Source organism: Lepisma saccharinum, chromosome 4 (genome assembly GCF_977018435.1).
Source record: "Lepisma saccharinum chromosome 4, izLepSacc3.1, whole genome shotgun sequence".
Lineage (NCBI taxonomy): Eukaryota > Metazoa > Arthropoda > Insecta > Zygentoma > Lepismatidae > Lepisma > Lepisma saccharinum.
The window spans coordinates 101,557,747-101,612,910 of NC_139232.1; the positions used below are offsets into that span (position 1 = coordinate 101,557,747).

The 55,164-nt window shown below is 40.6% G+C and overlaps 1 protein-coding gene across 1 annotated transcript; it reads right to left on the reverse strand.

The window, feature by feature from the left end:
• Positions 1 to 5,582: 5,582 nt before the first annotated feature.
• On the reverse strand, positions 5,583 to 31,783 carry LOC145987288 (putative fatty acyl-CoA reductase CG5065). Its single transcript, XM_083121806.1, has 9 exons — positions 31,669 to 31,783; positions 29,953 to 30,180; positions 28,092 to 28,337; positions 23,924 to 24,069; positions 22,933 to 23,042; positions 18,112 to 18,304; positions 13,488 to 13,730; positions 9,383 to 9,640; positions 5,583 to 5,962 (listed from the first exon to the last, which is right to left on the reverse strand). Exons 1-9 carry the CDS (start codon positions 31,669 to 31,671, stop codon positions 5,818 to 5,820), a joined length of 1,572 nt encoding a protein of 523 aa, XP_082977932.1. The 5' UTR covers positions 31,672 to 31,783; the 3' UTR covers positions 5,583 to 5,817.
• Positions 31,784 to 55,164: the final 23,381 nt, after the last annotated feature.

The window sequence follows — 55,164 nt, forward strand, 5'->3', positions numbered from 1 at the left end:
CTTCCCGTTTAGTCAAAAGTTGTAGACAAGTGAAGTAAAATAAAACAAATCAATAAATCAATCAAAATGTAACGTTTAACTAGAATGTAAAGCCGGATAATACCAGAATGTTTTAGTTTCTTTGCCCACAAAAATTAATCCTTTCCATCTATTTTTCTCATTTCTATTTATTACATTTAAGAAACAATAAAGCATGGGACGCAAGGTCCTTTCAGATGAGAGGCCCCGGGTGATCCGCCTACTCCTTGCTACGCCTCTCTTTATTATAATTGTAATGCACTTATGAAGAATGTTTTAAACCAAGCAAAAATACTCTCTCTAGAAATAAAATGTATCAAGTAGAAAATTGTGGAATGGCGTTCATTGTGTTGTTATTCCCTGATTAGAAAATTAAATGCTGAAACAAAATTGAATATATCAGAAGAAAATCAATTGCTTTCTATTCATTGTTTTAAGAAGAAAATGTGCAAACAGGTTCTAGACATTCAATTTAAGGTTCTAGATATGAGACTGGATTAAAATATTTATAACGAACTGATTCCATAGAATTATGAAGAACTTTGTGGTGTCTACTAACAAACAGTGGCGAAGCGTAGAGTTGCGAGCAGGGTAGGCACATAAGTGCGATAATTTCCATTAGTTGCTTAAATCTGTAAAAAGAAAGGGAAGGGCTATGTCATGGAGAGTGGTTCAATGTCTCTCCAGGCCGCTTCTTTACTTGTCAGTGGGGGACGTTTTCAAAAGTGTTGTCGGCCATCAGTACAATAATTATGTCTGTTATGTCATCCCTTCCCGCCCACCAGATGTCATCAATCTAGATTTTTGTTCATTTCGTTTTGTTTTTTTTTGTATTTTTTTCAACTCCTGAGTGATTTATCTACGCACCTCCAGAAAGAACTAGCAATCATGAGACATCGCGAAAATCCAACGAATAGTGGTCGAGCCCTGTTGTCAATTCTTATTCTCTTTTTTTTCTAAATTTATTTATTTATTTTGAAGTGAAAAGAGGAAGAAGAACCCTATAATTTTCGGGTCAGTATGACGTTTGTGCCGTGAGCAGACGACAGAATTCCGCACTTTCAGCGACTGCCAGTTTGGTACGAACTACTGTTGCCAATTTAGTTTTTTGGAGCAAGACTTCCTCGCACCGAGGAAAACACCATTGTTATCTTTGATTTCATTTGATTTGATTTAGTTTATTTTACTTCGCTTTTTGTGCCTCTTGGCTAATTTGCGAAGATATGGATGAGTGATGAAATGATGAAATTGATGAATGGACATTCACAAACAACCAAGCCCGACCGGGATTCGAACCCGGGACCCTTGGCGTCGCAGACCATTGTTATCTGTTGACAAAAGGAATTGTTGTAGTTAATTCAAGTCTTGTCTTTCCAGATAAATAAATTTCTGACACCTGTATGTGCCAGTAAACATACGTAATTTAAATTTTGGATGTTTTCGTCTCATTTGTTCTGCTCTATATTTATCGTGACGATGAGAATGTATGGAGAATGAATTAAAGATCAAGAAATATTGACATGACCACAATCAGGTCACCTGGCTTCGTAACGTGTTAGGATGACCACTACGGGGCGGAAGCTTTGAAGAAAAAACAAAGGTAAAGGTGACCTCTCTCATTCAGTGTGAATACTTCGCATTGTAGTTTGTTCTGTCCCTCGTGTGAGTAGACACCTTTACGTGATAATAGGATACATAGGATCCTTGTTTGGGACCCTTCTATGATGGCAACACGACAGATTACTATGTAACATATAAACAGGTTATACAGGGTGACTGGTAATTAGATGTATTCCCTGAAAGGGGTTAGAGACAATTTGCAATAAATTTGACCATATGATACCCCGTCCGAAAATTAGTAGTTTTCGAGATAATCGAATTTCTTGTTTCTTTAAAAAATGACAATTTTCCACATAAAAAGATGAATTGAGAAAAAAACTCTCATTGTATGGAACTTATTTCAGCATTTTCTGATAGCTAACAAATAAGTGGTTCGTTGAAAAAAAAAGTTTTTCCCAAATAACAATCACATGTAAGTAACGGGTGGGTCTAAACTTACAAGTGATGATTAAAAAATGCACTCTTAGTTTTACTTGGCAACGTATTAATAACAAAAATGGTATGACACAAATTACTTAAATTACTTCCTTGTGTCATCCAACAAGGTACAAATGTTGCTAACATTCACATTTGTGTACAACAAATAATACTTTATTCATCTTCATGTGAATGGAATCAATGAACAATACAATTAAAGAACATTACACGTCTTGCTCAAGTGGGCCCCTCCGTTACGAATGCAGGCACGCAGGTTTTTACGGACATTTGGTCTCTTAATTCGTGATGTGATGGTGTCCTTGATGTGTTGACCAGCTGTTAAGATCCTCTCCCTGAGCTCTTCTTGCGAGTTTACCGGTGTCTTGTCATGTGGCTCCATATGTGTTTCATATTGGTCAGCGCAATTAAGCACATACACAACCACATTATAAGCACAATTATTATTAGAAGTACGCGCAGTTTCCCACTTAACACAACATGAAACGAAACAAGGTTAAACGAAGCACATTCGAGTCACAGACCTCCGCGAACAGATGTGCGCGGGTGGAACGAAGTTACGAGTTTGGCAGCATTGAACACTGTGCGCTCTAGCGGAAGAAGAGAGAGATTCGCACCGTGCTTACAATTTTTGCCCTTGCACAGTAACATTTACTAGTTTTCCTAGGTTTCATAGCTGATGACAAGTTACAAATATCAGTATTTATGCTACTTGGTTGCTGTCTAACTGTTGTGAAGTCTGGGAAGACGAAATAACATAAAGGTTTTTCTCTATTTTATATTTTTATTGGCAGCTGTCATGAAATGAGCTAAAAGCAAGGTTCCTTCTTTTCATAGTCATTTGCAACATTTTTCATTGCCTGGTTTAGCAAGAACTGAATCAAATCCTCTCTACAAGCATCAATACACTCTCATTCCTTAAAGCACGTACAACGTAATATAAAAAGAGAGAAGATACGAAGAGAGAGAGAGAGCAAGAAAGAAAGAGAGAAATAAGAAATTGAAGAGAAATAAACGAAATAGCTTCGCAATTCCTGCTTTTCTTATTCTTATCAAGTTCAGAACCGTAGCTAGAGGACGACGGGAGACGGCCCTGGGCGCCGAACAATCTAAATGAAAAAAGTTGTAAAATTGATTGATTTGTGTTTTTTTAAGTCTACTTCATGCACAGAAAGACTAATTGAGACTGGGCCTATAGCTTAAAGTGGATCCGAACCACTATGTGCCTCCAGCGGGTATCGAACCCGGGACACCTTGATCACAAGGCGGCGATGTTACTACTACACCATCGGGGAGGCACAAAAGTTGTAAATGATATAATCCCATGGCGTTCCGTGAAATTATTTGCACCCTATTATATTAATATTGATTTCAGCCTGCAAAAAAATTGGATCCAAAAATTTTCTTGCTCGCTTCGCTCGCAGTTTGTCAGTGTTCTCTGTAATGCATTGTAAATCACCAGACAGAGAAATGAGACTTGTCTTAATTGATTTTGTTTTAAATGCATGAACAATTGTTTTGAGGAAAGGGAGAGTGCACATTTCAGAAACATTTTATGTCATTTTTGCTGTTGGTTTATTGTGAGATGGATGAATTGGTTGTGTAACGTACTCTATGTGATCAGACGTATCCGGACACCCACCTGAAAATAAAGTACAAGTTTTGGCAACACTCCATCCGGAATACTGGCAGTCAATACAGTGTTGGCCCACCCTTAGCCTTGATGACAGCGTTCACTCTCACAGGCATACTTTCAATCAGGTGCCGGAAGGTTTCCTGAGGAATGGCAGCCCATTCCTCGCAGAGCGCCAAAATGAGAAGAGGTATTGATGTGGATCGGTGTGGTCTAGCACGAAGTCGGCATTCCAAAACATCCCAGAGATGTTCTGTGGGATTCAAATCAGGACTCTGCGCAGGCCAGCATTAGTGGGACGTTGCTGTCGTCACACCACTCCCCCACAAGCCCTGCAGTATGGGAGGGTACTCGGTCGTGTTGAAAGACACAGTGGTCATCCCCGAACTGGTCTTCGACGGTAGGCAACATGAAAACTGTTAAAATGCCAACGTAAGCTTGTGCCGTGACATTGTCATGTAAAGCAACAAGGGGTCAAGCCCCCTCCAGGAGAAACATGACCACACTGTAACCCCGCCACCTCCGAATTTCACTGTCGGCACTATACAGGCTGGTAGATGTCGTTCACCAGGCATTCGCCACACCCACACCCTACCATCGGATCGCCACATTGTGTACTGTGATTCATCACTCCACACAACGGTTTTCCAATGTCCTATGGTCCAGTTTCGACGCTCCTTGTACCACACGAGGCGGCGTTTGGCATTTGTCTGTGTGATGTTTGACTTATGGGCAGCTGCTCGGCCATGGAAACCAAGTTGCCGCACCTTGCGCCAAACAGTAATGGTGCTTGGAGTAGATCCTGATGCAGTTCGGAATTCCTGTGTGATGGTGGCGATGGATGATTGACGATAATGCTCTACGACCCTCTTCAACACTCGATGATCTCTGAAGGTCAACATGGGAGGTTGGCCTGCACGCTTTTGAGTTGTACATATCCCTTCACTATAACATGGGAAACAGTGGAAAAAGGGATGTTTAGGAGGGTGGAAATCTCACACACAGACTTCCTACACAAGTGGCACCCAACCAACTGACCACGTTGAAAGTCTGTGAGTTCCTCAGACCATCCCATACTGCTGTCTCACACTGTCTGCAGACTACTGAGTTCGCTGACTATGTGTTCCACGCGGTAGATGACAGTACTGTGTCACCTTCTATGATAAACACACGTTTCGCGGTGTGTCCGGATACTTTTGATCACATAGAGTATTTAAATAACATATGCTGTATATATGTAATACAGAACTTTGAATACGTACACAATTTACTGTTCACGTCACTCCACGTTGCATATATGAGAAACATATATCGTGCATGAAAGTTATGTTAATGTAAGAAATAAATATATTTGGAATGTATTTTTAAAGCATTTTCTGTCATTCAAAAATAGTTTATGTGCTTGTTTTCCGTTATTAATGTGAAATTGAACGTGTTATAAAAATAATTCAAGTCGTTTGTTCGATCACAAATGCTTTAGCACAAACTTCTACCCCCTTTTTGCGTAATTTACGAGGATAATAACATCTTTGATACTACCACTACTAATAGTAATAATAATGTTGGTCCTGGGTTCGAATCCCGGCTTGGGCATGGATGTTTGGGAGTATGCATTCATCATTTTCATCATGCCATCACTCATCCTCATCTTCGAAAATTAGTCAAAACTGGCACAAGAAGCGAAGTAAAATAGAGCAAATCAATAATAATAATAATAATAATGTTAAAATAACATTATTAGTAACATTATTATTAACATTTTTATTATTAATAATATTATTATTAAAATTATTAATATTATTATTATTGGTACTTACCTCCCAGACACAAATTCGTGGTTACGCCTCTGTGGAGGAAGTGAAATGAAATTCAACAAAACAGATAAATATGCTTGCTATATTTGAGTTGAAATGACATTGTATACAATTGTGTACATCAGAAAAATAACTTTTTTGAATTCGATTCATGTTTGTGGAAATAATAATAATGATAATCTAATCTGCGTGTGAACTAACATCTTTCCAGTTAGCTTGCGAATTCCCTACTGATCAGAACTAGTTATATGAGTAAGTAGATACAGCATGTACTGAGTAACAAATTGCATGAACGAATCAGACCAAACAATCTTCTATTATTCTCTGTACACCGTCACCTATTGACTCCAGCCCAAAACCTAGAGAATAGCAGAATATATTTGTCACTCTGTATCCCAAGTAAACTAGGAATAGTTTCAGTAATAGATCCAAGTAAAACAACCTGCAAAAAGGAATAGAAACTGTACAATTCAAACAATATTATACATCATCATATTTCAACAAAATAATGCTTATTTCTACAGGGTGGCTCAATAAGTCACTTAACACCCCCAGTACAAGGCCACTGCGGCATGGAACGTAAAAATGGCGATGACCAATCGTTATCAGGCCAAGAGGTAACCACATTGACGTCACCCGCATGGTCGGCAGCCATCTTGATGTCCGCCATCTTGAATTCAACTTCAGAAATTTAAATGGGAAGGGGGTCGTGTAACATATCAAAATGGGCTAGAATTTTACCAGGAAAACAGCTGTGACATTTGTTTTCACCTAACTTTAATTGTTGCAGAGTTAACAATACCACAAAGTTATGGCTCAATAAGTCACTTAACACCCCCAGTACAAGGCCACTGCGGCATGGAACGTGAAAATGGCGATGACCAATCGTTGCCTGACCAAGGGGGAACCACACTGACGTCACCCGCATGGTCGACAGCCATCTTGATGTCCGCCATCTTGAATTCAACTTCAGAAATTTAAATGGGAAGGGGGTCGTGCGACATATCAAAATGGGCTAGAATTTCACCAGGAAAACAACTGTGACATTTGTTTTCATCTAACTTTAATTGTTGCAGAGTTAACAATACCACAAAGTTATGGCTCAATAAGTCACTTAACACCCCCAGTACAAGGCCACTGCGGCATGGAACGTGAAAATGGCGATGACCAATCGTTGCCTGGCCAAGGAGGCACCACACTGACGTCACCCGCATGGTCGACAGCCATCTTGATGTCCGCCATATTGAATTCAACTTCAGAAATTTAAATGGGAAGGGGGTCGTGCGACATATCAAAATGGGCTAGAATTTCACCAGGAAAACAACTGTGACATTTGTTTTCACCTAACTTTAATTGTTGCAGAGTTAACAATACCACAAAGTTATAACACATGCTCAATATGACGTCCTTCTTGCGCAACACACACGTGTAATCGTCTCTCCCATGACCTTACCACATTCTGAAGAACCTCAGGAGTTATTGCAGTACAGGCATCCACAATGCGTGTGCGCAAGTGGGCCAGATCCCTGATTTTCGTAGCATACACCATGGCTTTCAGGTGTCCCCAGAGGTAAAAGTCCAATGGTGTCAGGTCAGGTGAGCGTGCAGGCCATTCCACAGTCCCTCGGCGACCAATCCAGTGGTGAGAGATTGTTGATCCAGGTACTGACGGACTATCATCCCATAGTGCGGTGGAGCACCATCTTGCTGGAACCATTCAGGATAGCTCCCATCCTCAGACAGTAAGGATGGTAAGATCTGCTCCCGTAGCAGAAGCAAGTAGCCCTCTGCATTTAAGTTGCCCTCAATGAAAAATGGACCAACAAGTCGGGAACCCCAAGTACCACACCACACCATTAGCTTCCCGCCTCCCGTCACCTTGCTGGGATCTGTCCAATGTGGATTTTCGGGTGACCAGTACCGCAGATTTTGCTTATTCACCTCTCCCGACACATAAAAATTAGCCTCATCACTGAACAGAATCTTGCTACCGACGGCAGGGTCACGTTGCAGTTGTGCTATAGCCCACTCACAAAACTGCAAACGCCTGTCTGGATCGTCCTCACTAAGGTGCTGCTGCAGCTGTATCTTATACGGATGCCAGTGGTGGTCACGTACAATCCTTTGAATTGAACCCCTGCTGACACCGCTTTCCAGCGCCAGTCTTCGTGTGCTACGGGTTGGGGACTTTGCAAATGATGCCAACACCGCTACAGCAGTACCCTCATCCGTGACTGTTTTCGGACGTCCATGTCGCGGCTTGTCGTCCACAGATCCAGTATCTTGGAACTTTGCCAGCAACTGGCTGACGGCCACATGTGACACCGGTTGTCTTGCAGGATTGCGGTTATTGAAGTCTGCGGCAATGTCACGCGTACTTCTCTCCCCTGACATCAATATGATGGCAATCCGTTCCTCACGTGATAGTGGCATTTTCGTTCAGATCAGTGAAAAAGGAAATATGCTACTCTTAACACGATCAATTCACATCATTACTATTTTAAACTTTTATGTAAAGACAAAACACAATCGTAATTCCCATGCCAACCAATACTACAAGATATGTACATACCGGTAAGTCAATATCCGAACATTTTCAGTTATTGGTCCCATTCTCAAGAGTGGGACACACGGACTATATCAAAGTAACTATAGTTTCTGTTCAATGAATTATGAAACTAAACAATGTTAATTAAACATAACTACCCTTGATATACTTTTCCAGATTTATAGATATAAGTGAACGATTTTGTGTCATGGGTGCGACGGACGAAACACTGCCCCTTTACTTAATAAGAAATGTATTTTAATTTCCTTGAATTGTCAAATGATTAAAAATAAGTTATTTAAGACAAAGAGAGAACACTCTAGTGGAGTTGAGAAAGAAATGTAACAGTTGAAGGAGAAATTATTTGATTTTGGGTGGGATTTTGGATGAAAATCACTGGGCACTGTAACCCAACACTTTCTGGAGCAGTTTAAATGGGAAGTGTTTGGTCATCCTGCGTATAGACTCGACTTAACGCCGAGTGATTTTCATCTCTTCCCTGCATTGAAAAACTGGCTAGGAGACCAAAGCTTCCACACCAATGAGGAGCTTCAAAACAACGATCAGATCCATCTCACATAACTGGCGTCAACGTTCTTTGCAGAGGGGATCGGAAAGCTCGTCCCACGACATGACAAATGCCTGTATCTTCACGGCGATTATGTCGAAAAGTAACCAGGTATGTACATAACTTTTGATAATAAATTCATTTTGTTACTTACACTTGTCTTATTTTTATGGTCCATCGGAGGTTGAAAAAAATGCCCCTCGCAAATAAAAATTATAGATTGTTCAATCACAAGATAGGATAATGTTACAGCTTTGCATTTAATTTTGAAAATTGAGATTCAGGACACTTTGATATGTAATCCCTCATATCTTTCCTGTATCCGTCTCTCGCTCCTAAATTTCTCTCTCTTTCATTCTACCTTTCTTTCATTGTCTTGTTCTTTTATTTCACTCCATTTATTTCTTCCTCTCTTCATTCTTTCTATCTCTGTCCCCTTGTTTATTTTCCTTCTTCCTCTGCCTCTGTTTCTCATTTCTTCCCTTGTCTATCTCCTTGTGTGTGATCATTGTGCACCTTGCTTCTGTAATTCTTTTTCTCGCTCTAATTCCGTACCGCTTCTACCATATCTCTTCTTTTCTCACGCTGTTTTAAAACGTTCCTTTCTTACGATGACGTCAATACATCTCATAAAGACACAATTCTTTAAAATTTGAACCCTTTTTGGAATTTTTCTGTGGAGCCCAACGTCGAGAAGATACTCGTATTCCCTTAAATAATTACTACTACATCTATAGTGCACTTACTTCCGCAGGTACCTCTTGGATTCGGGATGCCTGCTGGGACTTTCCTTCAAGATGTATCTGGTGATACCCTGCGTGTAGGATCTGACGTAGCCGCTCCATTCGATCTCACGAAAATCGAAGTTGAACAGCTTCCTGTCGACTTCGTTCATCGAGAGTCTCAACCGGTCCATGTTCTTAGCATCGAAGTACCAGCCGTGGGTAATGAAATAGTCCAATTGGCTGCTCAGGGATTGGATTTTGCTAAAAAGTCTACAAAACCTGGAAAAGAGGTACAAATAATACAGTTACATTCAGCAGGGTGAGAATAAGGGATGTTATGGGTTACATTCCTTTAGTTTGGCTATGCTTTAAAATAAATGTTATGTAAGTGACACGATGATAAGATACAGCACCAACCAGTGACATATCTAGTAGGCCAGTCAACAAGGTATGATTTTGGGGTCCAATAAGGGACCAATTATCTTCATAAAAAGGTCCTTAACATCTAATTTTGCACCCCTCTAATGGCGCCCAAAATCAGTTTTTTGCAAGTATCTCGCTTGAAAAGCATTTTACAGCAAAAGAGGCTATGACAAAAATTAATCTACATAAAATTCTCTGCAGAAAATCTGTGCATTTTTCTTCTAGGAAGCACCATTATGGCGCTAGAGAATCGAGTATTTTCACCTTTTTTCCCGCTCCATTGTAAAAGAGCGAAACTCAAGAAAACGCTTTTGCATGGCAGCTTGAAGCCTTATTTCTTAATAAAATGCCTATTATAAATGTTCTAAGGACTCTTCTTGAAAATGTATTCTCAAGTGGTAATATATGTATAATAATTAAAACATAATTTTGTAGTATTTAACATAAAACAAATGAACATAATGTCTGTATTTCTGCTACTGTTAGAAACCAAAACATCGCTTGTCTTCTACCAGCAAGAATTCTTGTAAGTGAATGTGGAATATATCATCAGAATTGACGTGAGCTTGCAGATCGAAGCAAAAGCGACAGGTCACAATCTACACAGGGATTTGAAAGCTAATTGACGACACGGCTCCCTTTAGTCTATAACATTCACCGTGTATGCGCCCACAACTGACTAGGTGCGAGAACAAGGCCCAGTTGGAGTGACACGTGCAGCTTGCCGTGTCGCGCCAGTTCGAAAAGTTGCATTTATTTCTTAAGATTGGTTCCCAAGAGACATGTGCTGCTTCCATCTGAAAGCTCCGTTCGTCTTCTATACTATGTCCCTGGAATCTCTGGAGCAAGCGAACGAAGAAAAGGGTCTGCACAAGTAGTAACTCGAGAATACAGTAACTCGACCAATGAATACGTGAGAGCGAATGTAATGGCATGGCGGAGGGAAAACGACTGCAGCTACTAACCGCTTACAGGAGCGTGTACTGCTTCGCCCCGTCCACAAGCTTTCTCCCCTTCTCTAATGTAACACGCAGCCTTGTTCCAGAGATCCCTGGACAGAGTATAGTAGAGGAAGGGAGCTTTCAGACGTGTCTCTTCGAAACCAATCTTAAGAAGTAAATGCAACAGGGTCAGATTTTGAACACGTTATTGAAAACTTTAGCCCAATTTTTCTACAGCTACAAGTCCCCTTGCGCAATCTTTAAGGCGTTTACAGGGTATAATGCGAAGAATCTTTGTCTCTCAGCGAGTGGTACAGAGAAGTGCATTAAGTGAAGGCTTCTTGGTTGTCCACATCCCTACCTCATCAGCTATAACTGGTATGGGGCAAGTTTGTACTTAAAGTTTTTTCTCTGAATTGATTTTGTGATTTTTAGTAAGATAATTTATTAAATAAAAACTCTGGATCAACTGGATACAACACATCTGATTTTCACTTCAAAAGTGACCGCTCCAGTGATTAACTCTCTTATTTTGTTCAAACTTGACATTTGCCAAATTTTTACCAACGATACTCAACATTGAAGACATTCCAACATCGTAAGGATTGGTTTTCTTAATCCCTGTTACTTCCGCAATCATTGACTTTATGCCATCAAAATCAGGGAATGGTGGGTGAGATGAGAATCACTGACAAAAGATTGATTGAGTTTGAATTTTAAGTCCACTTTACGCACAGTAAGGCTAATCAGGACTGAACCTACAGTTTAAAGTGGGATCCATATGTGCCTCCATCGGGTATCGAACCTGGGATCCCTTGATTAGAAGAAGACGACGTTACGTATCACTGCGCCATCGGGGAGGCCTCACTGACAAAAGAACTGAAAGCCTTGCTTATCCCTTGAGACTTTCGTGCATCGACATGCTGCTCCTCTATTTTATCTGGAAGCTAATGAGCATGCCAAAAAATCCACTTAGCATTCATTGACTCTGGTCACCCCTCTGCCATCCCCCACAACTCTTAATGGAGCGCCGGGTTCGATACCCGGTGGAGGCACATAGTGGTTCGGATCTCACTTTAAACTGTAGGCCCGGTCCCAATTACCTTACTGTGCATAAAACGCACTCAAAACCCCAACTCAACAACAACAACAACTCTTAATGGAGCGCATCACGGCTCAGTTGTTATATCTGACCAGAACTTTTCTGATCATTTTATTATGGTATGAATTGTTGTTTTAAGTTCACTTTACGCACAGTAAGGTTAATCGGGACTGGATCTACAGTTTAAAGTGGGATCCGAACCACTGTGCAATGTGTCTCCAAAGGGTATCGAACCCGGGACCCGTTGATTACAATGTTTTTTTTATTGTGAAACAACCTTTTTGGAAAAAGTTAACATGCTCCTTTGGAGCTATCTTCTCTTTCAGACCAGACATATTATCTCCTGCACACAGCTGACGTAAATAACTGCATGCAATGATAAAAGCAATTGAACTCATAAATGACATTCTGTAAGAAACAACAAATGTAATAAGTACAGTTTTATAGAAGATAAATACTACAAAACAACATGGAAAGGACGTTTTCGTGAGTTCCGCACTTGCAAAACTGCGCGGGAAAAAAACATAAAATTTCTCGCTCAGCTAGAAGAAAAATGCACAGAACATTTTTTGTAGAGACTTTTATGTATATTATTTTTTGTCATAACCTCTTTTGCTATAATATGATTTCCAAGCGAGATATTTGCAAAAACCTTATTTTGGGCGCCATTTTTCCAAGATGGCGGCCAGATCCGGGGTGGTAGAAGGGTGCAAAATTAGTACGTTGTTAAGAACTTTCTTTTGAAGATAATAAAATTTGTTGCAGCTTTCCCTAATTTTTTTCCTTATAAGACCACCTTATTCATTGGTCTAAACTTCCCTAAAAAAGCGTCAAAAGTAGTAAACGATGGTAATACGAGGACAAAAAGTATATAGGACAAAAAGTAAATCATAAACCCTTCTCTTTGTATGATCATATCACTGCCGTGTGAAAAGCCTGCGTACGCCACTGATAACTACACAAAAAGAAGCCAGCCAACCCTTTATGATTTGATTCCCTGCACTCCACAGTTTCCATTTGGCAAAGTTAGATGTGTAAAACAATGACTACAATGCATTACTTACTTACGTTTTAAATTTTATATGATTTTAAATTGAAGTTATTCGAAATAACTTATGCTTACATGAAAATATCTAAATTGTGGAATTAACGCAAACTAACATATTTATTTTACGAATGTATTATGGGATACATAAGTATTACCAAGCAAGTTGTCCATCGCCATATTTGTACTCTGTGTTTTATGCTTCAAGAATTGAAACATAAGTCCAGTCGTGGACAATTTGCCGAGTAATACTTGTACTACATCTACTGTACATAGCAAAGTTAATGACTTGAATGACTTCCACCAAGATTTTTCAACTTATATCTATACAGTAATACAAAACAGTGATGTACTTTAGATGTACGCACATGCTCCAAATTTTTCATGCTCTAAATAGCATACATAGGCATATTACATTACGAAAACTTGTTAATGGCTCAATAGATTTTAAGAAAGTTGGAACTGTATTTGACAACATTCATTCTGGTTTCTAAATTTTAAAAAAAAACACTGCAAGGATGTTATTCACATTGAAAATTTGATTAATTTATCCGAAAAGGAAATGTAGTTGTTCAATTGATTTCGGATTCGCGATTTCTGAACCAGCATACTTACCGTTTCCTGTTTCCAAAAACATGAAGAACAGCGTCTGCTATCTGGGCAGGGATCATTTCGTTACAGAATACCAGGGCCTTCTGCAGGTACTTGTTACGTATCATCAATGTGTTTCCTGGATACCAAGCTGAGCTGCACGTGGGGTATTTGAGGAACCACTCGTTTATTCTGTTAACGAATTGGTTGATGGTGTGCGGATTCGCATGTCCGGATGAACAGTTGTAGACCATCAGGCCTTCGTTTCTGGAAGGAGTCTCAAATGAGTTCTCTTGTGAGAGTTCATAAAACTCATGAAAACAATTTTTCTTGAAATTGGTTTTTAAAATAGTTACACGGTCGTCGAAACCGAAATAAAGAAACGAAAAACGGTTTTGAACTCTTTATTATTTATTATTATTATTATTTATTATTTCCATAGGGTTACAATTAAGCCATACAACATTTAATTTTGAACAAAATTAATACAAATAATGACTTGATGCCCTATATAGTAAAAAATGTGCAAAAGCTACATCTAACGAAAATGTGATGAATTTACATTAGTATATATAGTGTTCTATAGTAGCAATGAAGTAAAGAAAGTTTGAGAGTTATACACATTTAGAAGAAAAGATAGTGTAAAGATGTGTGGGTTTGGATATGAGTGTGTATGGAATTGCTGTTCGAAGTACAGGGATGAAAATTTTAAAATATATGTGTTTGGGTGGGGGATGGTGGGGGGGGGGGTAAGCACTGAAAATAATATTACTGGAGTTATAATTTATAGACATATGAACGTAGGAGACGACAGAACTGCGCTTTGCTGGTACTGAGTTTGATCTTCGTCGGGAGTGAATTCCAGGTTACCGCTGCTAAGTACGAGAAAGACTTCTGACCAAATCTGCTTTTGTTGGGGATTACAAGGTCTCTATGTAAGGACGATCTGGTGTTTCGGGTGCTGAACTCTGAGCGGAGCTTAATCCTTTGATGCAATGGAGATGATTTGTTATGTATGCTATGGAATACCTTATTCAGGTATATGTAATGCATTCTCGAAGTGACTGTGGGTATATTATAAATCTTGCGCAATTGTTGGGAATTATATTCTTGGGGGTGCATGTGTATGATTCTTAAGCAATTGTTTTGGATAGTTTCAAGTTTCTTCAGATGAGTTATGTTACCGCCAAAAATAAGACTAGCACCATACTCGAATACGGGACGAATAAATGAAAGGTAGAAATGTCTACTCAGATTTCTATTGAGATATTTACGAATTTTTCGAAATATGTAAGTATGGTGATAGATTCTACGAATATAGTTATTTATTTGATAATTAAAATTTTGCTGAGGGTTGATAATGATTCCGAGATATTTTAAATGATTGCTCAAAGGTACTCTGGCGTCATTAAGAGTAATATCTATCGTGTTAGCCGGGATTTCCTTACCGGTGTGAAGCACCATGGCCTTCGTCTTTGCAACGTTAAGTTTCAGGTTGTTCATGTTGTACCACGTTAATACTTTGGGGAATGAGTTTTCCATTTTCTCCTTTACATCCTGGTACGTATCTCCAACATGGACGAGAAGGCAGTCATCTGCGTATAGAGTAATCGATAAATCTGAATTTATTAGCGTGATATCGTCAATAAATAGGTTGAATAATTTTGGGTCAAGTATAGAGCCTTGTGGAATGCCTGCAGACACTGACTGCTCGGTGGAAAGTGAACATCCTACTTTCGTTCAGATTTTTCTATTTGCGAGAAAACTTTCCATCCAGAGAATTGTTTTGCTATTGAAACCAAATCTGTTCTTTAATTTTTCTATTAGCAAAATGTGATCAACGGTATCGAAGGCTTTGCATACGTCCAGGGAAATTAATCCGACTAGGGAATTGCTTTTCTTGTCCAGTGTCTCGCGCCATTCATTAATTAAACTAAGTAATAATAATTCCGAGGATACATCCTTCCTGAATCCATACTGTCGATCAGACATCAGATTGTTGGCTTCCAGGAAAGTTGTCAGTTGCTTTTCTATTACTTTTTCCATAACTCGGCTTAATGTTGGGGTTAAGGAAATCGGCCTGTAGTTACACGCTAGGGTAGGAGATCCAGATTTGTGAATTGGGGTTATTATGGAGTGCTTCCAGCTCGTTGGAAATTGGCCACGTTTGAAGGACGTGTTTATTATGTCGACGAGGGGCTCCGCTATAAGTGGGGCCAACACCACCAGAACGCTGTTGGGAATGCCGTCCGAACCTCCTGCCTTTTTTACGTTTAATTTATTAAGAATTGCCAAAACTTCATCGACCGTAACAGATCTTAATGTGAACTCTTCAATTTGTTGGACAACAGCTGAATTGGGGTCTTTTCTTAGAATATCTATGTTCAAATTGCGAGGATTATCGTGCGCCGCCCATGCTTTGCAGATATTAGAAAAATGAATATTTTAATAATGAGCTATGTCGGACGGGCTCGTTAGGAGGACATTGTCGACTAGTAAATGATTAATTGCAGTTTTTGATTCTCTACCCGTGATCCCATTGAAGACCTTCCATTTGCAGTTGTTATTGCTAGTGGTCTGGTTCACCATATCTCTGTAGTAATTTACTTTTGCCTGCCTAGTAATTGTTGTGCAATTATTTCTAAAAGATTTGTAGTTCTCCCACGAATAGTCACAAGAAGGATCCACCGCTTTCTTGAACAAGCGGTTCTTCTCTGAAATTAATTTAATAATTTGAGGGGTGATCCAGGGCTTCCTGCTTTCTCTCACCCTGAGAGTTTTTAAGGGAGCAAATTCGCCGAGTGCAGTCGAAATGAGAGACTGCAGATGACTGACCTTGTCGTCCACGGTTAAGTCGGGAGATGTACTTGCGTAGAACGGAAGAGAGGACGCGAAGGTGAAAAAATTAGGTTCGTATATTTTATGAATTTTACGGGTAGTAATTAGCTTCCTTGGCGTGCGCGTTATATTAATTTTGAGTGTGGTGTAAACGAGAAAATGGTCACTCATGTCCTCATAGACAGTTCGTGTGACTGTGTGCAAGTGAGGGTTCGAGGAATAAATGTGGTCGATTAACGATTCGGATGTCCACGTAATTCTTGTAGGCAGAGTAACGAGTTGTTTGTGTCCTAGGACTGATAACGTTTCCATTAACGTATCTGAGTCTTTGTCATCTTTCAGCAAATTTACGTTCATGTCTCCAAGGAATATTGATAGATGGCTCGGTGGTAAGCTACTGATCATCCTTTGCAAGATTGCGCACGCTTTTCCAACCGATCCGCTAGGAGGTCTATATCCGCAACCTATGATAACATTTTTATTTGTTTTTGGGCACGAGACTCGCACCCATAGTCCTTCAAGGTCACTTTCATTGACCGAAATTACGTTAGAGGCAAGAAGTTATTCTTAACGAAAATAGCGATACCACCTCCCCGGGTGTCTCGGTCGTTTCTAAAGAGATGGAAATTTGGAATGCTGTATAGAGGGCCAGGAATAGATAATTGCAGCCATGTTTCGCTCAATGCGATAACATCGAATTTTGGAGATATGTGCATGAAGTGGCTCTGTGGTTTATCCAGCCTCTAATGAAATAGGTACCTCGGGGCAACCCTGGAAGGTAAAGGCGGCGGGAGCGTTGTGCTGATAATACCACCTCCATGGTGGCCGAGATCGTGAATGTGTGTGGCTCTACCTCGATATCCCCCATATGACTTCACTGCATTTTGTAATGTGCAAGGGAAGGCTTTACCTTTATTAATAATAGTATTTCCGTGTGCAAACAATTAAATAAATCAATGTATCCATATCCCTTGAGACCCCTTCAAAAAGAAATAAATTTTAGTTCACAAAATTCGAAATTCAAATTATCCGATACACGTTTCAAATGCAATGGATAATCAGGATATCTGAATATGCGAAAAATACAAATATCCATATAATCTGGATAGTCTGAATATGCGAATATACAGATATCCATATAATCTGGATAGTCTGAATATGCGATTAATACAGATATTTATATAATCTGGATAGTCTGAATATGCGAATAATACAGATATCCATATAATCTGGATATTTCGGATATCAGGATAAACCGAATATCCAGATAACTCGGATATCCGGCTAGCAGAGATATCCGTAAAATACGGATAATCCGTGTGTGCGGATCGCTATTTACTTTTTCAAGTTCAGCAAATTTTTCTGGTAAGAATAGTCTCTGAAATGAAGGAAATAGGTTCGAGAATATCCTTGCACAAATGACCCACATTGAAAAATAGGCAAACAAACCTGATAAATACTGAACTTAGAAATGCGTAGATCTGTTTTAGAAAAAGAACGAGTTAGACACTTAAAGAATATGCTGAGAATCCGTAAACGGATAAACGAAGAGAGTGGATGACGGATTTGTTGAGAAGAAATACGAAAATGAATGAAAGAATATGCGGAGAGTCCGTAAAGCGAGTAAATGATAAAACTGTTCGGATAATGTACACATTTGCTTATTTCGGATATCTGGTAATTCAAGTATCTGGATATTTAGGATAATCCGAATACAAATTTATCCGGGTTTGACCAACCCTAGTGTAGAGTTGTACATTTCAATTACTTAGTCGTATGGTTAAGATACATTTAAAAAAACACAGTGTACCTGTGATAGGCCGTGCGCCACCCGGCCGCAATGATGGCGTTCGCAACGAAGTCCACCGGAACTAGGTCAATGTTCAGCCTCTTGTCGCAGTGCAAGGAGCGGATGACGCCTTGCCCTATTCCGGCCACCAGCCCCGTTGCACCGTGCAACCCTTCGATCCAACCGGGGACAGGCTCTGCATTGGACGCTGTAACTGAAGAACAATCTACAATCAGCTCTCTCTATCTCAAACATATTTTAAATTCAATTATGAATAATTTCTTTTACTTCGCTTCTTTTGCCACTTCTGGCTAATTTGCGAAGGTGGTGATGAGTGATGATATGATGAAATTGATGAATGGACACTCACAAACATCCATGCCCAGGCCAGGATTCGAACCCGAGACCCCTGGCATTATGAATTTCTATGTATAATCTTTATCATACTACTTTGTACAATTAATATATGAATAAAAAAAAATGTGATTTGCTATTAATAGTACTACATTACACTTAACAAGAAATTAACAACATTTGCAGTCTTGTAGTTCGTATTTGGTTTTTGCATTTAGGATATTTATTTATTTAATATCTAACTAGTATTATTTTACCTTTATATGCAACAACTTGATTGAATAACTATACCCCAAAAGCACTTAACTTTCAAAACACAATACTCACTTAAAACTACATAGTCCAAAATAACCTCTAACCGTATCTCCTCAAATATATTTCAATATACATTTATAAAACCAAAATAGGACAAATACTAACCTTGTACAACACAATATCACGTCAAGTAACATGTTCTGACTCCAAAAACTAGCCTTAGACATACAAACCTATATTTTTTCATTAATGTCTATGGGTATTTGTAACATGATATCTTAATCAAGGGGTCCCGGGTTCGATACCCGGTGGAGGCACAAGTGGTCCGGATCCCACTTTAAACTGTAGATCCATTCCCGATTAGCCTTACTGTGCATAAAGTGGACTTAAATCATCAATTCAACCAACCAACCAACATAATATCTTTACATTTACACTGATGAAATAAATATAGAATATAAAAATTGGGAAACCACTAAAATTCCGAGAAAACGGCCTGGTTTATTTAAAAGCACCATTACCAAAGAACGCATACCCCCAAAAGTATTCCGGTTCCCCATATCTATAATTTTAAGAAAATCAGATCTTGCCTGTAACACAAGCATTGCGGGGTACAATGTTAGTGCGATAAACGTTTAGGTTCTTAAAAAGCATGCAGTCATATTTCTTGTATATTTCCAATACCTTGACGTTACCTAGTTTACTGTATAAGTTACGAAAATTATTTCTTTCTCACTTTGCACTAATTTCTTTTCTTTTTCGCTTTTCATGCATACCCCTCCAGGGAACGCCGCCTTAAAGTAGCACTGGCCGTGCGGGCGGAGGGGTTTGCGTGCTTTGTTGAGGCTGAGAGCTATGCCAGTGGTAGATTTTCTACCAGCAGGGTCACCCATGCTGGACAGGTCTCAGAAGAGAAGCCAGACTAAAGCGTTCTGCAACGTCCCATCTTACCTAGTATATCCTATCCTAATATTCCAACCCAGTCCCAAACAAACAAATGCGGACATCTGCATCTGTGTCCCACATTGTGGAGTGGCAAGTGCCAAGGCCTAAAGATGGCAGCCCCATCATGGCACTCGGGGTCAGAGGGCCAATAACCCACTACCCTTAAAATACATTATTAAAGAAACCAAACGAGAAAATAGCCGGACGGACAAACTGTTGACGACCTTTGGACTTAAAAAGAAAACTGTAGTGGGGTTTTGGAATGTTAGAACATTATATAAGGCAGGAAAATTGCAACAAGTAGAAGCAGAAATGGAGAAATATAAGTTGGACATCCTGGGAATGAGCGAAGTGCGTTGGAATGAATTTGGAGAGATGAAAACATCTAGTGGTATGCCATTCCTCTATTCAGGTAGACCAAATGAAGATGATGAACATCGTAATGGAGTAGGCATACTCATAAACAAGAAGACTGCTCGAAGTATATTGGACTGGAAGCCTGTATCTGAACGAATAATTATGGTCAGATTACAGGCAAAGGTTAGAAATGTGAGCATCATACAATGCTATGCACCTACAAACCAAGCAGAAATAGAAGAAAAACAAGAGTTCTACAAAGAATTACAAGACACTATAAATAAGGTTAAGAAGAAAGATGTTATTATTGTAATGGGCGATTTAAATGCTAAAATTGGCTCAGAAAATGTTGGACTGGAGCAAGTGATTGGCAAGCATGGTCTAGGTGATAGAAATGAAAATGGGGAAATGTTTGTAGATTGGTGTGCCTCAAATGAAATGACTATTGGAGGTACACTATTTGCACATAAAAATATACATAATATCTCTTGGGTATCCCCAGATCATAGAACTCAAAATCAGATTGATCATATAGCTATAAGTAGGAAATGGAGAACATCTTTATTAGATGTGAGAAGTAAACGTGGAGCAGACATTAGCATTGATCATCATCTTATGGTAGCCAGTTTTAGGGTAAAAATTATGGCCGCAAAGGAGAAATTTAATAAGCAAAGCACAAAGTTTGACATTGGAAAACTACAGAATAATAGTGTAAAACAGGACTTCAAGTTGCAACTTCAAAACAAATATCAAGAACTAGGGGAGCTGGATGGTGATGAGGTGGAACAACACTGGGAAAAGGTGAAAATACATTTACAACGGTATCAAAAGAAGTTTTGGGATATAGAAACCCTAAGAAAAAGAACTGGATGTTAGAGGAAACTTGGAGGAAAATAGAAGAAAGGAAACACATTAAGCAGAAGATTAATATGTGTAAGACTAGGAAAAAGAAAGCAGAATTACAAGAAAGAATATAGGAAAAAAGATCATGAAGTGAAATATAGTGCGCGAGCTGACCGTAGAAAATGGACCAGTGAGTTAGCCGGGAAGGCAGAAAAAGCAGTAAATGAGGGAAATATGAAGGAAGTATAACAAATTACAAAGATCTTGTCTCAAAAGAAAACCATACGGAATCGCCCAGTGAGAAATAGAGATGGAGTACTCCTTACGAATAAGGAAAATCAGCTCAATAGATGGAAAGAACATTTTTCAGAAGTATTAAACCAAACCATAGATGGGACAGAAGATTTGCTTGAAATACCGAAAGAAATGCCAGAATATGAAATAGAAGATGAAATAACTACTAAAGAACCAACAAAAGAAGAAATTAAAAAAGCATTGAGAGAACAAAAGAGTGGTAAAGAACCTGAAATTGATAACATTCTACCAGAAATTCTTAAGGAAGACATGAAGATGACCATAGAAATATTACAACCACTTTTTGCAAAAATATGGAAATCAAATTCAATACCAGAAGATTGGAAATGAGGTTTACTAGTAAAAATACCTAAGAAGGGAGATATTACTAACTGCAATAACTGGAGAGGCATAACACTACTTTCAGTTCCTAGTAAAGCTCTAAGTAGAATTATTTTAAACCGAATTAAAGGATGTGTTGAGAAAAAGATCCGGAGAGAACAAGCATGCTTTCGAAGCAACCGTTCCTGTATAGATCAGATAAATACACTGCGTATTATTATAGAACATAGTATGGAATACTTCTCTAATATGTACCTTACATTTGTGAACTTCCAGAAAGCATTTGACTCTGTAAATAGAATGAAAATGTGGACAATTGTAAAAGAATATGGCATTCCAGCACATATGATTGATCTTATTAAAAACTCCTATGATGGTTCCACATGTCAAGTTGTGCATGAGGAAATACTTACGGATCCAATACCAGTTATTTCAGTGGTAAGGCATGTCACCAACAATATTTCTGATGGTAATTGATAAACTAATGAAGAGGGTAACGGAAGGAAAAAGGAGAGGTATAAATTGGAGTCTCACCCAACAGCTAGAAGACTTGTGTTTTGCAGATGATGTTTGTCTGCTGTCTCACACATACCGTAATATGGAAAAGAAATTAGGAGATTTGCATAAGGAAGGGAAAAGAGTTGGTTTAAAGATAAATAGTACAAAGACGAAATCATTAAGAACAAATGTAAAAAAGATGGAAAATTTCCACTTGAATGAGGAAAATATTGAAGAGGTTAAGGAGTTTACATATCTGGGGAGTTTGGTGACAAATACAGGGGGAACAAAAGATGATGTTAGATCAAGAATTAGGAAAGCAAATGTAGCATTTATTCAGCTATATAAAGTTTGGAAAGCCAGAGAAATTTCAATAAGAAATAAGCTGCGAATTTTTAGAACTAATGTGAAGTCAGTTCTCCTTTATGGTTGTGAAACTTGGAAAGTAACAAAGAAAATTACTAAAGACCTACAGACATTCATAAACAGATGCCTAAGGAAACTTCTGGGAATATATTGGCCAGATATTATCTCAAATGAAGATCTATGGAAACGTACGCAAGAGGAACCGGTGGCAATACAGATCAAAAGAAGAAAGTGGAAGTGGATTGGCCACACATTGAGGAAAGATCCATCGGCAATCGAGAGAGACAAGCATTGAGCTGGAATCCACAAGGACAACGTAGGAGAGAAAAGCCAAGAATGAGTTGGAGAAGGACAATAGAGCAAGAAATATGGGAAGCAGGAAAGACCTGGAACGAGATAAGGAAGATGGCTGGAAACAGAGTCAGTTGACGATGCTTCGTTGAGGCCATATGCTCCGTAGCGGAGTAACAATAAATAAGTCAAGTAAGTCAAGTTTTCATGTATAGTCTGCTATTCAACTATCTGAAAATGTCTCATTGAGTGACTAGGAGGTTTAGCGCACCTGTGTGTATCCTTGCACCAACTTACCAATCGATGGCCTAATAATAGCAGCGGGAATGTCCTTTGAATACTTCAACAACAACTTCTCCGCCAGTGCTTTAGTGTACGTGTAAGTATTCGGCTTCTTGTCCACCAAGCTGAAATACACGAAAGGCATAATTACAATGAAAATACATTTGAGCACCGCTTTAAATTTTAATCGTTACACAAAAAATAGAAACATTGCTATTACCGTGAACCTGAAACAACTCGACATCAAGAAAGCGTTTCGACAAACATACACGTGACGTGGGGATTACCCATCGAAATACGCATTGGAGATTCATTGACACTAATTTGAGTTTGTATTATCTTCAGCGTCATCAGCGTGTCATTCATCTCCTCTCCGTTTTGATACGTAGTAAAGACACGAAGTGTAATCAAAATACAATGGAAGTATTACTTGTGCATAGTTCTGCCATAAGATATTATACTGCAGGAGGCCTTAAAAAGAGCTCTCCGCGGGCTAACAGCAGACGTCGCTCGCACACTGTCGTGTCGTCTGCTCCTCAGCCGAACAAACAGGCCGAGGTAGCAACAGGCAGAGGTCACTCACTCTTCCAGAATGGAAAGGACTAAATTGGTTTTCGCAGACACACACCCATATTGCCGTCTGCTGCAAGCCCGCGAAGTGATATTTTTTGAGCCTCATGGAGTATAGAAGTATACTGTCGTACACACCATTACCTGTGACGACTTAGTACTCACTTCTGCCAGCAGATGCCATATATGTACAGAGCATTACGTGTGACATCTTTGGAAGAAGTGAGTACTACTTGAACATGTTCTTTCTCACATAATTAGTAAATCTTAGATCATTGATGGTCTCTGTAAAGAAATAACAAATAAATCGAACTACATTAACGATTTTCGAAACATTATTAGACGAATTAAAGCATTTAAAAACTATTTTCTTCATTCATTTATAGTTTTCCCTTCAATTCAGAGACAGTAAACAAGAATAACCGTGTTCACTTACTAGGGAGTTAGAAGTTTCAAATAGTCCTCCTTCAGCCACTGCACCATCTGAAGCATAAATTCTGGATCCACTGTAGTTTCGTAAATTATTTCCTCAACTTTCTCTCGCTCGCAGTTCCCATAAACGGTTGACACGTGGACGAACGCCTATAAAGAAAGGGACATAGATGCTTATAATGTAAATACTGAGTGTACAGAGAGTATCATAGAATGACATAATAGCAATACTTCCACTTGACATACATATATACTTTGTGCGAATTAACGAAGGGGGTGCTGGAGATACACCCCCACAAAGAATTTTATCCCCGGCAAAATAAAATTATTTTTATCCATACCGGGCATGTTTTTATCCACCTGAAAGAAAATGGAATTAGTATACTATTTTTTAACTATATATTTTAAAGTAAAAAATAAAACTGAAAAATTATTCGTGTACATTAATGATTTCCCTGCCGAAAAGTTGCAGCCTTGTGGACTAAAGAAGGACACCATTTTGCAACTGACCGACCTCACCGTGCCGAGATAACAGCAGGCTCTTTTCCACTTACATTTTCATGGCATAGTTTTCATATTTTACATGTGTTAAAGTGTTCAGAAGAAATTTGTAGGTAGATTTGCTGCGCGTTAAGTTTGAACTTGTCAATAGATATTTGGTCTAGTTTTCGTTGTTAGTAGTTTGATAGCTCTTCTTGTGTGCGAGTTTGGATTTCTTAACAGTTGGGCTGAAAAGTTCGTAGGCTAACATAGTAAAAAATATTTTTTTGACAAAATTCGATTTTATTATTCAATATAGTTGCCTTCGAGGGCGATACAACGATTATAGCGGTCATACAATTTTTCGATGCCATTTTTATAGTACGATTTCTCTTTAGCCTCAAAATAGGCCTCAGTTTCGGCGATTACCTCTTCATCAGTGCTAAATTTCTTTCCAGCGAGCATTCTTTTAAGGTCTGCAAACAGGAAAAAGTCACTGGGGGCCAGATCTGGAGAATTGGTGGATGGGGAAGCAATTCGTAGTCTAATTCATATAATTTTGCCATCGTTTTCATTGATTTGTGACACGGTGCATTGTCTTGATGAAACAGCACTTTTTTCTTCTTCAAATGGGGCCGTTTTTTCGTGATTTCATCCTTTAAACGCTCCAACAACGCTATGTAATAATCGCTGTTGATGGTCTGGCCCTTTTTGAGGTAATCGATGAATATAATACCATGCGCATCCCAGAATACTGATGCCATAACCTTGCCAGCCGACTGTTGCGTCTTTCCACGCTTTGGATTCGTTTCATCACGTGCAGTCCACTCGGCTGACTGTCGATTGGCCTCTGGATTGCTCCGAATCATCAAAACGTTGTTGCTTTTGATCGATTGTGAGCACACGCGGCACCCATTTTGCACACAGCTTTCGCATGTTCAAATATTCATGCACAATATGTTTAACACGTTCCTTTGATATTTTTAAAGTCTCAGCTATCTCGATCAACTTCACTTTACGATCATTTAAAATTATTTTGTGGACTTTTTTGATGTTTTCGTCGGTAACAGCCTCTTTGGGGCGTCCACTGCGTGCATCGTCTTCGATGCTCATTTCGCCTCGTTTAAATTTAGCAAACCACTTCTCAACGGTTGATTTTCCTGGTGCAGAGTCCGAATAATGTTTATCAAGCCAAGCCTTGGCTTCAACAGTATTTTTTTCCGCCAAAAAGCAATGCTTTATTAACACACGAAATTCTTTTTTTATCCATTTTTTCACAATAACAAAAGCTGCATCACTCAAAATGCTATATCTCACGAACTAATTATCCGGCAGCTGTGAAATTTATACACGTATCTTTTGAAGGTTAGTACTAAGTAAAAATCACATGGATTTAATTCTAGTAACGCCATCTATGAGTCAGCCTACGAACTTTTCAGCCCAACTGTTAGAATGTAAATATAGTGGCTTTGAATCGATACTGATCTGCTGATTCGGTATCGGTATCGGAAAGTATTGTTTGAAATTCATTCGATCATATTGGTCTTTCATACAAAATGCAAACTTAATTTTTATCTTGCACGAAAAAACTGTATTCTGTGATTACATAACATCCATTTTAATATTCTGATGGCCGAAAATTACCGGACACTGAACCCGGGATCGAACCCATGCCGCCCCGTAGCCGCCGTCCAAAGCAAAGTGCCTTAAACCGCACGGCCACGGAGGAGGACTATTGTAATTACTGCAGTTTTGAAATATCTGTATCGGTATCCGTGGGAATTGGTAATGATATCGGTATCGGCTCATACCTAAAATATAGTGTTTCTAAATTACGTGTTAATATTATCATAAGATTTAATGATCTATTAAAATTACAGTATCCGCCAAACGTCTGAAATTCCTTTATTTTCTTCTTTTTCACATTGGTACTTACGTATTCTGCATTCCTATGGATTCTTAAAGGTGCCATTTCGTTTTTTTCACGCAAATAATCAATTTTCGACATATCGAGTAATTCTTGTTTGTTCGTTTTCGCTTGCGTTACACGCAATATGGCGGGGAAATCTTCACTAGCGTTGTCCATGATCAGTGATTATGCAGTGTTGCAAACTTCTTTATCGAAAAATACCTACTTTCGTGTTACTGAACCATACACGGATAGCCCAACGAACCATGCACGTAGCCCCACGAACCATTCACGGATAGCCCCACGAACCATGCACGGCAAGGTTAGGTTAGGTTCGGTTCGGTTAGGCAAACATAGTTAAAATTGTTATCTTCAAAATTGCCATGTTCTTGGAAAACAACGATGTGGTTGGAAACATTGACCGGGGGTTACATCATCGAACGAACGCAACATTTGATTTACGCAGTGCAAGGAAATAGAGGCAACAGCTTTCGTGCAACGGAGAGACATTAATCTTCAAAAATATATGATTTACCGGCGAAAATTAACCGATTGGAAAAAAACACTTGCAGGACCTTTCAAAAGTGTACGGAAATTCAGTTCGGTAAGTACTCTCTCCTGTAAAATTGAAGAAATACATTTTGCGGATACGAAAATTTTACCAATGGTCTAATATGCATATATCCACACAGGGTGTCTCAAAAGTAAAAGCGCAAACTGACACAGGTGAAAGTACACGATAATAGAAGCAAAAAAGTCTCAGTAAACATGGGTCTGCAAACGAGCCGTTTTCGAGATAATCGCAAATGTGTGATTACAAGCCGCTACTGCGAGAGGTACTGGCATCGTTGCCCAGCATCTCCATCATGTTGCGTGACCTATAGATGCGAACTGGGATCGCAGGTTACCAAGGAATGTAGCTCAAAGGTACAGCGATTTGGAAACAGAATGGCGCCGTCGGTCTCGCCGGCAGGAGGAAGTATGAGGTAAATCGGGTGAGCACTCTCTCGTACTACTTACCTGGCCCAAACTGCCTCTGGCTGACTGGTTCGTCGATCGCCCCCTTGGCTTGTTGTTGATCGTGATTCCAAACGACACTCCACGTGCCTGGTAATGTAGGTGGAATAAGACTTTTCGTTTCCCCAAAGACTGGGTCTTTTGTTCACAATTACAAACGACACATATGTCGTTTTTACTACCGGGTTGCACTTCTCTATCAGGAAGACGAACCCGGTAGTATCGAAGGAATATCTTTGTTTAGCCAGCGGCATGCACGATGTTGTTTGTTTGAATGGGTCGGCGTACTGTACAGAGAGAGTGATGTATTTCATGATTTTCGAGGTTCATTTATTTTCCCTCATCAATAATACAGGGTGTTTCCGGTCTGATGATACAAACTTTCAGGGATGATGGAGAAGGGCACACGTATCAATTTGAGATAAGGAACCCTGGTCCGGAAACGACTTAGTCGAAAGTTATAAGCGAAAATAGGTGTATGGAGATGTAATACTTCTATTACCTGCACAAGTTTCACAATCTGTTCCGTGGCCAGCTCGGTCACCTGATCTGACCAGGGTTCCTTATCTCAAATTGATACGTGTGCCCTTCTCCATCATCCCTGAAAGTTTGTATCATCAGACCGGAAACACCCTGTATATACACACACACACACACACACACACACACACACACACACACACACACACACACACACACACACACACATATTATATAAAGAGAGCACATATTATCCCATCCTCCATAAAAGTGAAGCAACACTTACCTCTAGTCTCCCCATATTTCGAGAAAGCTTGAGAAGCTCATATGTTCCGTGGAGATTCGTGGCTACAGCTTCTTTCAGACTCTCGTCCATCCTGACCGAAGCAGCGCAGTGAAGGACCACTGAGACATTGTCCTGCAGAACCCTCCTGTCCCTCTCACTCAACCCCAGTCCCGGGCTGCACAGATCCGCCCTTACTGGTATCACCTTGCTCATAACTGCTGGGCGAGATCTCAGCGAATCAAACAACTGGAATTCCATATAAATGTTTTCATTAATTTGGAATGTCCGTGTAAGGTGAAAGATATCAAGAGGTTATAAAGGGGAAGTATCGTCAATAAAGAGACCGTTAGAATGCTGCAGTAAAAGCATTTCGCTCGAGCGCCAAATAGTTCGCACGAACGTCGCTAGATAGCGTGCGGAATCGAGAGTTTCTTCGCTCGAGCGAATAACGCTCGAACAGGCAAAACGAGCGATACACGCTCGAAGCCCAGTAGTGCGATACGTATAACCGTAATTTGTCTGTGGTGGTGGGCGCAGTGAAATTGAAACTTAAGTGCACATAGTCATCATCTCCATGTTAAAATGTAGTTATGTCTATTTTACCAATATGAAAATGAAACAGATGATTATGGGGTGAAACTGCCAGGACGGGTATTTTACATTTCTACGATTATTGTCACATTAAAACGCTACTCCATCTTAAACACTCGAGAGAACGAGCGAGCGAAAGTGCTTCCATGCAGTAACTACTCCAGAGACCAATAATAAGTTGTGCATGAATGGAAGAACAGAAGAACATCAAAGAGGGCGTCACCGAAACGTTGCTACCGTCAATGATATGTATCTAGGCGTAAACAACGGATTCTACGTGCAGATACTGAATCCACGACTTATGCGACACCGTCGTATGCGACACTAGCATTTCTGCCGTCATACTCGACACCAAATGGAAAATATATTCCATGACAGTTGCGACACCGTCATCTGCGACACAAAGTGTAAATAGCTTCCCGTCACACTTTATCCAGGCTTAGGACTGGCAGCATCATGGAAGCTGGTGGGTTTTTTAAAACCTTTATTAGTTTTCCTTCACACTGGCATCATGGAAGTTGGGTGTTTAAAAGCTGGATGTATTTATCCTTTGTCAATGACGGATTGTTTAGATCCCTTGTCAGTATAGGAGCAGACTGCAATCCCTTGTCAATGTAGAAATGTAGAATGCGTCGTTTCTCTTGTAGTTGAACCAACATCTTACTATTTTCATTCTAATTTCTGAACGTACGCCACTGTCATCCACTGTTCAACGAAATAATCCAAAAAATTTCTCAATATGTCGTGGTTTGGCGCATCTTCCATCACACACAACCATCCATCATCGACGTCAGCCACAGGGAACTAAGCCAAAGCTGAACACATCCTTATACACAGCCGCACGTCTGGATCTGTTTTGTAATAGTTTGTCAGTCCCAACTCCTGCACCTTTCGCCACAAACATTGGTTAAAGTGATAATTACAACCACTGATCTGATCCTCGGGAAATACTTTCTTCAAAGACGCTATTGCTACTGCTGCACGTACGCAAATGTCGCTAATTCTGGTAACAAATTAGAAATCGTAGGGGAAAATCGAAGCAGTGTCGCTTATGACGGGAAAAAAACAGTTTTTGCCTCAGTGTCGCAAATGACGGTGTCGGAAATGTCGGAACTCCGCAGATGCTAACTAACTAACTCTCCAACTCTGTTTTATAAAAGAGAAATATGGCCTTAATCTCTTAATCTGCAGATAAATCCAATTATTGCAGCTGAACTACTTTTACCTTGAATAATACATTGTTAAGTCTTGAGATTACCAAAACCCTTACCGCACAGTTGAGCATTTCGTCTACCCTCTTTCGGAAGTCCACCTTCCTCTTCGGCCTGACGGCCACGTAGATGTTGCCAACTGGACAAGATCTCAGCAACTTCTCCAGAACCACTTTGCCCAGGAACCCCGAAGCACCCGTCAGCAGGACGTCACGGCCTCTGTAGAACTCCGCCACCTCGCTCCCATACGACCCGTCGTTGAGGTCAGCCATGTTGGCGAACTTACTCTGAAAAATAAATGAAAATTTCCTCAAGTTATATGCTAGAATAATGTAGTTAATATGTCACTGACGCCAGAATGTATCGCACTACTTCATCACCGAACCATATGCGGGGTATATGGGTTACATGTGGGGCAAATGCCCTCTTCTTTGTTACGCAAAAGTAGAATGTTTCAAAGGAACTGCATTTCTGGTATGTAGTGATTCGGAATTAAAATGATATACATTACTGAAAACCTTTAGGGATCTATGTCACTTTGAATTTCTTAAAGGGAATGTAGCGTGGTGTGAAAAAATCGATATTTTGTTTCTCCCTCTTGTACACAATAAGAGCGTTGTAAAATATTTGGGAAATTTCAGTGATACGAGTAATCGTAAGCTTTAATAAAACAAATTGTTTAATCGGTAAAGCTGTAAAATTTACATTCTAAATTCTATATATTATTATTCAAATAGGTAGTGTAGCCTGGAACATCGATTGAGGGGCTGGGGGAAGGGGCAGTGTCCCCTTTGAAACTTCCAGGAGAATGGAGTGCAACTTTTAGAAAGTAAGTCAGCATCTGTACATCGTGGCTTAGAGAGAAAAAATATTACTTCTTATAAAAACGATACAAATTATTTATTTAGAAAACAACTTCACATGTAGAACACAATATGTTTATATGTACTCGTATATATAAATATAAATATTTATGCACACACACGCACACACACACACACGCATATATATATATAAACATACACACACACATACATACATATATTGTGTAGACATTTATAAAATAACAACTACCACCTTTCGTAGCTACTTCTGCGCACAGTGGTAATTGATTTCCAAAACTTCTGTGGGGGGATATGTTAAAAACTGGAACATAAATTATATGTGTGCATTATGTAATGAATATTATTAATATAAGGAAAACAGTATGCAATTTATAATATTTAAATACATATATGTATGCAACCAAATTTGGTCTGCCGACTGCGCCTGCGCGTTAACACAACGCGCTACGACGCCAGGGTTCCAGTGAACAAATTCCTGTCTCGGCATGCGTGTTTAATCGGTAAAGCAGTAAAATTGTTAGCGTCCCTTCCTCACTTTTAACATAACATCACTCACTCATCGTCACCTTCGAGATTAGCCAAAAGTGGCAGAAGAGAGGAGTAAAATAAACCAAACCAATCAATCAATCGTTCAAAAAGGCAACGCAAAGTATAAAGGATCAATCAAAATCAATCAAACCAAATCTGGTTCCCTCTCGAGTTGAATGTTGCTCTCATGGTTTTTCCATTGCAATGCATGTTCCGGGTTCGAGAGCATTCGTGTGTGTCCGTCCTTTCCTCACAATCATTCATCATTCATCTTATCTTCATCGTCGCAGTTAGCCTGGAGAGGCAGAAGAACGACATACAACATGAAAAATACACAGAAGAACGAAGTGCAACTTATGCAAAGTCAGCATGTATGCATCAATACAGACACTTCCTGCCTACCATTTTACAGCACCAATCTTGACACTGCCAACTTGCAACAGACGACAACAGATCTTCAGCCTTCAACTCAACGCATAATCGTGTAGCCTCCTGAGTCAAATGCACCTTACCTTCACACTTGAGAGGTGTGTAAAGTTTTGCAACAGAGTTTATGTGCTCAGGTGAAAGTATATGTAACGGCAATGACGTCAGACATCCAGAAGTCTTTGACCGGTTGAGATATTCTTCATTGTTTCGCACTTCTACCTAATAGTGGCATTGTCTTTACGGTAGCAGAATTGAGCCCTTCCGACATTCGGAGACATTCAGCAGTGTCGAAAGAACTTACCTTTCAACCTTGATATGGTGGATCCACCCAAGCAGCGACTGGGAAATAAGGAAAGACATATGTACGGTTTAACCTCTCACGTGTCTTTGCTCCGATCCTATCCTTCTCTCTTTCCCTTCCTTATTATCTTCTGGCAGGCCCGTACCCAAGGGGTGGTAGGGGGCCATGCCCCCCCTTCGAACCATGAAAATTTTTAATTTGAACGTATAAAAACCTACAAAAATTACGTTGACGGTTTTTCAAATCTTGCGTGAATTTCGATTTTGTCAATGCGCAAATGAATAGGTTGTTTCTGGACAGAGGCAGGCTCTAGAAGTCTGCAGCCTTCAATATTGGGCTATTTTAGTTCTATAACCATTGATGCAAGGCTATCAGAAGTTCCGATTTAATCGGGACAGTCCATTCCTTTTAATCCATGTCCCGACTTTTTCGGCTCGGCTCGGAAACTATTTGCTATAAGAGAAGAAAGACTCTTGCGCCACTACAGACATTGTACTGGTTATGTTGGACTTTCTGTAGAATACTGGGTACATCATTAAAATTGTCTGAACTCTTTATGAGTCTAAAACAGTTGTTTGACACTCGACAAATAGGAACCCCTTGATTGTTGAATGGTTTCTTCTATTACACTGTCACTAATGTTTCACATAATTAGAAAGAGGGGAATTTTCTATACTCTTTACATTATGGAAGAAAGGTTCCTCAATGACTGCAATACAAAACCAACCATATAAGGAGCAGTTAGCTCTCCACCCGCACCGCAAGGTCTGTGATCCCTTTCGCCATCACTGAGCAGAAGGATAAAAAAAAAAAAAAAAAAAAAAACACTTTGTTTTCTTTCTTCGACATCAGGGTTTTTCTGCAACTGATGTCCATTCTGCCACTCAATGGCTTAGGGTTAATTAAGATTATGTAAATAGGAAAATCCACTTCACAGCAGAATCGTTTGCTAGATTTTTGTGGCAAAAAATTACTTGAAGTACTTTTAACATATATTGTTATTTGTCCAAAACACTCAAGAAATTAAGTACATTATTATTTACGAAATTCTGTCAATCGGAATTTGTTTTACTGCAACTTTTCTTCTTTTATACTTGTAATTGTCTTGAACATAAATACACAGTGGTGCGACCGTACAACAGACAACTTTCACAGTGTGCAGAGGACATCAAGGCCAAACATTTCGATGCTAGGAGCCGTTGAAAGTGGCATTTTCTATCCCACATGTATGCAACCCCATTTAATAGCTTCTTGGTTGCCACTGGCATTTATTTTTACTGTCAAATTGTATTCTAAAAGAGAAAATACGCCATAGAAACAATATTATGCCAGCTTACACACTACCAGGGTGAAGTCACTTAGCCGTTCCCTTCAGATTATTTATTTACAGGGTTCGCACTGACGCCAAAGTTCTTCACAACTGGAGGAGTAAGGGAAACAAGGCTAGGACTGAAGTTATTGGAAACCAATATTTTTTTTTAAAAAAGAAAGCTTTGAAAACCTGGAAAAGTCAGGGGAATTAAATAATTTTTGCTTGGCAGAATTTGTAACCGGAAACACGTTTCGTTTTATCTTCCCAACAATTTTCCTTTTTGGGTAATATTGCTTATAAAAATGTTCTTTCATATATTTTCAAAAATGTTCAACAAACGTGATTAATTTGTTCGGGACTTTGCAAAATGGGCGTGAACCCTCATCTATCAACCCCACACACATATGTTGCTTTTCGTAGGCTATTTGAATTGTTTGCATTATGCACACATGTAGCCTACCCGTATCATACAATTTTTCTTTTCACTCTCTGACAGAAACAAATGTCAGAGTCAACTGCACGTGGTTGTATGCATATAGGCTAGAAAAGGCTGTTTCAACATTTCGTAGCAAAATTATCAAATTTCTCTAACCATCTTCTCCCACACACTCTCCCCCATATATATATATATATATATATATATATATATATATATATATATATATATATATATATATATGTGTATATGTATAATATGAGAGAAAATTATGGGTCTGGCCCGCTCCTCAAAAAAATCCTGGGTACGGGCCAGCTTCTGGGTATGGCGTTTCATTGAATGTGTCCCTTCATCAATTTCATCATATCATCACTCATCCTCATGTTCGTGATTGGGCAAAAGTGGCAAAGCTTATTATCTCTTCATCCCCTCCTTTCTCTCCCCTTAAGGTCAGAAGGAACAGTTTGTGTCCAGACAGATACACACCCTAACTGCTGCTCCAGTACCTAGCTTTTGCCGCGGCGAGATGGGGAAAGAGATGTCTGCGCGTTTGATGGTTGTAGGAGGAGTGAGTATATGGGGTTATTATTTCATTTGCTCTATTGGGAATATCAAACTTCCGATGGCGTAGAAAAACATATTAACGGAAAGACAAGAGGCTCAAGATTTCATTTCCGGTTGAAAAAGTCGAAATGTGCATTTGATTAGACATAATTTGAAGTTGAAGTTGCCTCTCCATAAGGAATATATGGGATCCTCTAAATACTTATTCATCATATTTTCCACGGATCGTGTCTGGCTTAATAATCAATTTTAAAAAGCGCTTCCACCTCCAACATTAGGAGAAATTCAAGATATTTCTTACCCCTGTCGTTTTCATCAGTAGCAGTTCACATTTCGACATAAAAAAATGTCCACCTTGTGCGAAACTGTTCCTCATATCCTCACTCATTCTAATTCCTCTGTATTTTCTTCCTTCTCCTTCATATTTTGCATCTCCTTCTCATATTCTTCTTTCACTCTCATTCTGTTCCGATTTTATTCTCTTACTATCATCACAGTTTTTACGGAGAAAACCAAGAACCTACTATTATCCCACCAACAAGATAAATCTACATCGATATAAATAATTGCACCTGTACTAACACATCATGTAAGAGTGGCAACATATAACAGCCTCATTTAACGCAATGACTTATTACAAACCTTTAATTCACAGTTTAATAACTACTCAAATCAAGGCATTATTCTATCGTATTGGGTTGATGCACAAGTTCGTAGCGTAGTTTCACTGTGTCGAAAGATTATTTCATACTCATTTGAGATGAACAGAGCTGCACATCGGGTAAATTCGCTTACTAGGCCCGCCTGGCTCGCGAGCGGGCGAGTAAAACTATAGACCTGAGGTTTGACCCGTCAAGCATCGAAAGCCCACGGGTAACTGGAAGGCCTTGGAAGACCAAGCTCTCTTATCTTCAGTGAACGCTCATTCCGGTTTTGCACCGTCTCCAGATACATGAGTCACGCAGTCACCGTTGCCAACTTTTAGATTCTAAACAGTTCTAGGAGCACTTAAAATGTTCATCAAGTTTATCAATTTGAAATTGCAGACATTTATTCCCGGGTAGGAATCATTTGTATCACTCACAGCTAGTGCCGGCGATTGGGTTCCAAAACTAGGGGTCCAAGGTGCAAAAGTAAAGGGGGCAAGGACAGTTTAATTTTCCTTGGTACATAAGGTAGCGTGGTGCCAAAGTGGCAAGGGGGGGCAACTGCCCCCTCTCGGCCCCGCCCCTAATCGCCGCCTCTGCTGGCACCTGTAAAGGAGTATGAACCAAGTTTGGTAAAAAAGTTATCGTAAATATTTTGAAACTTTGTGTAACTGGTAGTTTTTCTACATAAAACATTTTTGGGGGGGTGCTCCTCTATGGCGCATGGTAGTGTCGTCGGCTTGTAATCAAGGGGTCACTTGTTCGATACCCGGTGGAGGCATATAGTGGTTCGGATCCCACTTTCAACTGAAGGTCCAGTCCCGATTAGCCTTATTGGGCATAATGTGACCAAATAAATGAATCAATCAATTAAACAGATTTTCTCTCTGGTGTAATTTTGTCAATTCAATATCCGAATTAGTTGCTCAAGATATCACCCCTCAACACTAAGGCACGATGGTCCATAAAATGGAACGTGAAATCAGAATTTGCATTATAAAAGGTTTTTGCATATTGTCATCTCTTTCAACAAATCGTCGTTCGCTCATGTTGTTGCTAGTTATCTATTTCTACAGACCGCATTGATAGGCAGGCAATGCTATTTATACATTTCAACAAACAACGTAAAAATGAAACCGAGAGAAGATTTACGATTTCATGACCAGAAAAGTGTTATAAAATTAACAAGACACACAAACCTATTTCAAGACCTTCAAAAAATAATTGGAAATATGTGGTAGTCGCTTTGACATAATAATGAAACTACGTAATTTGAAAAGTTACAAAATCTTAGTTATACTACAGTGGCGTTGCAACATATCGCGAGGCCCTGGGCGAGATTAGAATGCAAGGCCGCCTCATTCGTTCTTTAAGTTTGAAATATCAACATGAATCGATACACAGTCATCAAGGAAACGCCAGCCAATTATCATATTTATATAATAGCCTAATAATAATAATAATAATACATTTCTGACGAAAATTATATTTAATAGTACGCGACAGAGAAATTGACACTTGGCAGAGCTACAGTAACACGCTGCTGAAATTTTCATTAACCAAAGCAGTAGTAATAGCACGGTTTTCAAGATGTTCTTTAGGAAGTAAGAGACAACTGAAATATCCTTAAATATGCTAAACTTTTTGTTAAAAAAAATCAGAAATACAAACTAAGAATCTTTAAATATAACCTATATATTATTTAATGAGCCGTTCTTTGTTTCCTCATTTCAAAATTTGTAGGATGTAAAGGTCACAAACCATGGCTTAAGAGGAAAATATCGAAGGACGCAAATAAAATGTCGGTGGTTGACAGAGTGGGGGAAAGGGGTGCGCCAAAACACAATCCTGTTTAGGGGCTCAAAATATCTACCTACAAGCTCTTCGACACAATCGGTTTCAATATCAACAAATCTTAAAACGAAAGTAATTTGCCCCATAAGTGTAAACTCTTTGGTGAAATCAATTGATACAGCTAATTTGGCTTTTTTTAATTAGCAATTTTGACTTTGTTGCACATTCATTGTACCAGTTAACTTTGGATTTTAGGACGTACATGATAATAATAATTGTGAATTTTATTTTGTTGTTACGCCTTAATGTTCTTGTAATTATATATACATTTGACGGAGTGGCGTAAAAAAATCTTAAAGTACGCGGCCGCAAGAAACAAATTTGGGTCCCTCAAGTACAGTCAGATTCTTCCAGGAAATTTATGTAATTACTTAGAATGGCTGGTTGTGGCTAAACTTACATTAATAATTATACAACTTAGTAGTAGTCAATATGTACCTTTGACAACAATTTTGATTTCTTGACCCCACGACCGCCAAACCCTCAAAAACTCACTTTCTCTCCACGTTCCACCCCTCATTTATTGCGCTGACGATGTTTCACGGCGCAAAAAAAGCCGTGATGAGTGAAAGATGAGCTCTCATCCTCTCATCCTCTCATCCTCTCATCCTTGAAGGATGAATGCATCTTATTGTAATTTTCCAAGTCCCGGTCAAATGTTTGTATATCGTGACCTTTGTAAACCTCTCTCTTTCGGGAACGATGTGCCACACACACGCACACACACGCGCGCGTGTGTATCACTTTCTCCCCACGTTCCGTGCCTTATTTATTGCGCTGACGATGTTTCACGGCGCAGAAAAGCAGTGATGAGTGAAAGATGCACTCTCATCTTCTCATCCCCTCATCTTCTCATCCTCTCATCCTCTCATCCTCTTATTCTCTCATCCTCTCATTTTCTCATCCTCTCATCCTCTCATCCTTTGAAGGATGAATGCATCTTATCGTAATTTTCCAACCCCGGGGGACCAAAAATGTTTATATATCGTGACCTTTGTAAACCTCTCTCGGGGAACGATGTGCCACACGCGCGCGCCTGCCTCTTATTATTTCCGTATTGTGACACAAACAAACAAATAATAATTGTTGTTTTTTAGGATTCCTGGCCCCTATAACCTCGCCAGGGTGCGTGGCGGCGAAAATCGTCACGAGTTTGGATTTGTATTGCAAATGCTGCCAAAAATTCAATCAACATTGTTTGTTCTCAATGCTGGAATCTTACGTAGATTATTCCATGAAACATAAATCGATAATCCTATACGAAACCTCAACGGTGTTTATTGCCATCCGCTTCCGCAGTGGACGACTCCACCCTCGGCAGCCACAAACGGCAACAAACTCCCCGAACCTAATCATCTCGCATCTGCTTCCGCCCGAAGTGAATCTGGTTGAGGAAAAATGATTGAATACCATGACAAACACGCATAAGGTGGAACTGTCAACGGTGTTTATTGCCATCCGCTTCCGCAGTGGACGACTCCACCCTCGGCAACCACAAACGGCAACAAACTCCCCGAACCTAATCATCTCGCATCTGCTTCCGCCCGAAGTGAATCTGGTTGAGGAAAAATGATCGAATACCATGACAAACACGCATAAGGTGGAACTGTCAACGGTGTTTATTGCCATCCGCTTCCGCAGTGGACGACTCCACCCTCGGCAACCACAAACGGCAACAAACTCCCCGTTCCTATATAACACACCAGTTTCTCTTTTTGTACATCATTATCATAGTGAACCTCAATCGTGGCAGTTCAGTATTCTTAATTGTTTGTCTGATAGTATACATATATATCATCGTGGAAGTTTTAGTGAGCTACAAGTTTTATTTTGAAGTCTCTCTATCTTTCTTGAAAGGTGAACGTCAATTGTGGCAGTTCAGTATTCTTAATTGTTTGTCTGACAGTATACATATATCATCGTGGAAGTTTTAGTGAGCTACAAGTTTTTTGAAGTCTCTCTATCTCTCTTGAAAGGTAAGTTTTTTTTCAAGTGTGTTTGATTTTGTTTTCACGATATATATTTCTTTTGTTTTGCGTCTGACACACACACACGCACATATTGAGAGGCGTCATAAAAATTGACACACACCTCCTACAACAGTGCACACACTGTTCGCGTCTAATATATATATGCATTTTTGTGTAAGGAAAAAATATCTAGCACTTTTCAGCTTTTTTGATCTATTTTTTTTCCTTCTGTTTCAGTGCGCTTTCCCCAACCACCACCACAACCCCCCTCCCCCCCCAAAAATTTCTCTGTATATATAAATAACAGAGAAAAAAATGGAACCGCAACCAGGTCCCTCCGGTTTTTGCGGGAAAGTGGCATGTCGTAACTGTGGAAAATTAATTTCTAAACCCAATATTGCCAGGCATTTGAAAAAATGTCGTCTACCTGAACATGATGTCGCCCCCCCGGCAAAGAAATCTCGCATTGATGCGCATGAAGGCGGTGCTTTGAATAAAAGTGCACGCATCATGACGTATAAATCTGGAGGTGACGAAAAATGTGACTCGAGCACCTTCCTCGACAATGTGAAATCTCTGGTAGTTGATCAATTACGTGATTGCCTCGTCAATGTTTCAATTAAAATTCATCTCGTCTTGACCCTCATGTATGAGAAAGTTGTCTCATCCAAGACAAGCACTTTCAGCTTTTACGTAGGGTGTGAAGACTTGCATGAGGGCAATCACAAGGATCTGGACGAGATAGTGACACGGCTATTTGAGCACCTGACACAAAAACAAGAAGAGTTTGAAGGTAGAGGAAGTGGATGGACCCTTTGCGGTCGCAGCCACACGTTACAGCTTCGAGTGTGCAATTTCAAACCCTTACGTAGCGCTCAAAAAAACAAGCAAAAAAAAGAAATCAAAATGCAGTGTTAAACATACAAAGTAATGATGAGAAGAGTTTCCTATGGTCTGTCATCGCCGCATTACACCCAGCTAATAATGTTAACCCCCAACGCCTGTCCAATTACAGACGATACGAGGGGAAATACAAGAATGTCATGCGAGGAATTTCCTATCCTGTGCCCGTGAATGAGATCGATCAATTTTTAAAAAACTATAGAGAGGAAAAAAAAGAAGATATCGATATTTTTGTGTTTGGGGTTGACGATTGCGACAACATTCGTGTGTTAAGACCTGCGAGAAGCCAGAATAATGTAATTCGACTCTTGCTTGTAGATGGCCGTTACAGTTTGATACGGAATTTCTCACGATTAGTAGGAAGACAGATCAGCAAGCATCACGATAAGATCGAAATTTGCGATCGATGCTTGAGAACTTTTCGCGTGGGAAAGAAGATGAGAGAACAGCACAAGTGTTTTGGTTCCGTGAATGCAGAACCCGAAGATGTCATGCCGGAACCCGGAACCAAGATGAAATTTCAGAAACACCAGGCTCTTCTCCACCATCCCGTCGTTTTTTATGCCGACTTTGAAAGCTTCCAAGTTCCCATGACGTCTTGCAACCCTGATCCCTCTACCTCAAGCACAATCCAAATTTTTCACCACGAGCCTTGCAGTTTCTCCATCTACGGAGAAAAATTAAATGATGTCATCTTGTATTGCGGACCCGATGCGGCAAAACATTTTGTTAAGAAGATAGCGGAATGCGCGAGAGAACTTGCACCCAGCCTGAAAGGCTCTTACGTTTCTCCACCTGCTCTCACGACGGAACAACAGCGGAGACATGACACGGCGACAAGATGCGCGGAGTGTAACCAGACTTTCACCCCCGAAAATCACAAGGTCGTACACCATGACCACCAGAATGGATTATTCCTGAGCACCATCTGTAATTCGTGCAATCTTAAAATTAAGGAGTCGCATTTTGTTGCCGTGTTTCTGCATTACACGGAAAAATACGATACGCATCTGTTCGTCAAAGAGCTCTACAACATAACGACTCGAATCAGCATCATTCCGAGAACGAGCGAGAAGTATATTACAGTGAGAGTGTGGATCCCTCTCGAAGAAGGAGGAAGTGTGGAAGTTAGAATCCTGGACTCTTACAATTTCCTGTCCTCCAGCCTCGCTACTCTTGCAGCTCAACTTGGCGACGAAGATCTTGTGGCCACCAAACAAAAATGTTTTTCGGGGAGAGATGAGAATTTGAATCTGTTGCGTCGCAAGGGCGTCTACCCCTACGAGTACGTCAACGATTTCGACAAATTTGACGAGGCGGAACTTCCACCCCGGGAGGCATTTTATTCTCATCTCACGGAGGACGTCTGTTCCGAAGAGGACTACGAACACGCTCGTAGTGTGTGGACGGCCTTCAATTGCCAAACTTTTCGTGATTATCACGATCTCTATCTCAAATTGGACGTGACTCTTCTCATGGACATTTTCGAATCGTTTCGCAAGAGATGCATCTCGATCTACAAGTTGGATCCTGCGTATTTCTTCACGACGCCGGGATTGACTTGGGAATCGATGATGAAATACACCAACGTGGAACTGGGACTCATCGCAGAGAAGGAACAGTATGCCTTCATGGAGAGTGCGATACGCGGTGGCATCGTCCAATGTCCTCGACGCCATGCCCAGGCAAATAACCCTCATACACATGGTTACGATGCATCGAAGACCAACACCTACATCGTCTACTGGGATGTCAACAACTTGTATGGCCACTCCATGTCCCAGTGTCTTCCCATCAGCGACTACGCGTGGATGACCGAAGAGGAACTCTCCTGCGAGGATTTTCTCAACTGGAGCGAAGATAACGAATGGGGCTGTTTCTTGGAAGTGGATCTCGATTATCCCGAAACGCTTCACGAGAAACATCGCGGATTGGCCCTGGCCCCCACCAAAGAGAAGCCACCTGGAGGATCGGAGCCAAAACTAATACTAAGCATGGAGAACAAGCGGAATTACGTTCTGCACTACCGACTCCTCCAATTTTACGTGAGTCACGGCTTGCAGCTGAAGAAAGTACATAGAGGATTGAAGTTCCGACAGAGTAGGTGGCTCGAACCGTACATAGCCGAGAACACGCGACGCAGAGCGCAATCGACATCGCCTGCAGACAAGGATCTGTACAAACTGTTCAATAACGCCATCTACGGCAAGACGATGGAGAACGTGCGTAATTACATCGACGCAACGTTGGTCACGGACGAAAAGAAATTTGAGAAGATTGTCGCGTCTCCCTACTTCAAAAACTTCACCATTTTCGACGAGAATCTAGTATTCGTCGAGAAGAACAAGAAGCAAGTGATGCTCAACAAGCCGATTGCCATAGGTGCCACCGTCCTTGAACTATCAAAATTGTACATGTACCAATCGTACTACGATCAGTTTCAACCTTTTTATGGAGATAACATCCAAATATGTTACATTGATACGGATAGTTTCATTTTTCTAATCCAAACACCAAGCCTCGAACATGATCTGAGTTCGATGAAGCATCTTTTTGATTTTAGCAACTTACCATCAGGCCATCACTTGCATTCGACAGAAAATAAAATGACCATAGGAAAGTTCAAAGATGAAACGGCTGGTAATTACATCAGCGAATTTGCGGGGCTTCGTGCCAAAATGTACTGCGTCAAGATTGCAGAAGAAAAAGAGATCAAGAAAGCGAAAGGGGTAGGAAAAATAAGTACCAGCAAATTTAGCATGAAAGACTACAAAGAATGCCTGTTTCAAGGTAAAAGACAACTCAGCACAGATCATCGCATTGCGAATAAATTACATGAACTGTACACGACGCGCGTAACCAAGGTCGCATTGGATGCCAGAGACAACAAGTTACGTGTTCTCGATTGTCAAATCCACACGAGAGAGTGGGGCCACTGTAATGGAAGCGATAAATGTGACGTGTGTTAACCGTAACCCCATAGCCATGAAGTCCGCTGTGTTTTTTGGCATTCTTCAAAAACATATGGAGGAAAAGAGGAGCCCTCGGGGGATGAAAAGTTGGAAGTTGTTATTATGTCGTTAAGCTCGTTCTAAACGAGGCCTCATTAAATTCAACTCTTATTTTTTTCTTCTTCATCCTGATCTAATGACATAATTACACGTTCGAGTTTTTGAATTGCATCGCCGTAGATAAAATCTTCTCTTCTTTTTATTCGATCTACAAAGGGGCACAGCATATAGAAAATTTAAATAACTAACAAGGACAATGAATCTTTTTGGTTTCCGGAAACAGATCAACATGGAAAGTGCACCACCAAATTCCAATAACCTCTTACCTTCCATGTTATCCAAACTCAACGGTCTACTGATCGTTCACCTCAACAGTATTTGGACGAAATTGGACGACGATGTGGGCAAGATGTTTTACGTCTTCAATAACAATTTACATTTCTACGAAATTCCGATCGACGGGAAACTTCGGATCACCGTGAATCCGGAAAACGTAGGCGAAATCAAAATTTCTACTGGCAAGAACATTTTTCGAATCAAGCACGACAAGATGCTTTCTAACATTACGTACGATGTGTCTGCAGGAGATTATCTTTACATGGAACTCCTCGGAGATTACGACAAACTTATTCCTCTCTTCGTAGAATTACGAATCGTCTATCCTATTATAAATAACCGCTAACCAAAAATGCCTAACGACATTTTCGGCAACACCAAGCCTGTAGACCACGCAGAAGAGATTCTCATGTTGGACATTCGAGTTAAGAAGTTGAGGACCGATTTGATCGCTTTGCAGGAAACCTTAAACAAAAGTTTAGAGTCGGAAATCGCTACGCTCCAAACGCAATGTCTCGACCCCATTCTGAAAATCGATTCCGAACTGAAGACGCTGATAAAAAATTATGTCGACGTACCTTCTTACGACAACGTTCAAAATATACAGTTGAGCGTGGATTCGCTTCAAAATGATTTGGCCAAATTACAGCAATTTCAATCGAAAAATGAAGATTTGGAAAAATTGAAACTCGAAATCGAAGAACGAACTTCCGCAATAGAAGAGAATTTCTCTGAACTTCAAACCGTCGTGAACGATATAGACGCAGAACGCTTGCATGTCGTCGTTTCCAAATTACAAGAAGAATTCACCGGCACGTTGGAAGAAATCAAATCCAAGTTACAGACTTTGGAAGATACCATGACGAACCTACCATCGTCGGACGAACTGCAGGTCATCGGTAAAAGCGTCGCGAACATAAAAATTCAATTGGAGGCGTATCAAGATTTCGAACACATTCAAACCACCATCGCTACGCTTCAGGCGTCACTGGAGTTGATCAACGAAGAAATTAAAAATATTCACGCTGAAGCGAGCGCGCTGACGAGCATACAAGACACGTTGAGCACGGTTCAGCATAAAATCGAATATTTAGAAAATTTAAACGTCGAATCCAATCTTGCTCATTTTCATCACGTACTGGACAACATACAGGGTGACTTGGAATCGTTACGGACGAGCGTGCCTTCGAGCGAAGATTTGGAAAAATTGAAAACGGCGGTGACGGCACTATCCGAATCGAGCGACATCAAAAGTTCATTGAGCGATCTCGAGAGTAGGGTGGCCAATCTCCCCACCTCCAAAGAATTGCACGCTTTGAAAAGAAACATATCTCTAATGCTGAAACGACTAGAAACGGAAACGGCGAACGTGGAACAGATTCGAGACGAAATTAGTTCGCTGGTGTCGACGCTGCCCACTTCGCAGAGCGTCGCCGACCTTCACACGCAGTTTACAGAGATGCGAAGCATCGTGAACGATCTTACTGAGAAGAGCTCGAAATTGAATCAAGTCGAGAACCTTCAGAACATCGTCGTCAACATCAGAGATCAAGTCGGAGTGCTGGAATCCACGCAGGAATCGACGCTGGCTTCTTTCGGTGCCAAGTTACAAGAACTCAACGAAAACTACAAGCAGTTGAACGTGGAAGTGAAAATCAAACCGTCGTTGTCTGCCGTAACGGATACCATAGTCGAGCATTTGCTGCCCATCGAAAATAAACTCGGACACGTTCACAGTAATCTGCTCGGCGTCGACACTAAATTCGCTAAACTGCATTCTCTGCAAGCCATCGAAATCAACAGCGTACCCAATCAACAGAGAATCTCCACGTTCGTTGAAGGTAACAAACTGTACATGTTACATCCTTATCATCCGTACTACAAGTTTCTCCTCGATGGCACGATTCAGATAAACGAATTTTCGTACTGGTCTCACGGTAGAAAAGCTAGCGTTCCTACCATGACTTTGATATCGAATCGTGGTGTCCAGAAAGCAGGAAACATTCCTCTGGCACGTTGGAACGAAACGCGCAACATATATGAAATACACGAAGACGAAGATCTTACCGTTTTCGACGTGAGTGCCGGTGATAAGCTGATCATTCAAAACACGAGCGAGGTACCACCCTCTTTGAATCCCATCACGCTTGTGCTTCTCTTGAAACGTAATCTCTAAGAAAATGTCTAGGCAAGCCATCGTCGAAGAATTGCATAAACCTGCACGCCGTAACTACGAACGTTTGGCTGTGGTAACCAAGGGCATCGACGACCTCTGGCAAAGTGACCTCGTGGAGATGAGTAGCGGCAATTTGAAAAACGTACATAAATTGAACAAGAGCAACAAGTACCTCCTCACCGTCATAGACACATTTTCGAAATTCGCATGGGCTCTACCTTTGAAGGCGAAAACGGGAACATGCGTCACGGAAGCATTCAAGACAATTTTTCGCGAAAGCGGTGGCAGACGACCACGGTTTCTGCAAACAGACAAGGGGAAGGAATTTTACAACGCTGTATTCCAAAAGTTTATTCAAAAACATGACATTCAACATTATTCGACCTTCAGTCACATCAAAGCCAGCATCGTGGAAAGATTCGATCGAACCTTGAAAACTCACATGTGGAAACGATTCACGCTTCGGGGAAATTACAAATGGGTCGACATCCTGCCGGAACTCGTCGACACCTATAATGATACGGTACACAGAACGATAGGCATGAAGCCAGCCGACGTTACCAAGTCCGACGAGCAGCGTTTAATTTCTACAGTTTACTGTCCAAAGTACACACCCACGACAAAAAAAGCTAAATACAAAATTGGAGACCAGGTGAGGATCAGCAAATTCAAACGCACCTTCGAGAAGGGATTCACAAAAAATTGGAGCACAGAACTTTTTACCGTGGTTCGAGTTCTACCCGGAAACCGACACACGTATATAATAAAATATAGTAGCGGCGAGATTTTGAAAGGAAGATTTTACGAAGAGGAACTCTCTAAAACGAAACACCCCGACACGTACCTCATCGAGAAAGTATTGCGTAGGAAAGGTGACAAACTGTTTGTCAAATGGCTGGGACTTCCGGAAAAGAGTTGGATCGACGCGAACGAAGTGATCTTGTGAGTACGTGGAACGTGGTGAAGCGTCTACCGGATCCGGAAAGTCAAACGAGAAAAAAAAAGAACGGCGAGTTGCTTCCCGACAGCATCCGCTGTCTGATCGTAGGTCCTTCGGGGTGTGGGAAAACGACACTGCTCGTGGACAATTTTCTCCTCGCACCGAATTGGTTAGATTGGAAGAACAGGCACCTGTACGTGTTCTCGAAAAGTTTGGAGCAATCCAAATACCAGCAACTGATGAAAGTGTACGATGGTCTGGACATTGCAACGTTCGCTTCGGAAATAAAACCACTCGACGATTGTCGTGAAAATTCAGTCGTCGTGTTCGACGACGCCATCTTGGAAAATCAAAATGAAATTCGCAACTTTTTCACGCAAGGTCGTCACAAAGGAATGGATTGCTTCTACCTAGCTCAAACGTTTTCCAAAATTCCAAAACAGTTAGTACGCGACAACGCTAATTTCATATGTTTGTTTCGTCAAGATCACACCAACCTCAAGCACGCGTACGATGACTACGTAGGCGGAGACATGAACTACAATCAATTTTCGGAACGCTGCTGCTCTACTTGCTGGAACGGTGACGATTTCGGATTCGCGACGATCGACATGACGAGGAAACCCAACGACGGAAAATACAGAAACAAAATCAACGACTTTCTAAACGTTGCAACGTTGTGAGAAACGACGTATATAAATAAACGTCATGACGAAACGAAAAATCGAAGAGGAAAATCTCAAGCTCCGCGATTACCTCGCGAAACGCTTCAAAGGTTGGAAATCCGAGAATCGCGGATTCTACGAAGAGAAGAAACGTCAGGATCAACCTGTGATCGATGCCATCAGCGGTCTAGGTAAAGAAATTAAAAGTGTCACGGAACAAAATAAAAATTTGATCAACGAACTCGTACCGCTCGCAGCTAAAAGTTACGCCGTACCCACGCCCATTTCGAGCATTCCTTCGACACCGTTCGAACTGAAGGATGCACCGGCACGACGTCGAGCCATTGGTAGCACGTCGTCTTCGGATAAGATCGAGTTGGGACCTTTGGCACGAGACTACCTGAGTACGGGGAAATTCGACAAGGATGAAGTGTTCGGTTTGTATCCTAGCATGGAAACCAACGAAGGCGGTGGTGTGGTGTGGAAGATTGGGAAATCGAAGGTGACCTTCGAAGGCAACGACATTAAAGTTAATTTAGGCGAGAAGGATAGTTGGACCAGGTATCCGGGTACGGTGGGACTGTGGGAACTCGTTGCCAAAAAGCAGCCGAAAGATTACACCGACGAAGATTACCAGAGTTACAAGGAAATTTTGATCATGACGGATGCCTTGTACCAGAACAACGATGCCTCGCAGAATAGGGTGAAATCGAGCAGCGGCGAGAAGTACAGGAATCTCATCAAACCGATTTGGAACCAGGTCAAAACAGGCAGCGGCGTCAAACGCTACAACACGTTACCCAAAGAATTCATTTGGGTGGACGACGTGAGGAAGCTCGTGGACCGATTGTTGGTGATAGCCGGCGAAGAGAATGCAGGCAACCGTAATTTCTACAACGAGAAGGTTGGCATCGTGGACATGATCAGCACGAAACTTTCCAACTTCATCGTGAACGACGACAAGGGCATAGGTTACCTGATCAAAATCATCAACACGCTACCTCCGAGATTCTGGAACGTGGCCGAAGGAAAAGGACTCGTGAACGACATTATTAACAAGTTACCTTTCGAGATGCATTTACCTGGCTACCAGTACTGCGGACCGGGTACCAAACTCGAGAAAAGATTGGAGAGAGGAGACAAGGGTGTGAATCCGTTGGACGCCGCATGCAAAGATCACGACATCGCTTACAACACCACGCAGACGGATCTGGATGCACGTCACGAAGCAGACAGAAAGTTAGAGCACGCAGCTTTCGAAAGGTTCGTGAGCAGAGACGCATCGCTGGGTGAACGGGTCGCCGCACTGGGTACCACCATCGCCATGAACACAAAACAAAAATTGGGGTGGGGTATATAAATAACATACAGTAAAAAAACAACATGGCTTGCATAACTGATTTGCCGCACGAACTACTATCTAAAATATTCAAAAAGGTAGTTAACGGAGATGTTAATAAACTTGTGATCATAGCTAAAACGACGCCGGCATTTCACATGGGATGCGAAATAGTTCTCAAGGACCATCTTCGGGAGATCAGCGGCCTGAGGTGCGGTGATCTCAACATTCTGCTTTTGACTGCAGGGGAAAAATTAAACGATAGGTTAGATGAATTGCACGAGGCAAGGCAGGGAAGAAGACGGTACACAGTAGATTGGCGCAAGTCTAAGCAGGAGACGGAAGATATCATTACGCACATCATCGCGTTTTCCGAAGCACGGACTTTCTTCCTCTGTTAAAAAAATAATAATATATATACGTGTCAAAAAAAAAAAACTTGATATATAAATAACACACATCGTGAAAAAAAATAATCTTCGGTATATATAAATAACACACATCGTGAAAAAACAATTAAATTTCTCTCTAACACTCTGAAATTTTTTTTTGATATGACGACTGAAAAAATGAGTGATCTCCAAGCATTAAAACAAATGCTAAATTTGTCAGTCGAGTATGTAAAAATTCGGGAATTGGAAGTCGACAAACCTTACACGATAACTTCCGGTTCAATCGTTTCTACCCAGTATGGTCCCAAGGTACGCCTGTTGCTCAACGCACAATACAGTCTATTTTTACCAGATCGATACGCTAACATGTTATCCGACGAGAAGCTATCTATTTTAATCGAGAACAAAACTCGAATCGTGTACAAGGGGACAAAGGAACTTCTTGGCAAGAAAACGAAGCACGTAATAGAATTTGTGTAACGACTACGAGGCCTTGAAAAAAAATCTCAGAACATTTATATATAAATAACATACCGTAAAAAAAAAAAACTACACAAGAAAAAATCTCAGAATATATATATAAATAACATACCGTGAAAATAACACATAGAGCATCAACATGAAGCCCAAGGGTGTCGTGTACCAGATACCATACTCCAATCTTAAAAATCTAGGTGCCCTCGATGGGTTACTCACCAAGAAACAACGCGAGAAGAAACGTTCTTGCTTGAGCAAAGGACACGGAATGAAATTACTTCTCAGCACACCTCAATTGAGACGCTTGCAGCGTTCGCGGAAACAGCAAAAGATCGGAGGTTTCATATTCAGCATCCCGGCCATCCTAGCAGCATTGGGGGCCGTTGGAAGTTTGGCTGGCGGAAGTGCCGCCATCGCGAAAACCGTCATCGACTCGAAGAAGAACAAGGCGGAATTGGAAGAACAGAAACGTCACAACCTGGCCATGGAGAAGAAAGGGGGGAAGGGCGTGATGAAGAAGTTTAAAAAAAAGAAACAACAGCACTCACCAACCGAGACATTGAATCTCTGATCGAACCGTTACAAATCAAACACTTCAGAGGAGTTTTCATATCCGACTCGTTACCTTCAAGCGTTAAAAGAAGAGAATGCGGAGTAGTCAACTTGGACGGTCAAGAAAATCCAGGCACGCATTGGATATGTTACCACAAAAACGACAATGATAAAGCATTCGTTTTCGATTCTTTCGGAGGTGTTCCACCTACAAATTTAATTCATTATCTGAAAACGAACAAAACCTCTATATACTACAACGACGAACGCATTCAAAATTTCGGAGACGTGAACTGCGGCCATCTCTGCCTCTCCGTGCTCGCGTTTCTCTCTAAAATAAATAACCCTACGATCAAGGATTTCCAGAAAGCATTGTGGAACCTCAAACAGCATCACTAGGATGGGCGTGTTCCATCTCAGGAGCGAATCTTCAATCTTGAAACTCACGCTGCACGACGACATCGTCTATCCTAAATCCGTGGCTCTGCGTGCATTCTACAGCATGTACCTCATACCTAACGTCACGCAGCACAACAACAAAATTAGCGTCGGAAGCGAACACATCGTCGTCACGCCAGGACAATACAATCTTTCCACTTTGCAAGCTCAATTACCCAAAGGCACGTACCTTTCTCAAAATTCGGTCACGCACAGAGTGGAAATCCTATCCGCGACGGAGACCGTGGACCTGGGCACCATGGGAGAACTTTTAGGTTTCGAGAACAACCACCCAAAACTCGAAGCTGGCATCAAGCACGTAGCAACCAACATTCCTAAATTCTTGGCCATAGAGACTCTGAACGTACACTGCAACGTGGCGGAAGGCATGATCACGAAATCTTCGGACGGATTATTAGGAAGTCACAAGCAGACGGGAATCATAGCCACTTTCAAACCAAGTTCCGAGTTCATGGAACCGATCATCTACACGCCCTCTTCGCCGATCTATTTTCCAGTATGTCGCAACCGCATAGACGACATAGAGTTGGTGGTGACGAACGAGAAAGGAGACGTGGTGGATTTCGCAGGTGCCACTACGACGGCCATCGTGGAGATCAACATATAATAAATAACCATACATGTAAAATGGAGCAAATCGAAAGTTACGAATTGCAATCTTTCCCTCCCAACCGTCGCACGTTCGCCAATCTGAACGAAGCGAACAGGGAGATCGAATACGACGTGGACGTAGGCGACGGGTTCATTCATCCTCACAGAGCGGACCTCTACCTTCAATTCGACGTGGTGAAGAAGGAAAGCGGAGACGCGTTTCCCGCAGCAGCAAACTTGATACTCGTGGACAACTTCGTGCCTCACCTGTTCTCGCAGGTGGAGGTGAGGAAACACAACACCGTCATCGACAGAATAGATTATCCAGGCATCACGTCGACGGCAGTGGGAACGTTGAAATTATCCAAAACGGACGCAGCGTACTACCAGGCCGGGGGATTCGAAGCCGGGACCAAAATATCGACGAGAAGTCACACGGTGCTCTTTCCCATGCGTCTGCTGCCTGGTTTCTTCTCGGACTACAAGGAGATCATGTGGAAGGGAGGACTGAGGATCACGTTTCGAAGAGCGGCCAACGACAACGACGCACTGATGCGATACGCTACTTTGGGTCCGGACGGCACCACGCCGATAGCCAACACTTTACCCGAAGCAGCAAAATGCGTCATCCGGAGCATGAAATTGAGAAAGCCGGTGGTGGAATACGAAACGAACTACGCCCTCAAGTACAAAGCGGAGATCTTGAAAAGTCCGCAGGTGCCGATTCACTTTCACGGTTACCAGTGCGTACAGAAGGTGGCATCGGGAAGTCACATGGAATTCGACGTGACGACGCAGTTCAACAACATACAGTTCGATATGCCAGATTTCGTCGTAGTGCTCTTTCAGACCGGGAGGGACAAGAATCAGGAAAAAGATTCCAGCAAGTTCGACGACTGCAAGATCAAGAACATTTATCTCAAGAATGGACGCAACGAAGTGTTCCCGCGCGAGAATTACAACCTCGACATGACAAAAAACGATTACCTCAAACTTTACGAAGCGTTCTCGGCTTACAAACGCGTGACCGAGGGAAGCGTGGACATGTACTACACGCCCAGCGAATTCAAAGCACGGAGACCCATGACCGTCATCAACACATCTAAGAGAAAGCAGGTGGTGGTCAACGATCGAACCAACATCAAGGTCGTCTGCGAGTTCCACGATGCCTTGCCCGAGGATACCCTATGCAGTGTCATCCTGATTGCAGAGAAGTCCTTCGCCTACGACGTGAAGAACGAGAGGGTCACAGAGCAGTTTTAACAAGTTTTTTAACATCTTTTCTTGCACAAATAAGAAATTTTTTGTACTAGCACAATCAGTTACAATAGCACAATACGAATTTTACTAGTTCAGATCAGTTACAAATATCAATTTCATTAGTTATCAGTTACAATATCTTTTTTGCACTATAGCACGAGAGACAAATCAGAAAATTTGCACAAAAAAATTTGTTGTTGTTTTTACACAAGAAAATTAACAATAAAATTCTTTCTTTTTTTATCGTTTCAGATGCTGTCGAAACATCAAAAACACATACACACACACTAGAAAAAAAAGCATGCAACCTTATTTGTAACACACACACATATATTCTCCATCTTCATCAAGAAAATATTATAATAAACATAATTATTTTTATCTATATCTCACAATAAAACTCTATATCCAAAAATATTACAACATCAAAATAACACTAGAGTCGTTAGCACACGTTGCATGCATTACGGAGGTCCTCTGTAGAGTTTCATGGAAGTTTGAGAAAAAAAAAACACGTGAAACTCTACAGAGGTGTGGTTATCTAGAACCGCAGCCGTTAGAAAACCTTTTACTTTTTTTGGTTGGGCACCACGCACCCTGGCGAGGTTATAGGGGCCAGGAATCCTAAAAAACAACAATTATTATTTGTTTGTTTGTGTCACAATACGGAAATAATAAGAGGCAGGCGCGCGCGTGTGGCACATCGTTCCCCGAGAGAGGTTTACAAAGGTCACGATATATAAACATTTTTGGTCCCCCGGGGTTGGAAAATTACGATAAGATGCATTCATCCTTCAAAGGATGAGAGGATGAGAAAATGAGAGGATGAGAGAATGAGAGGATGAGAGGATGAGAAGATGAGGGGATGAGAGGATGAGAAGATGAGGGGATGAGAAGATGAGAGTGCATCTTTCACTCATCACTGCTTTTCTGCGCCGTGAAACATCGTCAGCGCAATAAATAAGGCGCGGAACGTGGGGAGAAAGTGATACACACGCGCGCGTGTGTGTGCGTGTGTGTGGCACATCGTTCCCGAAAGAGAGAGGTTTACAAAGGTCACGATATACAAACATTTGACCGGGACTTGGAAAATTACAATAAGATGCATTCATCCTTCAAGGATGAGAGGATGAGAGGATGAGAGGATGAGAGGATGAGAGCTCATCTTTCACTCATCACGGCTTTTTTTGCGCCGTGAAACATCGTCAGCGCAATAAATGAGGCGTGGAACGTGGAGAGAAAGAGAGTTTTTGAGGGTTTGGCGGTCGTGGGGTCAAGAAATCAAAATTGTTGTCAAAGGTACATATTGACTACTACTCAACTTGATGCTCTACCTCTGAATTGTCACATATTACACCACATCTTTCTTTGACATTTATATATTCAAAAGAAGAAAATACAAATACTTACTTATCCCCTCCCCCGACCCTCTTAACAGCTGGATGGATAAAAATAATGATTTTTATTTATAATTTTTGATATTTTTTATTTAAATCGATCTTCTTTTTGGCACCATACACATAGACATATTTTTTTATATACAAAGGATTTTTATGATAAACGGCCCTGTAAAATATTTGAACAGTTTGATTAAAGCAAATAACAAATTACATGTAAATATGCATTTCTCTGTTTCTGGAGCTGAACATAATGAACCTAATATGAAAATGTTTGTTGAGTGTGTTAAGGAAACTATTATAATTTCAGTAACTTTTCTTACAGTGAAAATAATAAATTCTGGAAGTACTTTATATTTTTAAATTTAAATAATTTTTACAGTCTTTGTAGCCGAATTTTAGTGTTTTTAATGATAGTTAGCCAAATATCAGCTGCCATATTTATTCACACTTTAATGAAAATGACACTATTTACGATTTAACATGATTAGTATTTTGTATATTATTCTATTTACAAAATGTGCTATTTTTGCTTATAAAAATTATTGAATTTTAAATCAAGGGAAATTTTTTTTTTTTTTTCAGATGACATATTACATTAACTTTTGTATGAGCTTCACCCCATCAGTAATATATTTTGTTTCTTTTATTTCCTTTCTTAGAGCATAATAAACACCATTAAATGATTACACGATTTATATACTTTCACAAAAAGTGATTCTGATATATACAAATTTATTGTGTACATTATTCTGTAATTTTATTTAAAGTGATTTAAATAAGTGATTTTTTAAAATAGAATTCCCCATTAAATCAAACCATTTTGCTTAACAGAACTTTTCTTACTGGCTTCTGGGCAGCGAATGACAGTTTTACATTAGATCTTGCCCTTTCTCGTTCAAGAGTGAGATTACTGAGTACGCTAAATTTGGGCTGAATCATACCATTCGACACTACCATCCAAAAGGTTTTCCTAAGTTTCAATTTTGAGAATGATAGTTCTTTTTTCGTGGTTGTTACTTGAAGAGTAGGAAACAAACAGAAGGCGGTACAGGATACAGAGAACACTGGAAGCTAGTGTAGAGCTTTCAAGGAGAAGAAACTTTGCCAAAGCACTTGATTTCAGATTTAAGCACATTCCTGAAACGTAGAACTTGATCAGGAAATTCGGAAGATAAATCATCTTCGTGCCCGTTTCAGAGGTCAATAGCTGCATCTGAAGTTGTAGGTAGGAAGGAAGAACTGATAATTTTATCCATACCCTTCTTCAGTTTAAAACACCGGAAGCATTAAATGTCCCATACTTTGCTCGGTGGCAGTTTGAGGTGCTTTATCATTAACATATTAAAATCGGATAGGCTATACAAGGTCAGGAGACAGAAGAAAAGCCAAGACAAAGCGCTTTTTATTCAAGAAAATAATAAATGGATAAAAATGTCCAAGCAAATTTTGCGATAATGTTTCACATGAGAAATGAGAATTATTTTGACTTTCGGGGCTCCTTAGGCTTAGAGCTGCCGCCCGCCTCTGATTTGACGTATTCATTCAAATTATAACGTTCAACTATAATATAAAGCCAGATTAAAAAATGGTTTTAATTTTATTGCCCACAAAAATTAGCCTTTTCTATCTTTCTCACTTCCATTTATTACGTTTATCGTATCAACCTCATGGGACGCGAGGCCTCTATATGCGCGAGGCTCAGGGTGGTCGCCCACTTCACCGATCCCTTGCTACGCCAATGGTTATACACCCTCAAGGCACCTGCGACTAGCAGAAATTCAAATAGTTCCATGCGTAGTGAAATATAATAGCCGTTGGGAACACTGACAGTAGTGCTCGCCGTCTACCTGCAAGAACTACATCGACTCTCACAGGTCTTCTTAA

Excerpts from the sequence above, each read along its gene's own strand:
- LOC145987288 (XM_083121806.1), bottom strand. Across the intron at positions 9,641-13,487 it reads GTTTTTGGAAACAGGAAACG|GTTTTGTAGACTTTTTAGCA; the intron begins GTAAGTATGCTG and ends CCTCTTTTCCAG. Across the intron at positions 5,963-9,382 it reads TCCAAGAGGTACCTGCGGAA|GTTGTTTTACTTGGATCTAT; the intron begins GTAAGTGCACTA and ends TCCTTTTTGCAG.